Source organism: Aythya fuligula, chromosome 14 (genome assembly GCF_009819795.1).
Source record: "Aythya fuligula isolate bAytFul2 chromosome 14, bAytFul2.pri, whole genome shotgun sequence".
NCBI classification, from domain to species: Eukaryota; Metazoa; Chordata; class Aves; order Anseriformes; family Anatidae; genus Aythya; species Aythya fuligula.
In genome coordinates this window covers 10184282-10256370 of record NC_045572.1, presented here as the reverse complement: position 1 = coordinate 10256370, position 72089 = coordinate 10184282, and positions in this window count along the sequence as shown.

The following is a 72089-nucleotide window of genomic DNA, read 5'->3' as shown; positions in this document are numbered from 1 at the left end:
TTTTGAAATACTAACTCCTTTTGATTGTCTTCTTGTGGGCCTGGGTCTAGCCCAGGTTTTATCCCTGGGAGATATCATTTGTGCATCTGCATAGATGTGTGGGTGTCATGCAACTCCAGAGATGTGAGGAGTTGGATGTGTCAAAGCATGGCCAATAAGTCAGCACTGAAATTTATGGACCTCTTAGTTATTGACTGGGTTATTACAACAGGCTTTTCTGTCTTGCATGAGTTGTTCTAGGGCCTGTACAAAAGGCCTACACAGAAGTGAGCTGGATATGACTTAATCTGCATTCTGGGGGCTAGTCACTTTTAATTGTACCCATAACCAACAGTGGATAGACCACTTGTCTCAAGAGTCTCAAGCATTACATTTTCTGGTTGTACTCATTGTTATTGGTGAGCTAAGAAGGTGATGTTTTTGACTAAATGTCACAACATAAGTAACAGTAACTGCAGCTAGCACACTGCTGTTGGTTTTAAAGGACAGAATATACTCAAATGGGTAGGTCTTTGAAATATTGTATCTGCCACAAAAAAAAAAAAAATAAATAAATACAAATAAGGCATGTTTCAAGGCTTGAATAAGCCAGATTTATGTCATATTCACCACTGGCTATACCTCCCTGTTTTTGATTGTCTCAAGCACATACACAACCATATCATTTGGAATAGATCAAATGCAATCTATCACAGCAGATGGGAGTCCTAATGCAAAAACTGTTGAAGATGAATCTTTCCCCTTTTGGGTACTTATATGCTCTGTTTCTCACAGGTCTTGTTGTCTGCACTTGCACATTAGATGACCAAGGTGCAGGAAGAAGACTGGGTTCTCCTTTGTTTAAAGATGAACTTTGACAAAATGGACAGTTCTGACTTCTGACTCAGAGTTAATCAGTTGCTGAGAACTGTGCCCTGCTGCTTTGTCTGTCTATCATCTGTCTTCAGCTAATGAATTCCTTTGGGGTGGAGTGTTCTATCTTCTGCTATATTTTCAGTGGCAGCAGTATACCCAGCAAAGGAAAATTCCACTAGAATATAATATTGAGAACTTAATATTGCAGTGAAAGTCATGTTAAAATTTGAGGACAGACAAATTCTAGATCTACAGAGCAAGCAAATCTCTTTACTAATTATGTTGACTGAGATTTCAGAAAATAAAGCTCTTTAGAAGAAGTAGTGTTATTCCAGAGAAGTCCACTTGTGCTGACTGATGCTCCAACACAATTTGGAGGCAATGTCTTTGGAGAAGGTGACAATGGGATGAATTGGTCCTGTGCTAAACATCTGAATTCAATGCAGTTGGGACTCTAGCTGAGACCCCTGATGAGTTTGTCCTTTCTTCTAGGATATTTGCAACAACAGGATTGTCCATATCATGTGCACCTTTATGCCCTAAGGAATTTGCAATGAAGTTGTTCAGGCACTTTCTTTTATATATCTCTGTGGTGCCACTGCAGTTGATTGCTTCAGCTGCTCTGACTGAAGCAGAAAGACTTAATAAAAAGTGAGATGAAGTACTCAGTGAAACTTCCCTGGAGTGGGTGGGGAGGTGAACTGTGACTGTACTGCAAGGGGTTTGTCTTCCCTTTAGGAAACTGTATTTTCACAAAGAAAGCCTAACAGGAGTGTACCTGCTGGTGCACATCTTTAAGCTCTGTATTGGAAGATCTTTTTTAGACAGAGCTTTTCATTTAAAGAGGTATATTCATCCCTGGTATGAAAGTTCTCTAGACCTAATACTGAGCCTCCTTATAGTTATCATTGGAGAAGACTTCCATGGAATAGTTCACCTTAATCAAATACAGATCTCTAAAGTAGACCAGATGTGTATGCACTCCCCAGACAACTTGGTAGATTAATAAAATTAGACAAATTAGTCCCTACACTATGTACATCTATGCTGCCTCACAGTTGCTACATTAATAACTTGGCAGCAAGGTGCCCTTGATCCTAGTTATTCTGCGTTTATAAATATTTGGTGCATCAATGACTGAAACCCACTAATTGAGGCAGTTAGCTGAAGTTTGAATTGATTTTCTTATCCCTGACCACTGAATGTTTTTCTAAGACTTGTCAACTCAGTACTGCTTAGGAAGCTCATCAAAATGTCAGGCTTACTTTGAGTCGCAGCCAGAATAAGAGTGGCTATGTCCAGTCCCATATTCTGCATAAGACCAAGGAAGATGCTGTCGTGAAAATCTCTGGAAATTCATTTAGGTTTAAAAGTTATCCCACTTGGTAAAATAAACTACTATGAATGCCTACTTACTGTTTACAGGTCCTCATGACAGGAATCTTCCCCGAACCTGAACAACAACTTGAGATAATACATTATAATTTACAGTTAAATATTGTAAATGGGCTAGAGATTTTTTTTGCCATTGGAGATCACATTTCTATGCATTGCTGCTGTTCGCTTACTGTAAACTGAGCCAAAATATGTTTATATAAAGAAAGGGAGGAGGAAGGTACTGTGGTCATTGTGGGTTTTCTTTCTGCTGCAAGCCTTAATCTGATTGAATAGCTGCCTATCACTGAGCTATCAAGTTTAATGATGAAGAAAGGAACAGAAATGTGCTTTTGGCTGGGCTCCTTATCTAAAGGCTGTGATCTTTGTCAGGAAGATTGACAAAGCTTATATTCATGGGATTTACTTATGCATGCTGATATGTACAGTCTGGGGACAGGCTTCTTCTAACGCTGCTTTCCTGAAGATAGATGTCAATGCTGTTCATAGAAAGGTGCTGTTGTGGACTGCAATGTTCTGACATGCTGTCCATCTTGTCATCTTGAATATTCCTCTCCTGAATTAGCTCTGGGAGCTACACAATAGTATGTCTGTATATGGACTGCACTGTGGTCTGTCAAAGTGAACAGGAGACCACTTCCAAGCAGAAGCTGGTGTTGAAGCCACTGACCTAATAATGTTTTAAAACCTGATGTCATTTCAAGCTGGCCATCAGAACCCAGGAGTCAAAGGCTAGAAGGAGTTGACATTATCATCATCCTGACAAGTGCTTCAGGATCACTGGAATCACTGGATACAAAAAATAGAGGACTAGAAAACTAGAGGGAACATATATCAAACAAGTGCAGCCCTGGAAAACTCACTCCCACTGAACACAGCAATACATTTGAAATGATTGAATTTCAAACTATCTCTAATCAGTTATTTCCTGTCTTACTGCCTACTGAGGAGCAACTGAATGACAGCTTGGTCTGCCTCTAAAAATCCTTTTGAATGGCAGCTGTCCATGGTTACTTCCAAAATAGTTTAGTCCTATCCAGAACTTAAGCAGTGTCTCTCTTTATAGCACAGGATTGGCTGGTGCTGGTTAGCTGATAAACAGACGGCAGTCTGCAGGCTGTGGGACAGAGACTGACTAAAGAAAAGTCATATTCTTTGAGAAGGGATGCTTTGGGTCTACAGCAAAAGGAATTTTCTGGTTAACTTAGTCAAGTGACTTCCACATTAAGAGTTTGACATTTGCTCAATGCCACCTAAGTTTGTAACACTTTGTATCCACCCTAATATGCAAGAATAAGTACTTATTGTAGGAAGGTATCTCCATATAGTGTAATGACAGCTTAGTGTCTTCATCTTACTATTAGAGTGAATACAAGACTAATCTCACATCTTTCTCTTGATTTCCTTTTCCCACAAGTTATCTATTAACAATGGCTGTAGATAAGCTAACAGAAGCCACTAGCAGAAGCTCCAAACCAAATCACCTACACTAAACTATCCTGATCCTGTGATATTTCAAAGCCTTTTAATACTCCCCTGCTCGATATGTGTGGAGGCTTCTTGCAAGAGCTGCCATCAGGAGTAAGTTATAGCCAAGATGGAATTCATTAGTTCAGGCCCATAATGATTTGACTGCAGACCAATGCCACAGCCATGCACAATGCTATCGGCTTTCAGTCTGGCCATAAGGAGTGACTTGGCTCCATGTTGGTAAGGTACTGTGGTTTCTGGAACAGCCACCATGACATACCACAAAATATAAATTCATTGACCTAAATTAGTCAGATACTCAAATTGAGTAGTTCAAAACAGGAGCAGGAAGGCAGATAAGAGTTTTATTATGGCCCTACAGAAGCAAATTGAATTCCATCTCAGCAGGTACCACTGGATGCAACGGTCTGGTTTGTTTTGTTTGTTTTGCTGGAGGGAAGTGCTTTAGCCTCACTGGTCATTAATCAGTTTTAAAGAGCCCATTTTATTAGTTGCTCTGCACAGATTTTCCCTTTGCAGGATATTTTAAATAATATGAATCAGCATTCTACTTGAAAACATTAAAGACTTGGCAGGGAAATTTCAAATAAGTGCATGAAAGGATATAAAAAGTGGGATCAATTTAACTGGAAAATGCATTACCCATGTAAGTCCTAAATAACTGCTGAGTGTGGAAAGGCCGATAAAAACAAACAAATCAATAGAATTAATTAAGTGGGAGGCAGTGTGGTCTGGCAGAAAGACCACAAGTATGGGAACAAATCCCCTTGTGATTTCAGCTTGTGCTCTAGTACTGAATAACTATGTATTTAGGCTTTGGATTCTTTTTAAATCTGTCTGAAGGATTTAGGTGTTCACATCAGGAGGACTTAAAGCCTTAGATGCATTCCCTTTGTCTGGACCAGAGATAAGAGTATCACTTAATCATTGTGCTCCTAAAGTATGCTCAAGGCAGGTAGTGAAAAATCAAAGACTTCAGGGGCTGAAGATTTGGACTATGCTCTGGTGAAAGTGATGACAACTCTCAACCCCATTAAACAGGTTCAGGATGAAGTTCTGTCTTCAGCTCTGCAAAATTAATGATCTTCAAAGATGCTACCTTACCTCACCATTTTCACCAAGGAATGCAGGTGGTTACAGGGATATGCTGGTATGCTTTAGGGCTTACTGTATCTTGTGAAAATATCTTGTGAAAATAAAGCCTTTCTAGATGAAGCCTGCTCTTCATCTCATCTCTCTGAATGTGTCTTGTTTCTAGGTTGGGATGATAGTGAATTCATCAAAATTCCTCCCTGCTGAAGCCTGTCTAGCTAACAACAGGACTTGTTGCATCCTAGCCATAGGACTGTGCTTTTGTAGGGTGCACAGATATTCAGCAGAAATGGAATCATAGATGAACTAAAAGCTACCAGCCTATTATATTGACTTCTGCTTTTTCATGAGTTTCACTGAATTTTCATCTGGATTTTAAAGCCTTTGCAGCTTTAGGCATAAGCTTCCAGGGAGTATAGAAGCATGACCTGCAGTAGTGGCACAGCTGAGAACCAGGCTAGTGAAAGATCCCATCTACTGAGCACTGTCCTATATATCTGTCCTTTTTCCAATCCAATCTTTTAAAGCAGTCCTGTTTCCTTGCCACCAGTAAGTCCCTTTACAAACTGCTATATGGTGCTGTGTTTATTCAGCTTGACTTGAAATGCAATTGCTCCAGGGCTGGGATTGCAGCTTAACGTCTAACTGCTGGGCAAATCTACAGTGCTGTAATGCCTTCCAATGCATCTGGAAGTGTGTATATGGAGCCAAGGTCTGGCAGAGGCTGTAAGTGATTGAACCTATAAAGGAGCAGAAAATTTGAAAGCCTGGCAGCAGATTACTCCTTCATTAATCATCAGCTACCCAATCTACAATACAAGTTCTGTGAATGTGACAGTTGTTTGATATTCTGGGTGGTTTTTAGTCACCAGCCCTTTGCACTTCAAGAAAATAATCCATAATCATATCTGTAGCTCCTCTAGCTTGACCCCAGTGGGCTGATTTCTGCAAAGAAGCTTTACGATTCATCTTTCTTGTCCAGCCTTCTTGCCAGAAAATAAGCAGACCTTTTCCCTCCACAAGACAGCAGGGCAGATTTAGAGCTGGAAGGGCTGAGAAGACAAAACCTTTCCCCTCTGCATAGTTATCATTAGTACAATTCCTTCTCCTGCTTCTTCCAGCACTCCTGCAAATCCAAACTGCAGTTCTGGATGTATGAAGTTAATACCAATGCTGTTAAATGACAGTTCTTTCCTGAGCCAACCCAGGCCTAAATAAGCAGCCATATACCTGCCTAGTCACAGTGTTATTATCTTGGGTCATGCATTGTGTGATCTGCTGTGATGGATTTTTTCCCCTATATTGATGACTTTTATACCAAACTTCAAATGTCAGAAGCCTTCACTGACTGTTAAAAACATATATTTCTACCCCCCCACCCCCCACAAAAATAAAATAAAATAGAAAAAAAAAAAAAAAACAACAAAACCACTTAGGAGCAGTGAATGGCTATAAGATCACATAAAATGTTTTTCTTTCAGGTACTGTTGGCACTCTTAAGCCCCAGCAGAAACTTGACCCCAGCTGTGGAGAGTCTTCCCTCACCTGTTGTAGAAGCCCCCATATACAGTACGTCTTTGTGCTGGAGGAATTATGCTAAACTAAAAAGTAGCTCTGACTGGAAGGAAAAACAACAACAAAAACACACCTAGCATTGGTCATCCTGCACTATTATGGCTCTATGCTTTGTTTGGGAACTTATAAGGAGAAAGAAAGGTGGAGACCAGGGCCTCCACCAAAAAAATAGAGTTAGGGAATAATTATCATAGAATCAGATGCAGTCAGTCTGGCAGAGACCAATAACTTTGTCTTTTGGGCTCAATAAATGCTTTGTTAGAGTCTAGTGTTGGAGTAAACTAGAATCAGTTGCTCCAGGCTTGCTAAAAGAGGTAAAGAACTTTTCTGAAGCATAGCAGGAGGGATGTGACCTATGAAAACAATGCTCCTTTCATGTGATATCGCTCACCCTCATGTGATATGTTTGTGGCTGTACCATATAGCAAGTCACAAAGAATTTACTACATTTCAGAAGTTGGCTTTATGGTCAAGATCTTGCCAAGATAAATTTTAAGCTAAGTCAGCTGATGTATTACAGCTTCTTGGCACTGCTAAAGTATAAGAAGCTGGCTGTAAATGCCATAGAAGCAGACTTACGACTGCTGCAGGTGACAAGAAAAAGGGGTTATATTGTATGTTGAGCCAGTTCTTGGACCTGTCTAAAATGCTAGCAAGCTTATGACTTCTTTTTGTAGCTCTTAAAATGCTGATTTTCTACATGGGATTAGAGCTTGCCTTGCAGGTGATAATTTATAAATTCATTGGTATTTTGAGACCTTAGACTGTAAAATTCACTATCTCAAAACCCAGATATGTCACAGAAGGTTCTGCTTTCTGACAGTGTAGACTTGTCTTTGTATAATGATTTATCTCACAAATGCAGTTAACACTGGTTTTATACCCTGCCTTTAAGTTTATGCATATCACATTATCTATAGTCTCATTGGCCTCAGGGTTCACCAAAACATCCAAAATTCCAGCAATGCAGGCTCACTACCATATCTGGTGTCTGTACAGTATCTGGTTGCCAGACACAGTACAACAGACCCATTATTCTGTTCTACTATCCTAAACTGTGCATAATTTATGTACTAGCTAGTAATTCATATACCAATATATTTTTTTGCGTACATAAATGAGTGCTGATTAGTGTGATTAAGACTGCAAGAAGCTGGATGGAATAAATGGATGTTTTTCTACAAAGCTCTATACTGTATTCCTTACTCTGGCAGTCATTAAACCTAAACAGGGATAGTACTAGTGTTCAGAAAGCCTAATCACAGTTGAACACTACTGATATGTTAAGGCTTCTTCTGACAACTATATCTGACTGGTACTTCCTTCAAAACAGGCACTAGTTTTTCAAGTCTTGTGCTGTGCAAAAGTAAAGGAAAGACATTGTCCTTTCATGCTGGTCTTATAGCTGCCACTGAAAAAATGAGCTGGGTCTTGAAATGAGAGCTTCTGAAAAGGATATCTGGTGTAAAAGAAAGGGGTTCGAGCACATTTTCAAGCCTAAACACAACCATGGCTGCAGAGATTTATAGGATGTTGTGACATCCTTTGGGAACACCCTAGGACTGGTAATGCATATGGTATTTATCCTAGTGCCACTGGATGCAGACACTAGTTCTCTACAGCACATCTGGGGACACCACATACCTGGCAGCTTAGTGATACTAGCTTGTTAAGCAGTATATTGGTGGGCTGCCAGGTAGGCTGGGACATGTCCTCAGCTACCCTCAAAGTGCCTGGCTCTGGGTTGTGCACTGATCAGGCAGTGCACCAAGCTCAGGGCAGCACAGACTTGCACGTCTTCATTTGAAGATTGTAGGCATTGTACAAAACTCTCGTTTAGTTATGAATAGCTATTGTGAGTCACTGTGAAGAAAAGAAGCTGAAAGTAGTTAGGGCAGCTGGCACCTTTTCAAAAGGATTTGTTGTTCTGTATAGTTTATGTGACCTGAAGTTTAACCTGTTTTTATTAGTGTTTCTGTGAAGAGGAGTTAGACTAGTGTTGGACACAAAGATGGGAAAATGTTTATGTTCTTGGCTTTTCCTGTGCATTTGCTAATAGTCACAGTCCCTCCCAACCTGCATCTTTTTACTGTCTGCTCCCCTCTTCTTGATGATGCTCCTCATCCAGGCTGCCCAGTGTGACAAAGCTGTTCCCTTGATTTCCAGGGGAATGTGACACTTGCCAACTTGTGACCAAAGACCATAGTGAATTTGAGGATGTCACCAGGCCAAGGCTGATTTCTGAGTTAAGTGTCTGTCCTTTCTGTAGAACAGATGAGCAAGGGCTGCTCAAGATTTGCATTGGCTAAAGGTGAACAGAAACCTGCAGAGATTCAAGCTGATGATCTGTCATCTATTTTTATGGCAGCTGGTGGACCAAGCTGACCTGTTAATTCGGAATTTTTGTATCTTGCACATGGGGTTGATCCTATTTAGAGGGGATAAATGAAAAAGGAAGAATTTTTTAATCGGAAGTTGCAGAGCTAAGTGAGCATGGCAGTGGGAGAAGCCTTCAGGGGCTGACAAAATTGCAAAGCTGCACATTGCTTAGTGGACTCTCTGCCTTCCTGGTTTCTGTGCAGCTATTTTGGAGCAGAGCAAGAGCCACAAAAGCCACAATGGGCTCAGTTCCCTCCACTGATGGCCTGACCCTCTAGTTCGCTTTTCCCAGTGCAACGGTGACAATCCAGTCCACACATGAGCTGAGGGCAGTCAAATGCATTTGACAAACTTCAGTCATCTTCTCTGAGCTAAAGATCAAAGGTAAATTTTCTTGGAGCAATAACTTGCAAATCTTGAAAAAGAACTATATTAGCATCAACAATGGGATTAATTAGTCTCCCCTTGAAGCCTTTCAAACACATACAGCCGGTTCACTGTAATGTTAGCTTTCTTTATTTCTTCCCTATGCCTTACCAGCCCTGCACCCCGTTTTGAAAAAAAATAAAAAAAAATAAATGCTATTTTCATATCAATTTGAGCTATTGAAAGAGGAGAGGAAAAGGTAAGCAGGCTGAGCAACCAGACTGTGTAAAGCACAGATAACAAAACAAGCTTTCAACAGTCTCTTTCAAGCTTTTGTGGAAATGAGAGATAACAGCTGAGCAAACTCTTTGTAGGAAATTTGTAGCATGCAGGGATGGAGTGTGCTGGTTCTCTGTGGTGGGATGTCAGGAGAGGTGCTCCCTCGGTGAGTGTGTCCATAACAGACAGGGCTGTTCTGCAGCCTCTGTTTGTGTTCTTTTCCCATAGATGTTTCCCAAACCAAATTTCTTCAAAGACCTCATTTATGCATCTCCATCAAGCTGTAGCAGTCCTTTAAAAATAACTATTGGCTATTTAAAAATAGCCATTAACTATTTTAGAGACAATGTCAATTAATATGTGAGTAAAGCTTCCTAATTTTCCACATTTTTTCTAGGTTTTGTGATGAAAACTTGCGCTTTTTAATTGAATGTTCACTCCTGTGAGGTTTCTCCAATACTGTATGCTCACATGCATGAAAGAGTAGTTTGACACCCAGGTTTTATGCATTGCCACATAGACAAATGGTGTGAACTGCAAAATGCACACAACTGTGTGAAGAATTGGCCCAGCTTTGCCAATAGTGAAATGCAGAAGTCAGGTTCAGGTCTGATTCTGTGGTGTGACAAGTAACATTTCCAGTTGACTTTATCCAGGCGATGGAAGGGGGAGGGGGCTCAAGGTTCTTGGCAGAAGTGATGGGGAGAGGGAAGTGATACAGAAGATGACTGTCTTATCTATTAAAAAAAAAGATTGACTTCCCACTCAAAATGAACCTTCCAGGGAGACCAATGTAATATGCAAACGAATAGCACAATGGATGCTCATCTCCAGAGACATCTGTTCAAATCCTAGCTTCAAATCGCAAATTAAAAAAAAAAATCCTGTTCGTGTTATCCTAGTACCCATGTGTGCTTCATAAAAACAGCAGACGACTTGCAGTCTGTTCAAGCCACCCTTGTGCCTGCAATGAGGTAGGGCAGAATTAGGGCAGACATGATAAGATTTGCTAGTATGCTGGCAGAGCTAGTGCTATTTACTTGCTGATAGACCCTTGACATGAATAAATAGCTTTCTATTGCTTGCTTTTGTAGACTAACACTGAAGCTCTTCCTTTAGCCTTTTTTCTTTTCATGCAATCTGAAAGACCTTGATATCTTTAAGACCTCTTTCCCTTTGTTTTGGGGGGACTTTATCAGAGTATAGTGGTATAAGTCTTATTTTCAGAGAAATCAGGTAAGAAAAAAGGAAATCAACTTACCAGTTAAATATAAAGACATTCGAAAATTTGGAGTGTCAGAGAGACAGCAGGGGATGGAAATGCATTTTTCGGGGTTAACTAGGTGCATTAAAGGGAATGCAAATTGACTACTTCCGAATATTACTTTTCCACTTGGCATCAAACATTCTATATTGGAAATTCAATAACTAACACCAGTGCCCATATTCAGCATAATTGTCATGACTGAGGCTTTTACTCATTGTACTTAGAAGCTTCAGCATTTGCAAGTAGCTTTCATATAAAATAACTACATTCATTGTCTCTCCCTACTTCCATTTAAGCTCCAAAACACTCACTGATGGTGAGTACGCAGCTGAAATTTCTGTCAGCTGAGGATTTACATTCTGGGCTTAGGCCAGCTTTGACTTGGAGGGGAGGTTCATCTTATTCATGAGAACAAAGAAAATACTGAAGAATACCATGCAGTGGCGAGGCTGTCAAATATGAACTGCTTTCTTTGTCTTGCTCTGTTCAAAGGTTCCTTCCACATCACCGACCTTTGCCATGTCTCAGAGGGTAGCACTGACACTCAATTTGGTCTTGCAACCCTTTAATATTAATGTTTTTTTTATTTAAGGATGAAGGGAGAGAAATTTGGCACTTCTGGCAAGGTAACTGTAAGCACAAACACGTTTATTCCCATTAGAATAAATCACTTAAGTTCATTCTCAAGTGTTTTGTTTAATGAGCACTAATCACTTTGCAAAAGCTTTCTGTGTATATTTGGGTGAGCCAAAAATAAATCTGTCTTGACTCTTAACTGTCCCCCAACAGATACTGCCTTTTCTTTAGTTTGCATTGAAGCTGTTGCTTTGAGAGCATTGTATTTCTCAATACTGGCTCTGCTAGTTTTAATATGTTTGGTTAATAACAGACCATAGAACTAGATATGTCATTGGTTCAGCAAATTGTTCTGCATCTCATAATATATCAGCCACCTGTTTAAAGTATTTTATGCAGAACACTTTGTATGGCAGTAGTACTCTTGTAACCCTGAATGTTGAAGAAACCAAAAGAAACAGAGGCAGCAAAATATATGTAACAAAGCATCCCTACAAGTATATGCCCTTTGCCCAGATGCACACAAGCTTAAGAACAGGCATTGTTTGTGTCAGAATTTGGCCTTGGTTTAAAGGTATGTCCCAGAGATGTCATATGCATGGTATAAAGATTTATAAGGATTTTCTTATATTGCATTTTAAATACTGAATGTGTAGAGGTCATATGTAATCATGACAGGGATTAAACTTGAGAAAAATGCCTTGTACCTACCAGCTGAGTAACTAATGTAAGCCCTGTAGAGAAGACAATGTACCTGAGCTCTGGAACCTGAGGAACATCTTGGCTCTTCTGCAAAAAGGAGTATGTCTGTTAACTTCTGCTCTGAACTTGCCTGGTACCAGGGAAGTCTTTTCTTTTTCTTTTTCTTTTTCTTTTCTTTTTTTTTTTTATTTTGACAGTAGTTCAAAGTCACTTTATGTTAAAGGCAGGCAGATCTAAGAGGAGGAAGAAGCAAATGAAGTGATATAAAGAATACAGGTGATGTGATTCAAAGGGCAGTTTATGAGCACTTGCAGTAGGGTTTGAGATGGATATGAACTGAGCAGGACTGCTTGTATTAGTGCAACAATCTTTTATCCTGACCTGACCTGATGAGATTTTCACCTGTGAGCATGGATAAGAGAATATCATAGATGCCATACAGATTTAAGTTAAATTTTGTGGGAAGAGTCAAGTGATCCCTGTTGAGAAGATGACCATGTTGAGGTCCTGAATGATGGGCAGAATGGTGGTTTCTCAGCAATGACTAAGGAAAGTGGGCTTCTGGTCAATCTCTGCTAATGATGCATCATTGGCATCAGCTTCTGCATCCTGATGGCTGCCTGGAAGAGCTATGCCAAATCAAATCTGTGAGGAAGACTCCTACTGATTTCAGGGACCCCAAAGGTGTTTCTAAAATCTGTTTAGAAGCCTGTTGGTGCCATGGAAACACTTGTGTACTTGTAGCTACTGCAAAGGGATGAAGGACACACAATTTTTCTTTCATTATTGCAATGCTGATTCCATCTGCAGACTATGCTGTATGATATTTAGTCCAGGCAACAGCTCCTGAAGCCCATGGTGGCTGCGTGCTCAGAGCTGGCCAAAACACACTTGGCACCTGGTCCTGTGTAGACATGGTTGCCCCATCTATCTGGTTTAGAAAGCACTTGTATTTGCATATCAAAAAATAATCATGGTTAATAGGAGTGACAGATACTTATTACTTCTCATTTCAAACACAGGACTAATTGTCTTCTGTCCCTAGTAAGCAATTTAAAGAAATGTTGGTGCAGGAAGAATTAGATAATGAAGCTCTTTTCATCTGACACTTACGTGTAATTTACTTCTAAATCAACTCCCCTGGGAGGTGGCACAAGCTGTGACAGTGCAAAGAATATTTTAATGGTTTTGGCAAGAAGTCAAAGCAGAAAAATTTCCATGTTTTGATTCTGGACCCCTGGTGGCTAATATTTCAAAACAGAGGTTCTCGGGGTGGTGTATTAAATGTAACATGGATAACTGTTACAAAAGAAAACCTATGGAGAAAGTACAGGAAGAACCGTTATCGGTTGACTTATGCTTCATCTTAACTCTAGGAGAAAAGAAAACCACTTCAACACATCAATGCATAATTTATTGCTTTGCTATACTCTTTATATGAACATATGTTCTTACAGAATGCCATTATAGGAGTCAGCAGTCTTTTGCATGGCTGCTTAGTCCAGGTCAGGAGTTAAAGAGTGGTGCTAAACTGTACAGGATGAGTCAGTTTAGCCCTCTACAACTGGATTAAATATTCTTACCATATTAAGACATTTAAGTGTTGTCCAGATGAGCTAGAGTAACAATTGTTACTTCCCAAGGTGAAATAACAATGTTTAGAAGAATAGTCTTGTCTTCAGACCTTCTTTTAAAATGTTCCTCAATGCCTTGGAGGAGTGTGGAAGAGATGGGCCTGGTCCTAGTGAAGGCTTTGAAGAGAGAATACTTTCTCTGCATCTGAAAGGCACTTGGGTGTTTTCTGTGCCCAAAGATATTTTGCCAAGAAATGGTTGGTCAGTTCTAGACATTTAATTCCTGGTAGTAAAGCACAAGGAAGGGGAATTAATCTCTAAAATTGTACTATGCCGTCTCCCTTTGTTACAGAGCTCCATGCGGGATCTTAAATCAGCCTAATTTCATTCAAGTCTTACTCTGCAGCTGCTGTTAAATTGAATCCCTGAAGAGAATATAAGTTTGGAGGCATAAGAGGGCAGAACAGAGAATGTTTCTTTAATTGTTATTATCCACCACTCCGAGTCACTAGTGTAGAGGAGTAATTAGGGAATTGTGGTATATTTCAGTAAAAGCACCATTTCCCTCCCTTCCCTCTCCTCTTCTGTGGAAACCATATTTCAGGGTTTGTCACATTTATAAGCCCAAGCAAGAAGCTCATATGCAATAATCCCAACCTAATCATATCTTAACTAAGCCCTTTCAGCGGAGATTTATGGTGACTGAAAGAAGGCAATAGTAAATAACCATAATAGCAGGCACAGCGAGACATTGGGCCTGTACTTCGTGACTTTTTTACTTTGCACCCCTTTTGCATCTGGCCGGGGAACAATTGATTCTTTCTTTGTTGCTACCCAGGAGGTGAAGTTCCCAGTGCACTGCAGTAAACAGAATTGCTTTGGGATCCCCAGAACATATGTGCTGCTTTTAACACGGCAGGGAACAGCGCCAGCATCACCCAGAAAGAACAGCCAGTACAAAAAAGCTGAAGGCTACAGCTTAACAGGCTGTTCCCCAAAGGCAGAAACTGCACAGGGAACCAAAAGGACTAAGATTCAGGCAGCCTGGCAAATACAGTATATAATCATTTGGGCTCAAAGCATGGAGCTGATATAACCACTTTTTGATGTGGTATGATCACACATGTGATGCAGAAGAAAAAAATACCTACATGAGTGTGTAGTTTCCAGCAAGTTTGATTTGAGTAATTATGGGAGAATTATACTGCACTGACCTCAGCCCAAACTATTTTAATCTGGGCCTCTATTCTCTGTCCAATTACCTCTGAGATTCTGGCTGCAGGGTTGCCAGCAGAGAAGAGGGAATGTCTTTGGGACAGAAAACCAAGGGGGAACGGAGCACATAAAGCAGTTTCAGTAACCAAGTGTTTCCCAGGGTAAAAAGAAGGAATATAGTCATAAATAGGTTTTAATACAAATTTTGGCATAATGTAGTTCTACCTGTAAACTTCAGCATGGGGTCGTTGAGATGTCTACAGTGCACATTAGAAGGGAATATAGAACATCTGAGATCAGCATGTACAGTGCAGTCTTAGATGGGATGATGGTAGTTGCTCACTTGCCAGCAAATATGTCAAACAGTATGAAGGAAATGGCCAAGAGGACTGGATTGTGTCCACCTACAGGTATCGCCTAGCCATATTCCTGAACTTTGGCTAATTTTTCTATTTCCTAGAGACCAAGGAAAGGAAAATAACTTGTTTTTTCATCAAATCTGAGAAATATCCGTTATGTTAATAAATACAGCCCTTGCACAACCACTTAATTTGTAGAAACAGCACACTTCAGAAGCAAACTGTAAAGGTTTTATTGGCAAAACTTAATCAGCCTCAGTTTCCCTTACTGCTGTTTCCAGCAACAAGCAGATTAGGCAGAGCTACTCATACAAATGCCTTTTATCTTGCTAAGCATTGCTCTTTGTATTTGCCTCCCGGACCCATGCTGTTGAAAACTGAACTTTTTTATCTTCCAGTTGGTTAGAATTAGTGGTTTTCTGCTCTCAGGCTGCACAAGAACTATTTTCTCCAAGCTACCTTAGAAAGACTGAACTTCCACAGGATCAGTGTGTAGTACTGATAAATCCTCTATCTCTGGCTTCCCATCTGCTAACTGCTCCTCAGTCTGGATATCCAGCTCAGTGTTTGAAATTCATTGGATAGACTTCTGTAGTGAGCAGACTTCAAATCGCTGCTGCTTTGCTTCATGAATTTGCTACAAGAAATAAGGACAGTTCAAGAAATAAAGATAGCCTCATGTTAAAGCATTTTTTACAACTGAAGGCCAATAAACATGTTCCACAGCATGAGGTTTGATTCTTCTTTGATTATATCAGTGTCATATTAATGTAAAGCTGTTCATTTAAGTAGGGGTACATCAGATACAGCAAGTGCTTTAAATAAAGTATATGTTAGTCTAGTACTTCCCTGAAGAGTCCTTTTCGGGTCTCTCTTGCAGGGAAGGATGGCAACAGCATCAGAAGTGAGAGCAGAACAAGAAGGAAAACAAATAAACATCCTTCAGTGAAAACCCACTGTCCTTCCAGGATCAGTGACATCCCAGGGACAGTTAGACTTGCATGTTCATATGCCTAGAGCTGGACTGTGGGATATGGATGTTGATTAAAACTCCTTGGTTTTATGGATGTTGATTAAAACTCCATCTCCTCCTGTTAGAGGAGAGCTGGGAGTTGCGAGTCTGCAGGAAAGTCTTCAGCTGTTGGACATGGACAGTCCCCGAGTGCCTCTTGGGGGAGAGTTCATAGCAGCTTGGATTCATCAGAAGCTTAAATAGCACAAAATCTTTCAAAACAGCATTGTACCCCAGCATTGTTGGAGGGACATTGCTTTGGGAGGTGTTTAGCTGCTGTGGCATTAGTGAAGTTCTGTCTTGAGTGGGACAGCCTTGTACCTCTTTTTTGCCCAGCAGATATAAAACAGCTTAAGTGTATCGGGGTGGGGTGTGTGTGTGAGGGGTAATGCTCTAGGAGCCCAATGAGAAAATGGCTTGAATGGAAAGAATAGCTGTTTTCAAAATCTGCAGGATTTCACTCAGAAACCCTGCTATGTTTTAGAGATGGTCCTGTTGCTGTTCATCCTTTCTTTGTAGCTTTTCAAATATCTGGTAGGAAGTCAGTGGCAATTCTCATGTTGATTCTAGTGGGGCTTTATTTCAACATTTATTTACCATCTCTTTTTCTAAAGCAGCTAAACACAGGTTATCAAATACAACTGTTATTTAATCACACCCTTAGATCACCACATCTAGATTGTTCAAGATCTGAGGGGACACCATACAGGAAATACAAGGTTTAACTTATTGCAGTCTCCACCAGCCTTGACGATGACACTTCCTTGTCCACAATAATAGAATACTGACTGTGTGGTTTTGCCAGTTTTGGCCTGCTTTTTTCTGCTGAATACAGCAATTTTAGTTATATCAATCATGAAACATGTAGGTTCTCAAAATGAGAGGATAAAACATGCACTGGCTCTAATGTTTGTCTGTCCAGACAGCATAGTTGGCTTCATGAAGATTCCTGTGATTTCTTTATAATTTCATGTATTTATAACAAAAACAAAACTCTGCAATGTTTTCATTGTATATCAGTGTCTCCTTTCACTTCTGTTCCTAAAAACATTAAATCAGCACCAGTTTTCTATAACTCTTACCTGCTTACTCTCTTCTCCCTAAATCAATAAGCCTTTGCAGCAGTCTTATTTCAGATAAGTAGGCAGTAGCTGCAAAGCTCTTGTATTCGTTGATGCTTAGGAGTTCTGATAAGGTAGTATTTTTTTTTTTTTTTGAGGGAGAGATGGTGAAATTCGGAAAACACTGCGGTGATTTCTGTCAAGCAATATTTCAGATTCAATGTCTTATAGCAGAACCAAGAAGTTTTGTTGAATATTTGAAACACTAGGTACTTTTATGCAGAAAAGGAGCTGTGCAAGTCCTCACTGATTAACTGCAAAAGACTTCATAGTATTAGGCTGCACCCTCGATGGGATAAGAACATACAAAATTACTGTATTTTAAACCTTTTTAATGGTGGTTAAATTCTTCAGTCTTTGATTCCATGAGTGTCTGTTATCTTTAAGAGTAAATAAATAAAAATGTAAAGGAGAGGGGAAGAGAAAAGGTCAGGGGAAAAGGAAAAATATGTCAGGATAGTGTAAGAAATGCCCTGGGGAGGTGGCAAACACTTCTGCAATTAGCAGTGTGAAAATGGCAGATTTGTTAGTGATCTCCATGCATTATTAAAAGCAGCAGAAACAAGAGCTGCCCACTGTTCTCTCTCCTGATATAGATAGTTTCCTTATTTTTCCCTGTTTTTCTTCCCAGCTGGTCACTTTATCTGCCACTCTGGCTTTGTTTCAAGCCTGGCTGGGAAAATTGTCCTGGGCACTGGCTCTGAGCATCAACATTTTTTTTTCGCCTCCCCAGTCAACTGCTTGGCAGCCACATCCAAGATGTGATCACCCCTGTCCCAGCCCAGATAAGCTAATCCTTGTTTGCCTGGCAGGGCCAGAGCTTGGTGATGGAGCAGCTTCAGGCCTTGTAGGAGATGGTCATCCCACACCTTTTCTCTTTTCAGTGTATTACCTTAATCCTTAACAAGCTTGCCCTCAGCAAACTCATGCAGAGACAGGAGATGTGGGTGAACAATAATCTTCCCTCCTGCTCTTGTGGCTGGCTTGGTCTGACCACATTATCTCCCTGCTACAGACAGGGCTATTAGTATATACCTTCATCCTCCTAGAAACAGAGCTGTCTCCATCACTCCTCTCCCTGTGCCAGAGCTGTACCTGCTCTGAATATATTCTCAGCTCCTCTCTTCCCCTGGTGCCAGCCAAACCCCAGCCTTTCTGCACTTGCAAACTCTCAGCACTTTCTGCTACAAATCACCATGCTCAGTTTTCAGTCCTCTGCACAAGGGATCCAGCATCATACCTGCTGCGCTCCACATTGCAGCTTCCCTTCAGTCTGGAGCGCTTTGAAGCACAGCTAATGAGAACTTAATAATGACACCATCTGGACACTAAACTACATCTTTTCACACAATTTGTACCACTGACAGTGCTGGTATAAGGAAGTGGTACATGCATAAATGTCATGAAACAAAATTGTTGTATTGCTGGAACTTGTTAGGCTGGTACAAAGAACATCCCACTTTGCGGCTAACTGCTCTCACACCAGGTTTTGTACTGTTATGTTGGTAAATAAGCTACACAAAGTACAGACATTTTAAGCAGTAGAGAGTAGCTGGCTAGGAAAGATGTCGCTGAATTTCCAGAAGGCAACAGCAAAGAGCTGTCTTCAGGGTGTTTCAGTAATGAAGCCTCTCAACAGCAGTCATCTGTAGAGAAAACTGCTTAAGCACAGTCCTTCCTCTGGAAAATACCGCTTGGTGCAGTGTGAGGATCCTCTCCAGCCTCCCACTTCAGCTCCACTGTGTAGTTTTGCAGGGCAGGTCCCAGATGTCCTTGGATGAATTGGAAGATGCTGTGAAATTCAGGTTTACCAAAAGATGGGGCTAGAGACCTCCTTCCCCTGGACAAGCTGTCCAGCTGTCACTGTGGGTGCCCTGGCCCCAGAGCAGTTCCAGAGTTTTGTTTACCAATGTGTAGCGCTAGAAAGTGTTATAATTTCAAGCTGCTAGGCTTCAAGGAACAATTCTGTTAACAGGCAAGCACAGTCAATTCTAGAGCCATCATATTTGAATTTTAGGGATTTAAGCCTTTTGAGACAGGACAAGAGATATCGGGCCTCCTGGATATATATGTTAAATTGTGATTCTTTCTTGCAAGAGTGGAAAGCATCCTTTGTGCATGCTTCTTCAGTAGCAGCACAAAACAAAAACTAATTAGGTCAGTTCAGCTTGAAGAGGAGCTGTAATTTGCTAGCAGCTCAGCTGTTAAAGTGAAAAGTTGTTCATTATGATAGACACAAACATGTTACTATGGAATCACCCTATACAATTAGACTTACATGGTGCCAAAAAATGTTAGTTTTTATTAGTCCTACAAATGCCCAAATGCAGGTGTTTTCTCAGAGGTCCTTTGCGGCTCTTCTAAGTTGTGTTCAGAGATGTATGTGAGAACAGACTAGTGGCTTCTTGTCTTCCTGCATTCACAAGAACTCTTGCATACCATTGATTTTTTGAGAGGAAAATGTGTTGCTTGTCACAATCCAGCTCCTCCATCTTCAAAGCACCTTTGGCAATCTTGAAAACTTACCTGGATTTTTTTTCTGAAGGTGGCTAGATTTGTCTTTTCTCTGCACAGTATGATTTATCTGCCCAGAGTAGAGATGGATTGACAAAACCACTGTGTGGAAGAGGGAAGCTTTCTTTATCATTGCTTTTGCAATATAGATTTTACAAATTGACAACAGGGCTTAAATCTCTGAATAAGTGAAGTTAAGTTCCAAACAATTGTAGCTCCTCTTAGTTGACAGCCTTGTACTCAGATATTGTACAGGGAAGCTGCAAAATAACAAACTACTACTGTTGCTTGGATTTTCAGGGCTGTCTGGATATGATAGTTCAAAATACTCTAATACATTGGTAAGTTGTTGCTCTGTATGTATCTGCTTGCCTTTAAGGGCTGCATAAGCCCTTGCAAGATCACAGTTTAAGAATTAGGCCTCCAAGCTCAAGTTGTGATGGGAATTGTGTGCCTACTGTGTAAGCTGCTTTCAAAATCCTATCTTCACTATTCTCTATTAACCTGCTGGGACAAAACTGATCATGAGATATTTGCACTGAACTTCTTTCATGACGTATACACTTGTTGCATTCAAAGCAGTCAAGTCATCCTTAATACAGGCACTGTGTTTTTATTCTGCTAGGTGCAAATATCATCACCGTACTGTCACAGGAAAAGATGGAAAGAAAAGTTGGTGTCAGCCATAATTCTGTATTTTCTGGAGGCTTAAATTGGTTTAAGATAGACCTTTCACACCAATGGGATGACTTCTGGATTTCTGCCTTTGGAGAGAAGAGGTCAACATGAGTTTTACAAGTAATTTATTTGAAAAAATGCTGTCAGGGTTCATAGACCAAGAACTGGAAATATTCTGCTGTTTGAAAAGTTCACATTCTTCGTGCTGTTTCTAAGCAAATCTATCAGAGCTCATCTTCCTAAAAATAAACCAGCAGATGCAGCCCAATATGTCTGAGCCCCTCTAAAATATACACTGAGTACACAGTATCTGAGACATGTTACTATGAAGAGCTGGGAAATCATACCCTATAAATGTTTGTAGGTATCTAAACATAAAATCTGGCAGTCAGTGAACCTTCACATTGAGGGCTTGATTCAAGATGAGCCTCTATTGATGCTGATGCAGCTTGGATCATAATTGTTTATACAAACAATGGGTGGATTATTTGCAGAAGTGCTCAGTGAATATGAAAAGTTCTCACACAGTTTGGAAGGATATTCACTCTTCCTTTTAATTCTTAGCTGCTAGGTTTTGTCATGTTCATTTGCAGATAACTGAGGAAAAGAATTTTTACATGCTATTAAGTTTCAGCAAAGACAACGTCAACAGTCTGTGACTGATCCTAGACAGCATTAAATGAGGACTGGCCACTGCTCAGATAAACTGGTTAACAAACCACATGGCAAATGTGATCTGAACTACTCCAGAAAGGGGAATGGCAAAGAATTACACTCAGAGTATAGACAGTAAAAGCAAGAGCAATTTAAGGATGAATATGAAGCCTGAGCAACCTCACTACCTAAAGCAACCAGGAAAAAAGGTACTCCATAAAAAGAAGTTGTGCAGTCATGGGAAGAAGGGCATTTCCACCTGGGCAGGGATGTGATGAGTTTCTACATGGACTCTGCAAGAGATGAACAAAAATAATAAAGGAGCATGAACATTACTTAAAGGGGAAAAAATATGTTAAATACTTTAAGAGCACTTGTTGATAGCAACAGCACCACTTCTAGTCAAGATGTAACGAACTACAAGAATAAATGTGCATGTTTGCACCATGAAACAGGCTAAGATTTCCTAGGTACAGTGGAGGGATTTGCACAGTCATATCAATGAAAGCAATCCTATTTAGGTTTCAAGCTCAATTTCTGATATTCAGATATATAAAATTATCTAAATACTACCTTGCAATTGACAGGTACCAGGACAAGGTCAGTTAATCGCAACAAAATGGAGGAGGAAGGGTAGGGTTATTCTGATATACGTGGTTCAGAAATGAGCATGTTTGCCAGGGTTTCTGCTGATTATTGCTTCTCCTATCTTGCAGTGTTAAAAGCAGCTCTGTGTGGGTGTCGTGGTGTGGGAGGCAAGCATGAAGAGATGGAGCTTTTGCTTGGCTAGACTGCCAGGCAGAGGGCCATCAGAAGGTTGAGTAAGAATTTGCTTTCCTTGTAGGGAGTGGAAGAATTACTGTGACCAACTGCATGGCCCTGGACTGCAATATAGACTTGAGCAGTATTAAAGAAGCTAAATTATTCTAAGAGGAGGACAGTGATCAACCAGTTTGGGCAGAGAATTTTAAAAAGAAAAAAAGGTCAGAGAAAGATGAAGAGCCCTGTAAGGATGCAAAAGCCCCAGGGAAAGAAAAATTCAGATACTGGAAATATGTATTTACCTAAAATCTGCATTTTTTTTAAATCTGACAATCATACATTTAGGGTATAAAGACTCTGAAGTGATCACATAATCCATCCTCCTGTCTCAGAGGAGGATCAATTACTCTGTTGCTTCTGGCAGATTTCTGTTAGCCTGTTGTTGAAGGCTGTTTAGCAATGAATCCTTCACAGCCTGCAGGAAGTCTTCTCCATGACTTTACTACTTATTGAAAGCTTTTCCTGATGCCTAACCTATAACATCCTATAAAGTAATCTGAGCCAGTTCTTGTCTTAGCTTGCACAAATGCAAGTAGACTTCCTGCCACTGCAGCTCTCTTCAATATTCATTGTGCAACGTTCTCTCAGACTTTTTTATGCATATTAGTTTTTGTTAGAGATGAGATTTTCTATGCTTTAGGCTGCAATTCTGTCTCTGCACTTGATCCATTTATTTCATCTTAAGTGTAACTTCCAAGCACAGAAGACTCCAGCCATAAGTTTTCCAGGAGTGGACAGTAATAGTTCAAGGTTCTCTCAGTCTTGTGGTTTGACTTGCTTGATGCTTGTCTTTCTTGTCATGGTGCAATGTTATTATTTTCTTGTGGTCTGCTATCGCTCCCCTTTTTTTCTCTCAGCAGACAAGTTCTCCGATCTACTGTACATATCAAACACAATATACTGTAGGAAGAAAAAAAAAAAATGTCACCCTGTGGTAAAGTTGAAGCATCTCATCTGGGTCTGCAGACACATTTTTTCCTGTAAAGTATAGAGGTGATAAAAACTTAGCCCTCCTAGGGAGCATCCTGTGCAAGAGTGACACAGTTTAACATAGGTCATCTGAGCAGTGGCAAACTCTGGATGTGTTGCCTGTGGCAGACAGTGTTCTCCTGCAGGCCTGCGTACAGGGAAGGTGTATAAGGGTTCCATAAGATAAAGCCCCTCCAATTTCAAATGCTTCGTCAGCCTTTCCCCTGCCACAAACAATCCCTCATTAGGATGAAGCAGACCTTTCCCTCTTCTGTCCTGATTTCCAGTCCTTCTCCTCCATGCTGTGTGTCCCAGAGCAGTCTCCGTGCCTTGAGCTGGGCACAGATCTGCTGCTGAAGAGCAGCTGGAAAAAATGATCATTTCTGGGGACAGAAATCATTTTTGCCTTTACAAAAACATTTTGATTGTGACAATATCTTCTATAGAGTATTCCAGCAGGATTATCCCAGGGCATCTAACACTAAATATGGGTCTTCAGTATATCAGTAATGGTGTTTGGGGAACAGGCCATCCATCTTCTTGTGCTGTTAACATGGTGCTAGTCATAAGCATGGAATCAGCTTAGTCCCCTTCTCTCAGACTTTTACAGCATCACCTATAATATCTCTAGTGGCTAACTTAAATAAGTTCTGCAAGAAATACATAACTTTAAAGCTTAGAAATAGGCCTTCCACTAATTAGCTGAGTTTTGTGATGGAAGCTGTTATCCCAGACGGATGCAATTAAAGCCATCCCCATGAGTATGTGCTGCAGTGGGATGGGATGGGATGAGTATTCATGACGGGATGAGTATTCATCTCATGCAGCTGCGGTCATTGGGAACTAGAGGCTGGGTGCAGAACACCCCAGCTTCCTCTTTAGCCAACAGGGAGAAAAGTCCTTCAGTGGAGGCCTATCCATCCTGACTAATTTTAGGAAAGGTGGAGACAATTAGGCCAGACAGCTTAGACAAACTGAGCTGGCTAATGGGATAAGCAACATTCCCCATTACAGCTGATGTAGAAGTCTTGCTTAATGATTAGTCTCCACATTAAATCATTTTCAAATTACCCAGCTCACTATAAAATGCCTGAAGCGTCTGGAATTAATACACAGGAGCATGTAGCCATGCATGCTGCTTGCAGGGTACAAAGGATCAGAGGTCTGTACGGTCCCTCCCATGTCAGTGTCTGCCTCATGGCAGGAGCTTCTGGGGACAAAGCCCCACACAGTGCATTATTTGGTGTCTGCTAGACAAAAGAAATAACATTTTGGTCTTGTACAGCGCTATTCTTCCTTCTCCCCTGCAGGTGCTCGCCTGTCTCTGGCCCAAAGCATGAAGGTCAAGAGCTGCTGCTTTTTTTATCCTTCTCAGTGACTTGCTGCAGGTGCTAATCCAAGTCATATAAATGCCTAATCCTATTTTGAGTCTGACTTGTTAGCCCTGTAAAATGTAACAGTTCACAGGTGTTCGGAGGAATAGTTTAGCACATTAGCACACTTTTTTGGTGATTATTTTCATGGAGCTCTTTAAATAACCATTAAGTTTTGACAGCACCAAGCAGAGGCAGCAGCTATTTAAAAATGGAATGAGGAGAGGGAAAAAAGCAGTTAAGTTGTAAAAGTAAGCAGCAGAGCCCCGGACAACCCACCTCTCCTTTGTGATCACACTGCCTTTGGGGAAACCAGAGCTTGTTTGGCTGCTTCAGATCTAGGGCAGGTTTACTGTTGACTTCCATGTCGTTCCTCTGCCCTGGTGATACTGCTGTTCTCCTTTCTGTGCCAATTTATGATAGCAGTTCCTGACCCAAAACTGTGAGTTAAGGATAAATCTAAACCCGCTCTTAATCTTAGCTTCTTTCCCCAGCTTTTACATGTTAACATACAGCTGGGCTGGACACTAGAGCTTGCTGGAGGCTATGTCCAGCTGTGGCTGTCTCTCCAGCACCCACCAGGCTCTGGGACTGGTAAAGGATCAGATGTAGCTACCATCCCGTGTCATGGCCTCACGATTTGGCTAACACTTAGCACTGCCAGCTGCAGCATCATCCTGTTTCCCTTTCAACTTTTTCCATGTTTACAGCAAAGCTGGCCAAGGGATTTCCATCAAGGTAAAGAAACATCTTCAATTTAAGGTTTGACTGCTATATAGACATGCTTGTGTAACTGTGGAACCATGATACACAAAAAAATATATCCCTTGCTTTTTATTTAAGGGCCTTGTCTGGCCTAAATCCTCAGAGATTCACAAAATGGGCATGTTCTGTTTTGTCTTGTCCTTCAGTCCTTCCCTTCTGCAGCAATGCCCTGAATATCAAGTGGAAGCATCACTCTTTTCAGCCCTCTCCACCTTGCAACACAGACATGAAATATACAGTCTTGAGGCTGATTTGGTTAAGATTGCCTTCAAAAAGTAGTGGGCAAAGTGTTGTTATGAATAAGTGACCGTGCAACCAGGTGCGCATTGTAGGGGTTGCAAACATATAAGTGGACTTTGACCTATTAGCTGCCTCATACATTTTTCACTTAAATGTTGGCAATTTATCCTGTTTTCTCCTGTCTTCTCTGAAATCTGGGTAAATGATGGCTTTGCCACTGACTCACGATGCATCTATAGAAATAGGCAGAGCTGCCAGGCATCCCAGGTACCCACTCCAGCTGCAGGGAGTTTCTGAGCAGTGCTGGGTGGGCTGATGGCATGGATCTTTCACCATCTGAAATGAAGACAGCAGTAATTGGATGGGACAGAAGTTAACAGTGGGATATTTGCAAAAGACTGTTAATACTGCAGCTCCGATAAAACAAAGATGCTTGCAAAGGTAAAAGGGTAAAAACAGCTCATGCTGTAAAGTAAACAGAGTTAAATACCTGCCACCTGGACAGATAAGTGGAATGAGTGAGTAGCAAGAAGGAAGTACTAAGGGTTAAGAAAGAAAAGGGGAAAGGGGGCCCTTTATCTTGGTATTAAAGGTTTAACCCAGTTAATCTCCCTCTTTCTCTTATTTCTGGGATAAAAATAAGAGCACTTGGAAAGCTTAAGGACTAGATTTAAGAGGCCAGCCATGAGTGTAAAGATGCTCAGACACAACTGGGGACTGTAGAAATCCTAAGCTGCTTTTTCTCTGGGTGGGGATGGGGAGATTCATCACTTGAAGGGAGAAAAAAACACCTCATAATGTGACTGCATTTTTAGATGACTGCAGTTTTTATAAAGCAGCCTTATAGTGGGGTTCATTTATTTAACTACAGTCAAATATGTCATTGGCAGGAACCAAACTCAAGGCAACATATCTGCATTCATCATGCAGCTGCTTTCTTGGATCACCAGAAGAACATGGAGAAAATGGTCCTTTCTAGGCTAAAGTATGTGTCCATAGGTGACCAACCTTCTGGAAATGCCTACTTCTCTTCATAAATATTGTGTAGGATTTATCCCACTAGATATGAAGAAATACTACATTTCAGATAGCAGTATTCATTTTTACCTATGTGAGTATCCTAAATTTACTTGTATGTTAGCTCTGCTGAAGTCCTCTTGGAAAGTACAGCTTCCAGGTTTGAAGTGGATGGGGGCTTAAAAAAGATTATCAAATGTGAATCCCTTCAAACTGCAAGAAAATCCAGACAGCGTGTCCCAGACTCCTAAATGGAATCATTGATAGCTTTACAAGGGCTTAGCCCTGAATTTAAAAGTCTTAAAAACTTGATGGGGAGTCACAAATAGTTTTCTTTGTTGCTATCCCAAGTAGATTCTGTAAACATCTGCTTTTCTATGAAACTTGCTCAATTTTGTGAAGGTCAAATATGAGTAGAACAAGCCGTGTGGGATCTACAAAACCTTGATGAGCCTTGTTTTCCTGTTCTTGTCACAGAGAGCTCCCATCCTCTGTAACGTGAGGTAGCAGCTAAAATGCAAAGACAACTGAAGATAAAGTCCAAGACGCCCTTGGCTTTGTAAAATGTTTTCCCTTGTTCTCCTGAAGAATGATCTTGAATTGGGATCTCTGCCTTCCTCCAGCAACTTTCCCACTAGACTTACCCAGCTGATGAGAGCAAGTAAAGGTGCTCATGTGGCTAGTGCTGCATTCCTCACCTTGGAGCTGGGAAGTCATGCTGTGCGCTTTGCTTCTTGTACATAATTTTCAACAGAAATGATCCTGGAACCAGACCCTACCCAGCAGGGCTCACTGATTTCACATGAGGCAGGCTGGAATATTGCTTTGCAGCTGTATTAGATGCCCTTAATAACTAACTTTCCCTTTAAAGTGAGGAAATGGAGCTGCTAAAGGAACATGAGCAGAGTGTATACCAAGGAGCTGTTCTCAGAGACAATTTTATGGCCAGAATCACATTTGAAGTAGGTTCCTGTTAAGACAGGAAATACTGTGCTTACTGCAAAAAAACAGGCCTGTTCCAAATGTACTTGGGGTTATTTGCATTTTATGCCAGCAATAAAACACAGCAGATTTACAGGAAATCTGCCAACCTGTTTATTGGGCTTAAAATCTGACTTCCCCCTGCTGCTTTGTAATAAGCAATAAATGAACAAACATTGTTCCCCAAGCTGCGCTCATTCCAGCTGATAATACCCAGGATGCTTCTCCGTAGGGAGAGGCTGAGTAAGAGGCTGCTTTTTGGTGCTTAGATCAGGCACATTTGCTGTTCCTGCAATGTGGTTTGGGCAGGTCAAAGAAATATAGTAAGAGATGGGGGTGGGGACAGCTGTTTCTTATCCAAATGGAGGGAGAAAATGATTTGGGGTATTTGTGTAGACCAATCTGGCAGTTCATTTCTTGGCAGTGTCATATCATGAAATGTGTGGGTCTGACAAGGTGCGTGAGTGTCCCATGGGATTGGGTTGAGGCCACAGGGTATTCAGACAAGTTATTCAACAGGTAAACTTTTATCACTGTTGATGCAGTTGTGGAGTACCTTTGGTCTGGGTGATTTCCAGAGCAGTGTGTTGGTGCCTGGGTTGTTCAGAAATGTGTGTAAATAGTCACAGGTGCTGAGGTTGGAAACAGTGGATTGCAAAAGAAGTGGAAAACAATGAGTACTAAAGTAATTGAAACTTGGAAAGTTTAAGAAGATATGGCTTTACATAAATTTTTAGCTCAGACAGATTGTGGATGTTGCTCCCATGTTATTTTCCTGATGAACACGTGGCATACTGGTTAGTCACACTGGGCAGAATATTAGTTGGCAGCAAGGGCAGCTACAGCATCCTCTACCTGAGGAGGTTCTGTTGTGCTCAGAATGGCTGAGTTGATACCAGGAGAGGGACAGGTCAGTCACAGCATCTGATGGGCTGGTTTGGTTCATAGCCTGGTAAAATGCTGGGGATCTGCAAAATGCTCTGAATCTGTGTACTTAGGAAAGAAAGCCTTCTCTTTTGGAACGTGTTTTAATTTTTTTTAGATACAATGTAATGTTAAGAGCAGTCCAAATCTAAATGTTTCTAAACTATTTTTGTTACTGCAATTAGGAGCAGCACTATGGGTCATTAGCATTAATAATTTTGTTACTCAACATTTAGTGTTGTAAACACAAAAAGAGGCTTCTCTTCAGCATGAGGACTGATCTTGAAAACAATTTTGAAAAGAGTGGGGAGACTAAAGGAGGACACAAAGTAGGATTTACTATCGAAATCTGTGCAGTGCCATTTCCATATACAATGCTCTTGTAAGGGTCTGTTAAATAGAAATTGGATGATAAAGTAATCATAAGAGGCCACATTGCAAAAGCATAACCTTTATCAAAAATGACTCCTCACACCAATATTTTTGTAAAGAGCATCTGCTTAATATTTAATCTTAGTATACTCTATGCATATAAGTCTTCACCTGTGAGTAATTCCAGACAGAGACAGAATGACTACATGTAACAATATCTGCACAGACCTGTATTCTGCACTGCTTTGGCTCGTGATCATCTTTCTTCCAGATTAGCTGTTCCTTCTTACTGTGCAACCATCGCACTGACTGCCATCTAATGACTTGTGTAATCCAGTCCTCCATTTTCTCTCTGGTTAGTAAAAGCAAATGGGGAATGACATCCTGGAGGCACTTGGTTTGGACGCCTACCTTAATAAGTCATGCTCAGCTTTACATTTCTGAAAGTGGGGAGAGGATCTATAACCTGTGACAGGGAGATCTTCCTTTTAATTATAGGCATTCTGGTGGTGTTTTAATGGTCACCACACAGATGCAGGAAATGGTGGCTCCTCCTTCAAAGCATAAAAGGGGGGAGCCAAGAATCTGCTTCCAGCAGGTCAGTGGCAGGACAGCCTCTGCTTTGCAGGTCCTGCTCCTTCCATACATACCTGATGCAACCCTATTTCTCTTCCCTTCCTTCCACCTCTCCCTCACTTCCAGCTAGGCTTTTATCTCCACTAGTTTCAGGCTATCAGATAACCTCTGTTTCCACTCAGAAAAAAAATAAAATATGATTTTATCTCTGTGGAGGTAAATATCTTTGTGGTTCAGCGATCTCCTTAAGAGAAACACAAGGAGATGTGAAGTTCTAGCATCAGTGAGATTATTACAGCTCAGTGGCTTAAACCAGCAGCTGGTAATGGCAGCTGTGGAGCATAGCCTGGTTCAAAGAAATTCTGTAGTCTGATGTCCCCTCAAAGGAGGAGGATAGAATGTGACCTACATTAACTAGATCTTAGTTTGCCATTGACAAAGGTGGGAAAGAAATGAGAAATTGGATGAAGGGCTAAATATAAAAGTAAAAATAGGAAAGAACAGCGCTGAAGTGGCAAGACCACCATTCAATTCATTAAGCAAGGGCAGAGAACACAAGGGTATTAGCAGTAAGATGATAACAGGAAAAGAGCATCTAACCAGGGGGGGAAAAAAAAAAAGGAATCTTGAGATAAGAAACTTGACAGGTGACAGGAAAAAAAAGTTGATAGATACTACCAAACTGTCACTAAAAATCTAACTGGTAAATAATGTGTTTCAGTGTTTGGTACAAAGGTAGAAATGCAAAGTAAAGGCATGTGCTCCTTACAACATCTCGGTGGGATCTGAAGAAATGTAGTTCCACAGTACATCATGCTCCACAGATAGTGTTTCACCAGCCTGTGATACCTCCTGGTGGATTACAGTGAGGTAAAGTCCCTGTTTATCCTCAACACTTTTCAATAAAGTGGTTACTTACTGCTTTACATATACTCTAATTATGCTGCCTTCAAAGTGGCAGTGCAAAACAGAAGTAGGGGACGACATTCTCAGCATCACTTATAAATCCACTGTGCATAACTTTAATGATTTGCCTGCACAGGTGAGATGTTCACTTTTCTGTTAGCATTCATGGGGAGGGATGCTTCAGGTTTCTAGACGCCAATCAGGAGCAAAACAGTTATTGCTTGGGCCAGATACTGGGGATCTCAGGAAAAGCAGAGCATATAAGGTTTTTTCTAGTAGTAGCTGAGTATGGGAAATATTCTTTCATGGAAGCTGTTTGTGGGGGCTAAGAATTAATGTTACATTAACTTTTATCAATAATGTACTCTAGACTTTCTTATCTTGTTGAAGCTTGAAAAAAAAACTAGAAGGGCAATTTTTGAGGTTAGAGAGCAATATTTATTCCAAAAATCTGCAGAGAAGGCTACTTTGATGTTACGTCTGGATACTAAGTATTCTGAGTTCTCAGCTTAACAGCCTTTATTATGAAATGATAACACAGTGAACAATTTCAACTTAAATGACACATGCACAGGTGCATCCTGTCCCTTCAGTATGGCCATCCAGCAACAAGGAGCAGATCCTGTTCCTGGTGGTGTTCGGGAGCTATCACAGATTTGCTTCCAAACCTTCCCTTAGCCTCACTTGGATTTACTCCTGCAGGGTTTGAAACAAGGAAAAAAGTTTGCTCACTTCAGCTTCTAAAGATGATAAACAAGGCTCCTGCTGTCCCTCCCTCTTCCTTTTTAGAGATTTACTTTGATAGAATATTGGGCAATCATCATTAGAGGCCTGTGCTTCCCCGGCAACGAGCCATTCTTCAAGCCAGTAAATCAACCTGCAGGTAGCTTCTGTCACCAAAGGTAGGTGAGAAAGATATGCACACGATAAAACTTCAGGCTATGAAAACAAGATGGGAACTAAATTAGCCTGAAAATCTGTCAGGCACAAGGCACAAACATATAAGTTTATATCTCAGTAACTAAAATTTCCTGCTAAAAGCTGCATGCTGTTTAGGTCAGAATGAGTGCAAGCAATGAGGTTCATTTGCGCATACTGAATAAAAGGGAGCTCAGACTCTCCCTGCAGTCTGAGTCAGGGGAACAAGTAATTGAACTAAAAATAGTTCAATAAGTCTGCAAAAGGTAGTCTGCAGTTGCTATGCAGCTGAATGGCAAGTATAAGTGAATGGGACACTTTAATATCAGCTGCTCTTATGTCCTGCAAGAACTACTGAAAATGAATGCAATATTAGTGTAAGTATCACAGCTTGGTGTCCCATCTTTCTACATCCTAGTGCTGAGCATCATATAAATGCACAGATAAATCAGTGTAAATACCAACAAAATGATTGCTTTCATGAAATTTCTAATGTGCTGTTAGGACAGGATGTTCTGTGCTTATTCTAGCAAGAAGGGACATCAACGTGGTATGGCCTCAGGAACATGAAACAGTACACAAAGAGGGAGAAAATGAATTGGAGTAGATGCTGTGCTTGCATCAGAGGGAGAAAGAATAAAGAAATGTGTAGAGATAAGCCTGAGAGATAGGTGAGTCCAGATAGGTTGGAGTCAGATACTAAATGAGCAACAAAATTAATGCTCCAGCAATAAAGAGGATAAATAAAGTTGGATTGAAGAAGGGTGAGTGACAAATGAAAGTGGGAAATGAACCTTGAAAACAAAACAAAGATTGAGTCAGAATGTGGGTGTATATGCAGGTATCTGTTTGCAAGTACAAATATAGAACAGGAAGATGTTGATCAAATAAAAAGGAAACATTTAAAATCTGCAAAACATTCTGAAGCTGGAAGGATAAAAAAGTGATTGGAATAAGAATGTAAGTGGAGAAAACTAAATTAAAGGATAAATGAGGGGGGAATAGCAAATGAAAGATTAAAGCAATTTTATCACTTATGAACAATGACCAGCAGGAAGCTCTAAAATCTGAAAATCTGGAGGAATGGGGCAATACTTGGGAGATGTTTTGTCTTGAGGAGGCACAGATGGGCTGTAAGACCTTTGTTTCTCCTCATTTAACAGCACCTATGTGATCCCTGTGGGGGAAGTCTCACAGGGCTCTTCCAAGCAGCTCTGGAGTGTCCTGTTTGTCCTTTCTTCCCCTTGTTACCTGTTAAGCTTAGCCACTGGCCTGCTAAACTACTGGAACAATGACTAAGGAGCTGACTCTTGCTTGCCAAACAGATCAGATTCCCTCAGCTCGCTTGCTAGGCTATAGCAAGCCATAAAGATCATATACACCCATGGCCCAGTGAGTGGTTGGGGTAAATTGAGGAAGACAGCCCAGTCCTTCAGGGATAGTCTTCTGTCTGACTGCTGCCTCTGTGGTCAGATGGCACCGCACATCACTGTGAGATGTTCAGCCTCTCTGGTCCCCCTGTAGACTAGTTGTGTGTAATGCAGCCTGAAAAGAGGCTGTGCCGCACTGGGATCTGTGCAAGATATACAGAGTAAGCAACTGCATGGATGTCTCTGCTTTTGTGAGCACGTTATCTTCAGGTTGGATGACCCGTCAGGAACTGCTCGGTATCAGCTTGGCTTAATTCATCTGTTTAGGCTGTTGATATGAGTTAGAGATCGGATCTGGTACATGACTCAACTCTTCAGGAACTGACAGGCACAGCAGTTCCCCAGCTCCCTGAATTATTTTCAGATGCCTTAGCAGTGTTTAAGTGCAATACAAATTGTGACACAGGAGATCTCTTTGCAAAACATTGAACTCAACCTCCTCCTAGTCTATTATACATCATGTCTCCACAGAATACCCTTTGAGACAGCATAAATCATCCCAGGAAGCTTAGTCATGTGCCCATCTCTGATTCAGGAGAGCAGCCTGAACACCTAAATGAACACAACCTCATTGTCATCTTCCAACTGCTTTTTCACTGTGCCAGGTGTCTCTAAGCAGAACTGGAGGTGACCTATGTCTAAGAGAAGGGTACGTACCTCTGAGCAGAAAAGGAGGATGCTGTTCAGCAAAAAGCTTGCCTGTTCCCCCTTCTGTGCTGCAGCTCACCACCACCTTGCTTTTGGCAGCACAGCCCTATGTTGGGCTAAGCTGTGAGGTGGGTCACTGACCTGATCTAGGAAAAACAACCTGCCAAGAAAAAGAAGAAGTTGCACTTCCTTGGATCATTTTCAGCAATGTGGTCCCCTAAGAAACAACTTCTTGATGGGGTCAGGCATGCAGGAGAGAAGCTCTGAGGCCTGCTTGTTCCCAAATTGAGCCTCCTGCATGACTGCACTTGGAGCAACCACTGCTTACTGTGCAGTAATCCCATCTGCAGGACCTTTCTGTCACTGTGTTGTTAATTAAATGACCTTCTGAAGCTCCACAGGATGTGAAAGGATGACTCAACCCTAGTCTCACTAATTTCAGTTCAGCCTGATCCAGATAATAACTACCCCAGTTCCCACAGCACTGGAAAATCAGTGTCACCTCACATCCTTTCACCTTTCTCCCTGGGTTTCCTCATGAAGCTAAGGTCCTGTCATAGCAGGGTCATTAAATCTCCCATTGCATGGCTCACAGTGATGAAGACATGCCAGTCAGCCTGCATTCCACATTGTTACATTCTACCTGTAATTTCAATGGTTTATGGAATTCGTCTTTATTTCTATTCACAAAATGCCCTGAAAGAAAATCTATATCCTGCCTTCCATCCAGCAGATACTGAATTTCAATGGAGAATGAAGTGATTCATGTCATCTCTACTGAGTATAAAACACTGGGGATCTGTCTGACACAATATAATCAAACTGTGGACCATCAGTAAGATGTCCAGAGGGATTTCTTAAACATTAGACATCCTTTGGCACTTCTATTCCTCAGGTATCTCTGATCATCCTAGCAAGCAGTCTTGCAGCATTAAGCACATAAACAACTTAGAAATTGGATGTCTGTTTTTCTGTGGATACAAATCACTAGTTTTGTTCGTTTCTAGCATTTTCTGATACTTATTGCTGTTGTGGGGTTTGCTGAAGGAGCATCCTGAGAAAAGAGAGCCCAGCCCTATGCACTAAGCAATACTGTGGTTTAAATACATTCTCACCTAGTAGTGAAAAATGTAGGAAAGCTAGGTAATGAAGTGCTTGCAGCAGTTGGATAATTGTACTCATCTCAAAAACAAAGCAAAAAAATAAGCACGCATGATGGATGGCTCAGTGCAATGAATGCAAATACCAGGCTATTATGTATTGAAGTTAATAGCAACCAAATGTTAGTAAGATGGCTCGAAAGGAACAAGAGTAGGAATGTCTGATAAAGTTTAGATATTCATCAAACAAATGTGAGTCGTTAGGGGAAAGTGTCATGGAAGAAGAATGGGTGGTATAATGCAAGGTGTAAGGTAGAAGTCGTCATCAGCCTCTGATTTAGTACACATGCAAAGCACGCCCCCCTCCCCTGGCAGTTGTAAAACAATATATTTTGTCATCTTTCAAAGCTACATCCTACAGCCTGTTTTGGGTGCAACTTGCACGTTTAACAGGCCAGGCTGAATACCATCCCCATACAAATGTAAGGTGATGTTTTTATCCTGTGCCAGAATGGCAGAAACCTCAGGAAAATGGTATTTAGGGAGTCACCTTCACAGTCCTTGCTTTGTCCCTTCTCCAGCATTGACTGTCCCTCTCTTCATGCTGCCATGCTCGCCCACCTGCTTTTTATTTGCAGTGAGGAGCTTTTGTGATTTCTTGTCCCGCTGTATGACTTGGGCTCACACAGCCACCCCTCTGTAGGGGTGAGTATCTTGGCAGTTCCTATTTTAGGGACCTGTAGAGATCTTTATAGGACTAGGGGAGAAAACTGAAAACCATCAGTACTCAATGGAGTGGAGGCATTAGGGTGTTAACAGTCTCCTGCAGTTGCTTTCTGCTGAGCAGTAGCTCAGATATCTGGAAAAAGTGGGTCTAGCCAGATTTACAGGTCCAGCTGGGATGCAGCAGAGCTAACAGCAGAGAATGGCTGCTGCTCTCCATGACATTTTTGAAGGGTGTTCTCCCTTTCCCAGAACAAGGTGCCTTAGCTTTCCTACCAACACAGCTTGTCCTGTTTGCCTTTTCGGCACCAGACCAGTCCTGGGAACTCTATTTTAAACCTGATGCTGCCTGTGGACATGAAGAAGCTTTGTTGGGCATTTTCCTGGTGGCTTACAAAGCTAGAGGAAAATCTTTGCTTTTTCTTTGCGTACTGATGAGCACAATTTTGAGATGCTCCTAAGGGTTACAGTTTAGATACAGATACAGAACTTCGGTTGTTTATCTGAACTGACTTTAAATTGGCTATTATTCACTTTCCTGCCTGCAAGCAATGAAGAGATACAAATGGTGAGGGGAGGAAAGGGTGGGAAAATCATGTGGCCTGGTAAAAGTTTTCCTAAGGTCAAAAATTATTAAATTTGACTAGTTCTCATTCTTTACCTCCCACTTGAAACTCTTTGAGGGAGGGCAGCTGGTGTCAGCCAGCTCCTTTCAGACTTCACATCGTGCTGTAACTAAGCAGCCATCCACTTCAATGGTAAGGGATGATAATTGCAGGTCCTAGGCTGCAGACTGACGTCAGCTCTTCAGAGGAGGATGCTGACTGCTTAATGAGTATCAGTAGACACTGTTTAGCTTCTGCTTGGAAAGGAAAACTCAAAAAATGGCTTTTAGGGAGCAGTCAGCATCCATTATCTTCTTTCTGATGATAATTTATAGATGTTTCTCTTTTCATTTGAGAAAAAAGAGGCCTTGGTAAGAGTTCACTTCCAGAGCAGCAACTTCAAGCATGATTATATGGCAAACAGAACAAGGTGACATAAAGGTCTAATTACAGGGGCTTTTTCAGGAGTAAAATTAATTTCTATTACATGCTCAGCATGGTATGGATAGTTTCATACTAATTTCATGCAGAGTCTCTTTATTTCCTTTAAGCTACCCCTCCTTCATGTTGCTCCTTTCCCTTCATTTAAGGGTTTTGGAGTGTTGGGCTGCTCAGGCAGGCTGGGGATGGGAGGCTTTTTTTCCTTTTAATAACATGAAGAGCTGGAATTGCTGTGAGACCCATCTCTGCGTGTGTTTTTAAGATCCTACTGTTGCACCTTGTTACTGGAGGGTGTCCACCTGTTCAGTGTATTGTACATGCAAATCTGGAATTAACCTAATTTTTGATAAAATCCCTGAAGCAGAGGAATCAGATCTGTAGGGTCAAGAGGTGTCTTCTGAAGGCCAAGGCAATGAATTGTGCATCACTTAAGCTCTTTGCTTGTCCTGGCATTGCACCACTCCTGTATTCTTGACTTTTCCACCACTGAGTCCCCTAACAGAGGTCATAAAGAAGCCAGCTGAAGTAAATCTGTTAGCAGGGATTTTCTTCATCTCAGTGGGCTGGCTCCTGCCTCTTTTCAGTCTACTTGTGATGTTTCAGAATATGTGTGATATCAATGAACGTTAATGAAGTATGGAGCACAGAAAATGAAGAAGCATGTATCTCCCAAATCTGGGCTGTATTCATCATCATGCAACTCTGCAGAACTCAGGTATTATACCTGGGGATGAATTTGGCCCATTAACTTTTTTTGTGAACAGCCAGCTTCTAGCAAGGATGTACTCGCTTTGAGGTGTTGGTTGGAGGAATTAATTTAAATTGCATCCCTGACAGAGGGGAAGGGAATTTGGATACCAGAAAAGACTAGAAAAAATAAAGGGCTGAAATAAGAGCGCTAATAAGTGTTATGGAATTTAGCTTTGTTTTCATTATTGTGGTATGCAGCAAAATGCATTTCCCAGAGTTCTTCAAAGCATTCCAGTAATTCATCTTAATTAGTATGATTTAGGTGGTTGTTTCTAGCCTTTGGAATTTAGCGCAAGGTTAATGTACATAAATGTATGATGACATATAAAGAAACTATAATTGTCTTTAAGATGAAGTGTTCTAACAGCATGGAATAAGTAAGAAATTGTCTGAGTAGGTGGAGTTATTTCTATCACCAAGACAAAATATAATATACTGTATTTCAGGACTGAAGATATGCTATTCACAGGGGGTTCAGAAGCAGGAAAGGAGCGGTCAGAAGTCCTTCTGAAAATGTAAAATGCTTTTGCTGCTGCATTTGAATGAAGTCTGGTTTATTTTTTATGATTGTGGTTCTTAAAAAACCTAATGTTTGATATCCAGTAGGGTTACCTGTGTCTTAGTGCGTGCAATTGTGTGGAGCTGGGGGTTTAGTTTAAACTTGCCTTTGAGAACTAAACTCCTGTCTGTACTGGAAAGGAGGTAGAGAGGTGTAAAAATATGCAGACTTACCTATTGGAGGTTTGTAAGGTATTTTGCTCTTCAGGAGGAAGAGTTGCTCTTTCTGCCCTGTCAGCTACATATGCATGCAAATACCACTTCCCTTTCACTCTGGTACAGCTCTAGTAGCCCTTTGAACTGAAATCCAATCTCTGTCCTTGAAGTATTCTAGTCCCCATTCTTAGGGGTTTCAGCTTTCATTGCCAGACCCAAGCAGAGGGGCGTGAGATCCCTCCTTGCCCTCTCTTCTCTAGTAGCATCTCGAGGAGCATGAAGATCTATGAGGTGCTGCACACTATATTGCTTTGTAATGCATTGGGTTGGGACTGACTCTAGCCTTTTAAAAGCAAGCCTTAAGGCAAACAGCCCTGTTCTCTGGATGGCTTTGTCCTTCTTTCATTCTCTTTCCCTTTTTTTAATGGTGATACATGTTCATACACAGCACACATGCACAACAAAGACACTACTCAGTGTTATTTCACCCAAAAAGATAGAGGGAGTAAGAAGCCAGTTATCTTCTGTGCCCAACACAAGGTGACCACACTGATGGAGGGATATCTCCAGCAAATACGTAGGGATTGTAGCAGTCATGCTAAAACTTCTGAACTGCTTACCTTTGGTAGCTATATAATAGTGTTTCAAGCAACTTAACAGCTTTAAATCCACATACAGCCAGACACATCAGACTGTAGCTTCACTCCTGCTAAAGCAAGATCATGGCATGCTCAAAAGGAGGTGGGGGCACCTGTAAAACTTGACTTGGCCAGTCTTCTCTCTGTGGCATCCCCAAAATCCTCTGACTAGCTTTTGGTTTGCACTGACATGGATTGTTTTCCATTTTTCCTTCAAGGGGTGTTGGCTGTGTCATTGTTTCCATGAGAAACACTACTGTTACCATAGCTGCTCCAGCTCTGTGATAATGTAAGAGGTGTCAGCCCCCACAAATTCCACACACAATTTGTTTGGTAGTGGGAAAGAAACAGCACTGCCATCTTCCATTGCAAGTGGCTGGAAAGTCTCCATGAAAACATTCATTGTTCCACAGCATCATTTCTTTGGGCTATCTTCCTTTTGTTGTGATCCTTTGGCAGGTGAAAGGCTTGTGAGGCATTGGAACAGGCTGCCCAGGGAAGTGGTGGAGTCACCATCCCTGGAAGTCTTCAAAAGACGTTTAGATGTAGAGCTTAGGGATATGGTTTAGTGGGGACTGCTAGCGTTAGGTAAGAGGTTGGACTCGATGATCTTGAGGTCCCTTCCAACCTAGAAATTCTGTGATTCTGTGTGTGATTCTGTGATTTGTGGATTCTCTGTGATTTCCTGATGACTGGAGCTGAACGGATGTGTTACATAGCAAAGCCATCCAAAGCAACATATCTAGTGTCTCAGTAGTCCTTTCAAGGGGCAAAGCACCAGTGGGTATCTCTTCCCTTCAAGTTCTATTGTAACAGTCTATGCTGTGGCCAAGTGTTGCAGCAGCATCTCATATTCATGAGATGTTGGGGGAGGGAGAGAAAAATAAAAACCCAAATCCTGTATTTATTGGTGTCTACTCAGATTAATTTTTTCTCAAAGTCTTGCCATTTCTCCATTGTCTTGAATGGAGACTTGAAAGTACATTCTGTGAAGGGTGAAAGAAAACTTGTTTCCTCTTAAATCCCTACACCCGACCTGTTAAAAGAACTGCAGCTTTGAGCAAAGGGAGATGTAAGAGGCGAATACACTGGGCTTGCTTCATACAAATCACTGCCATCACTATTAAAGAGCACAGACGGAGGGAGCGTGTGTGCAGAGCAGTGCAGAAGGAGGAATCCTCAAAGTGCTGGTGTGGGCTGCGCACCCTCTGCATCGTCTGTTTGTTGGGGGAGGCAGGCAGGGCTGGGATGGAAATGTCAGCCTGCAAGCGTGTGTTAACCTACTTCCACCAGAGAGGCTGAGAATAACCCGGGTGCATGCTCCCTGATCTCTCCTTGCATTTGTAAGCCATGGCTGAAGAGATTTATTTTCTGTGGGTTTGAAAGTGCAACTGAATGCTCGTAGGGAGGGTTGTTTTGTGTTTTGAGGCTGCAGCTCCCCTGCTGTATTTCATGTTTACAGTTTATGATACACTGAATCCTTTGGTGCCTTGTTCTCAACCCTGCAATAGAAATGTCACGAAATCCATTGCAGTGTGTGCCGTCTTTTGATTTTTCCAACCACTTGCTAATGCTTTCAATAAGGTCTAAATCACAGTTCTCCTGGAGAATGCTTACTGTAGAGCTCTGTCATACGTGGCCATGGGTTTTCTTCCCTCATGTTAACCTGTCCAAATGTCAGCCCTTGCCTTGGGTTCCACCAAAGCTTGTACACCCAGCAGCAAGCATTAGCAAGGAAGGGCATTGGTTTTGGTCAAAGTATGTTCCCCTGTTCACCTCCCCAGGTTCCTTGTGAGCACATCGTATTTTTGTATGAACAATTGCCTTTTCCAGGCTGGCATGTCCTTTCAGTTGTTCTTAACCACATGGGCTTAAAGAGAAATATGGAGCATGTGGTAGTTTTGCATATCTAATAGGTACTTATCTATTCCTTAGGCTATACAAATACCTTTATAATTTGAGCCTTCTGATAATGCAGTGAAAGACTTTGCTAACCAATGGATTTATTCCATTACATGAACATGCAATGCTGATCTTCCTTTTCTACACAGCATGTGAGACTCCATCAAAATTAGAGAGATCTGTGTCTAATGAACAGCAAGAGAACTGAAAGGCTCCAAATCTCTCCAGAAAATAGCCTAATCAAAGATCTAATAACCCTGATGCAGGCTTTCCCTGCAGCAGTCTAGCCATGTTCTGGTTTCTTGATTGTCTGCTATTCCAGGGGTCATTTTCTTGTGTTTCTTTGCAGAACAGACTTGTTCAGGATCCAGGGAAAATAATTTTAATTTGAAAGATATGGAAATCTACATGGGAAAGAGTGGAGGAAAACTGTGATCCATCTCCTGTATCTTTGCTGGTTTATGGCACTGCCTGGGAGTTTCTTCTGCAGCAGTATGTCATTGGAATAATGAGGCAGCATGTTGCTTAACTGTGCAGTGGCCAGATCAGCGGGGATTTCAAGAGATAAGTAATTCTATTTGATTTCGTATCCAGGAATGATAATTTACATTCTCTTCCACCTTAGAGAGAGAAAGGGAGTCTGGGCTATAATTAGTTTTTTTTCTCCTGTCTGCTTTAGTCCTCTGTTCCTCTTATTGTTGGGCAACGGTGGCAGCAGCAGCCTTAAAAGCAGGGAGTCATGACAACTGACTCTTCCTGGAGCAATTTGGGTTGTTAGAAGGAAAAAAGAAATATCCCTAAAACACAAGTGCCTGAAAAAGCAATTAGATCACAAAACTGTATGAAGCAGAAAAATGACAGCAAATGGCTGGGAACCACCCACGAGTTGGGAGTTTATCTTTATGCTCTGCTTCTGGGCTTGGTCTTCCAGTGGTAAAAAAGCAAGTTGGATTCATTTATGTCATCTGAGGGTCTGGATCCATGTCTGTAGATAAAATAAATGCCCACACAAATAGCTAATTAATTGCAGGAGGAGTGTCTTACATAAGAGCTCGCTAATGAAATTGGAGCAAATGCCCCAATGAAATTCACAGGGCAAGATCTCCATCAATTAACAGTTTAGAAGAGTCCATCCCGAAGCAATATGTCTACATAACACCATACAGGAGTGTTCAGTGCCTGCTCTATTGCAGGCTTGATTGGATGAATTCAAGCTTCCAATTTGTAAAGTTACCTCTGGCAGTGAAACATTAGACCCAAGTGTTAGCTTGCAAACGAAGAAAGAGTCAGTTTGATTGAGGCAGGGAATCTTCTGATTTGCTGTGATTGGATTTCTGCTTAGGGGATGTTTTATTAATCTCCATCTTTGCTCTTATTTCCCACACCAATATTAAAACTTTGTAGTTCTCCCCAGATCTTTACACGGGGGCTTCTTGTTGTTTTCACATATTGATTGGGTGAATCTTTCAAGTCCTACAAGAGATGACAGCAGTGCGGTTTTGCCAACTCACTGGCACGCATTCTGGTGTTGAGAAAAAGCCTCGATCTGTCTGTGTTTTTTGGGCCACTACCTTCCAGCTACGTTCCAAATCTTCAATTTCAGCAGAGCATAGTCACCTTTGTGACTTACGTGTCAAAACCACAAATGTGGGAAACCAGGGCTCCACACTCCTGTTCACCTCCTAACCAGTGGGCGATCCAATGTCGCTGTGCAAATCAGTTGTTGTACCTGTCATTTATATCTTTGATTTAAAATTTAAGTTAAGGCTTCTGTTTTACCCCTGTGGTCCTTATTCTTTTGGAATAGTACTATTTGTCTGTCAGTGTAAAGGGTGTTATGTGGGAGATCCCATATTAGAAAAAAAAATATCTGTTTTCCATAAACATGCAATTTATATTCTACTAAAAGCAACCAGGAAAAATGTTTCGAGAGTGCCTTTATTTTCAAATAGCTCCAGATGCGAAATGGCTGTATGTCAGGATTGTAGAAAATGAATAGAGCACAGTGAATTAATTTTGCTAATGAGCTTTGCAACCACATGATGCACTTAGGCATCTTCATACAATTAAACCATGGTGCTAGGCGAGCAGATCCCAAGTGCCACCCTTTGTCAGAGCACTTCAGGACCCTCCAAAGTGTTTTGTCTCCCTTTCCTTTAATTTCTTTCCATCACAAAGAAGAGAAATATATAGATTGGTCATTTCACCAATTGAAAAATGATGTGCAGTGTCAGTTGCAATAGCACTTTTGTAGTTCTTATTTATCCTGCTACCCAGACAAAGGCAAAGCAGTAGCATTTTATAGAGCAGAGAACACTTTTACTCAGCTCTCTTAAATCTTTTTAGCAGCCTTTGAACAAAATGTTTACAATGTAAACAGAATTTAGTAAACAATTCACAAGACTTATCATGACAACCTGTCTATCCCTCCTGAACCATTGCCTTTCTATCCCATTAATTCCTCACATCTACTGCTGATTATCCTTTAGCCCATATTTACCCAGATATAATACTCTATCTGCAGCCTTAAAATACCTCCTGTTGATTTACATCCATTTGTGTTGTCTGATTTTGGTTGCTGGATTTTTTTCTTTTTGTAAAGAGCAATAAAAGATGGTAACTGATTTTTGTTTCTCATGACTAAGAACCAGGTAACAACGTGAATAAGCCCTGTACAAATGGCTGTGATCAGATAAAGCTATAAGTAAGGGATGTGCAATGTGCATGCCTCTGCAAAACTCTTCAGCCACCAGCTAACCACCATGCTGAGCTGGTGGGGTGTGACTCCTGTGCATTCGTCCAGCTTCTCCTGATCTTCACCAGCTCCTGCTTCCCCATATTGTGCATCACAGCTGTAGCCATATCTCACCATATGATGAACATGGTCCTTGAGCTTGCAAGTCAGACAAAGTCCAAGGCAGGTATTCAAGGAGAAGAGCAATGGTAAAAATCGAGGAGCACCCCACTGGGTTGCAAAATTAAGGCTCTGGCACCAGTTCTCTCAATGTGAAAGGTTTTATATGAACCTTCTATACAGCCAAGCTACTTAAATAACAAAAGAAAACCCACTTTTTTTTTTTTCTTTTCTTTTTAATAGCATGAGTAAAAGTAAATCCAAGCTCTGTGGAATTAAACCTTCACCAGAAACAACCTTTGACACTAATCTTCTAGCAGGGACTTACATCTCTTCTTACTTTCATTGTGGTTTTCTTCAATTGAGGTCAGCCATATAGAAGTGAGGTTTTGTAGGCAGAAAAGAGAGCAATTACCAACAGAGTAAAATAGCAACTCAATTTTTTTGCAAGCCAAGGAAGTGTTGCTAATTGTAAATGACTTCCCCCTTCATCAGCAGCACCAGACTGGTGCTTGGGAAACCTGGGTTCTCAGCTTAGTTCAGATCTCCTTGGTGAATATGGGCAAACCAGAAATGAGGAGCCATAGGCCCATGCCTCAGTTTCTAGCCCCAAGTAGTGGAGCAAGGCAGAATCCTAGTCCCAGAGTTCCTACATACCAGAATATCTGCTTTGGAGGCAAGCCAGGAAAAAACAGGAAAACTCTGTAACAATACCCTTAGTGCTTAGAGTCCCAGAGCACTATCTGCTGGACAGATTTATACCCTCCCAAGATTTGCGTCCTATAAAAACAAACCTGTCACTCTGTTTAGTCCTTCTCCTGTCTTTACCAGCTGGTTAAGTGGTCAGCTAATTTATTTTGTGTTGCTTTCCATTAGGAGGGAAGGATTGATGCCTGGAAGTATTTTAATGGCACTGTTGACCTTGATAATAAAGCTGTCCATTCTAGTTTGTAGTGGTAATGACATCCTATACCCCCTGACGCTAGTGGAGAGGTCCATTTTCAGTTCTGTCTCCCTTATATCAGGCCCATCAGCACTGTATGCGACTCGCCTGTCCATTAGCAGATACTTGTGACTACAGTGATGCCCAGAACCATTTCTGCATTCTCTCCTGCATCTTGCTGGGTGCTCAGTGCCATATGACTCTGACAGCTGCAACTGCTACTAGCTGCTATCTCAGGGCTGTGTGTAATTTGGAGAACAATTTGCATAATTCTGAAACCTAAAAATACTGCTGCACAAACGAAATGCATTAATATGAGCTATTCTAACAGACGTGAAAATGGTTGCTGCTTTCCCAGTGCATTCTGAAACAGGGATTCTCAATGCCTCTGCTTTATCTGATGGGGCTGACATTTTGTGAGGGACATTTAAGGACAACGGAACAAGTGATAATTATCTTCAACATGCATCACAGGCATTTTGTCAAATACTTGGAGAGGTGCCTTCCAGAATAATTAGCTTTCTGAAATGGCTATGCCCCTGCCCATTACATGCTGACTAAAATGGACATGAAGTCTAAAGTTTAAGCAAGAAAATGGCAGGTTCCCACCCCAGGGCTCACCTGTCCACCCACTTCCATCCTCAGCCTGCTGATAACATTCTCAAGCATGCAGTGCTGCCCACCCCACTTCGCTCCGTTAAATGGCACTTGCTTTTCATGTCTCCTTGGTGAAGCAAGGGGAATAATTGTGACCTTTTTAGCGCTTCCATGTAACAAGCACCCTTGCAAGTCATGGCAGAAGAACCTGTAACAAAACAAGCTTCCCTGTGATATCAAGTCAGTAGCATGAACAGAAAATGATGCTTGGACCACGGCTAAAATGTGTAAGTTAATTCCTTTCAGCCATCCTTTGAGCACATACCCCAGAGGGATTTGCTGGAGGTCATGGCTATGAAAGATATGTCCAAAGAGTCACAGCGAATCACATGAACCTCTGCTCTTTAAAGAAGCATCAAGATACATGTACTAGCTGTGGATATGGGCTGTAGGCCTCAGATCTTGAAGCTGCCTTTTACATATATAGAAATTCCCAAGGATGACAAGGTATGTGAGAAACCTTTGCACCATGTAGGATTATTGTATCAAGCTGTAAATGGTGGCTGAAATAATTAAGAAGAAAAAGGAACCATCCAAAACACAGGGTGAAGATGGCTCAGGCATTGTACTACTTGCTGTGATGTCCTATTTGTAGAAATGCAAGTGGATTACTCTGACAAAAAGCATGGCAAGTCCCCAGCCACTAACCTCACTGTAAATAGAGATACTCAAAGGAAAATCTGCTCCAAGCAGCCATGAATTTGAATGCATTTCAAAGCTGTCTCTAACCTTCACTTGGCTGAGGCTTTCTCAAGAGGTTGTTGTGATAGGACAGTAGTCAAGTGGTTTTGTCAACTAAAAAATGCCTAGACCTCAGCTGCTGAACATTGCAGGGCTGACCAATTACGGTACATGGGCTTAATTACCACTGTTTCCCCCATACATTCACAAAGAATGCCCTCAGTTAGTATTTGCTTGGCTGGGCTGCAAAATATCCCAAGTAGGTTCATCAAAAATGTACTTCTGGCTCCAACACTGCCACAGGCATTCAGCCATGCAGTTTTGTCAACTTCAGAAAGCTGCACTCATGTCAAAACAAAGTGAAGCTTCTGCCATGCTGGTGAAACTTTCAGGAATACCCTAATCACAAAATTGATTTCAGTGGAAGTCAGCAGCTCAGAATATTCATAAAACTTTCTGAGCCAAAATCAGTCCAAATGTCAGTAGGTACCAACTCCATTTATTTATTGATTGATTTGGGCTGGAAATGTCTCTCCTGCTTCAATTAGGTAGAGTCTAACAAAACAGGCACTCAGCTCAACATGCTCCCACAAATAGGAAAAAAAATATATATATATTTTTTAATCTGTGTCCCAGTGACTATAGCAATTTTACCCAGGACAAATTATTTACCTTCTTCTCAGATTTGGCAGATATATTTTATTGAGAATAGCAAATATTTGGCTTAGAACAAAATCATATTCATCATCCTCACTCTGTTTAACACTCCCTACTTTTCTTTGTTCAGTTTCCTTATCCTTTCCTAAGTCACTCATTTGGCCAGATCAGAAATTCATTCACCCCATGAATGTCACATTCATGGAGCATATTAGTGTATAAGAGAAATGCAAGTGAAACTGGTGTTATGTTGGAGTTTAACTTCTCTTGCACTCATCTGTTTTGTTCTTTATTCTAATAATTTTAATTTCCTGGTTCTCAGGTCATAATGTTTTCTTCTTTTTTTTTAGTTGCCTTAGGTAACTGTTGAAGTCAGTGGATTTACACAGATGTCAAAAAAAAAAAAAAAAAAAAAAAAAAGAAAAAACAATCACGCATTTCAGTGATTGCCCTTCATGCCCCTGTTTTGTCTGCTACACACTTCTGCCTGTGGTGTAAGTTATATTCGTTTTGTACCATTACTGGAAGCCACAACAGTCAAAGTTGCACTTTATTACAAACATTTGTTTTCTTTCTTGCTAGCACAGTCAGGCTGATTCTCTTCCCGCTTACACCAGTTTTACAGCACATAATGACAGTGATCACAATAATTGTTCATCTTTTACTGGTTTGACATTAGACTCAGACCAGTACAATACCATTGACTTGACTACACTGGTGGCCTGAAAAATGTTTGATTTTGTGCATTTAAGATAAAGTTTGATGTGTTCTCCTATTTTTTCTCTTTATAAAGACAGAGCTGCCTGGGATGAAATAGTCCAAGTTGGCTACTTTTTTTCAGTTGTTTACAATTATTCATGGACAAACCAAATTGGCATGCCCTAAAAGAGCATAAGACCAATAGGTTTCACACAGACTTGCTGTGCAGGCACAATTGGTCTAAGCATTTGCAGCACATCTGTGGTACTGAGGATGGATTGAACTCCATGTGTATGTGCAGATTGTTTCTAAAAGCAATAGTGGACCATATAAAGCCATAGGGTTGGGATGTCTGCATGAGCCCTCTACAAGACATGTATTTTTACTGCCCTTCAGTTTTGGATCAGGACTGTTGGATGCCAGTTCCCCAGCTCTAGCAGCAATGACAAGAGAAGTATTTGCACAAAGACTTTTGCTGGGGACAGACAATGGTGAGACTAATTGCAAGCCTCTTGGCTACCCTTGGTTCTCAAACATAAAATGAAAATCTACCACTTCTGAAGGATTATGAAAGGAAACCTACAGCGTTATTTTAAAATCCAGAGAAAATAACTGTGGAAATGTGGACACATGTCTGGTCTGTGTGCTTTCAACCCCATTTAGAAAAGAACTGGTCCTAGGTGGTTGCTTTGCTGTACTTGTTACAAGTCAGTGCTCTCCCTAGGCATGTGGTATTCACTGAAAGAGTAAACAGCTGTCAGTCCAAGCTTGCCAAAATTTCTGTTGTGGAATAATACTTCTGCAGTTATTCCAAGGTATTTTTCCCAGGAGTAAACACTACATCTCAAATAAGGAGTAAATACACCAAAGGAGAAGGGGAATGTCAGAATCTGATTTTACCTGGGAGGGGAATGATTTCACATCTTTCTCACTGTCTAAAGGAATATACATTTTTTTCTAATTTCCACTCTAGAAAAGACTGAGAAGGCTAGAGAGGATACATTCAAATGAAAAAGTTTTCTATAAGCACAGAGACTATTATAAACAGCCTTGGGCTTTGCCAGTTAATGGGTGAGGACCACAGTATACTGAAGACCATTCAAGATGATTAATATATGCTTAGAACACCTTCTGGAAAACTGTATTTCTCCTTATTAGATTTTTTTTTTTTTCTTTTTCTGTCACAAAAACCATCTATGAATCAAGCAAACAAGGCAACATTTGGCTCAATCCTGTAGACTCTTCCTGCCACATACCTAGCTGTCATATCACTGAGCAACCAGCTCAGTTGATGCAAACAGGAGAAGGGCATTACCCAACTGTCAGGTGGTTATTCCAGATAATATGGGCTTTACGGTAAATATGCCAAACACTTGAACACAAAATTAACTTGCAGCTTTTCCTTAAGTGCAACTTCAGCACCAAGGAACATGGCTGAGTAAGAGCGGACATGTGTTGCAAGTTAAGAACGTGACCAAGTGAACAATTTCTGCTCAGTCTCATGATGCTGAGATTAACAGGAGTTCAGCCAGTGGTTCCCCTGGAAGGTGGACCGGGTTCTTTGGGCCAAAGTCAGAAAGTAAAATAGACTCATTGGGTGGAAAATCCTGTTTTGCAAAGAGATGTAGAGATGGTAGGATTTGATAGAGGACCTCAGACAAAGAACTTATAAAGAATGAAGACAAATGAACGCTTATAATGAGTTCTAACAAAAGTCTATTGAATAGTTTGTTCAATTTAGTTGTGTTTTGATTATTTCCATTGTCCCTTGTTTCCTGTATGTGGTTGTGATGCATCCAGGAAAAAATCACGAACATTTGCATTGAGAGTCATCCAGAATTTCCATTTAAAATGATCTACTTTGTTACAGTAATTAGCCTTGTAAGTGGAACAAAGCACACAACATTGACAATAGTTGCTAGTGATCACTTCACTTCCTAATCAGGCTGCTCCTTCAAGCATTATAATTTATTTTACTAATGATTATAGGGCAGATGCTGCACTGATTTACACCTCTTAGAAAACCTAGAGAAATAGATAAGTGCAAGATCTTGCCCAGTATGCTTAGCTGTGAACTATCCTGAGCCTTGTGAGGGCCTCATACTAAAGGCTTACACCTGGTATTCAAGTGTTTGTAAATAAAACCTACTTTTCATAGGTTTATTGACTTCAGATTTGAATTCACTGACTTACACTAATTGCTGTGAAGTAGATATAGCTCTTTGCTAATGAAGTATTTCTGGAAGAGTGGCCAGCACAAGTAGCAAAGCCAATGGGGATGGCTGGTGCTGAGCCCTTCTCAGAATGGCAGTGACATCCTCTAAAGATGATGACTGCTCACACCCACTTGCCTTGTGTTCTCTGAGTTTTTCATAAGAACAATTAGCTTCCAGGTTCATTGTGCACATTTTAATCAAAACATCTGCTAATGTCAGAGAGGAAAAAAAAAAAAAAAAACAACACCTATCTTTTTGGAGAAGAATGAAAATAAGGAGACTCTGGTGGGGGGCTTGAATTGTTAATTCTGTGGCAGAAATTCACATGCTTGAGGGGTTGGAACTAGATCTTTATAAGGGCCCTTCCAACCCAACTCATTCTATGTATTTTTTTTTTTATTAAAACATGGGTCTAGTTTATAGCAGTGTAACCCTCCACAATTAAAATCCCAATGGAGTGTAAATATTTTCTACCCTTCATGAATCAAAGACAGTTCAGCTAGTCCCTTTAGTATTTTTTTTTCCCTACCTGTGCTAGGGATCCTTTAAACAGACTTTAGCAGTTTGTCTGTGAAAAGGCAGAATAATTTCTGTAGATACAACGAAACAGTGTCTGTGTAAGCAAGCACATGCGTATACAGGCATATTTGGGTGCTGCAGTGAACATTGTGGGGTGCCTCTTATCCATGTCGTTGGCATGACCCTTACCACTTTGAAATTCCTCTGCAACTCACTGAATTGTTGAGATATCTGCAGTAAACTTGCATCTGGGTGGACTTGAGATAGGAGTAGGGTCTTTGGCTGCTTTTTATTGTATCTGAGAACCATGAGCTGAGTCAGTTTACCAGATAAACTGCTCCATTGGCCTGCTGTGCTCCTTTCTTCATCCATGTGTTGTTTAGCTGTCTGATGTGTTGTTTTGGAATCTACACCATGCGAAAAATAAAAATTTCTTCATTCATTAAGCAGAAAATGAATTTGGACTCATCATGCTTGAACCAGAACACTTCAAAAGATTGAATTCTTTGATGCAATCCATGAGATGTTATCAGAGAAACTGAAGGTTCAACTGCTGAGAGATTTGGCCAAGCAAGTCTCTGTGTTGCCTCATGGTGGTGCAGAACTTCTGACATGTAGCTGAGCAACTCTGCTTACAGATTTATATTGATTGGGCCTGGGGGGCAGAAAAAATGTGGCTTGAGACTTTGTGCCCAAGAACCGTAAGCAGCCTAAGCTGTAACAGCGGATGTCACAATGAAAAGATTTCTCCCTTTTAACCCCTTAGGAGTAGTCCACTACTGACCATTTTCCCCTCTGCAGCTATAATCCTATTTATGGTGCCACATCTTCATTTGGAAGAGCTATGTGAAAATAAGCATGTGATATTTGAGGGGAAACGGAATAGGGAGACAATTTTCATGTCTTGTGATCAGAGCTGATTCCCACAACAAAAGTAAAGCCCAAGGGGGACAGATACAGACAGGAGTAACACGCATGGGGACTCAGTTAAAAAGAGATCTTAAATACCAACCACAATTCTGTTCTGCTGGGATGGATTTGGACTTGCTGTTTGTATGGCACATTCATCTGTCCTCCCCACCTCAGTTTCCCTGTCATCAGGCAGGTAAGGGGATATATGTTTATTTACCCAACAGGGCAAGGTTATATTCATCAGTAATTGCAGAATGTGCATTACTGAGAACACAAAATATATTGTGTGTTACCAGAGGGTTAAGACCCTTTGTAAGTTAAGATACCTCTGAGTAGAAGAATCATTTCCCTGCCAAGCTCATCTGAGAGGCTTTAAAAAGAAAAAGAGGACGGATTTCCTGCAATCGCTATTCAGGCCTGTGTCTGCTATGACTAGCAATGAGAGCATCCCTGCAGCAGCCAGCAGCAAGGGGATTCACCCCTCCCTGAGCATAAAGCAGAGCTGCCCGTGGTGCAGTGCTCAAGGATGACCGAGGAATTTAGCCCAGCAACGCAGAGTTTGGTATTTCCTTCTGTTCAACAGTTCTGCAAAAAGCTGCAAGATCTCGATGAGACCAAAATATTAATTCCATGTTATTGCATCAAGTTTGACTAACAAGCTGTGTGAATAAATCTGCAGTCTTAGTTTCTGCCAGCACCAAGTTTCTATGGCAACAACAGCCCATCTCATCTTTAGGAATTTCATTAGCAGGGGAGGGGAACGGAATAATAATAATAATAAAAAAAAAAAGCCTAAATCAAAAAAGATTTGTCAAATTAAGAACAGCATCTCCCTCCCCCACCCCTTTCTTTAGGAAATGTCCACTTTTTCTTATTGTTTGTAAAGATGTTTTATTAAATTCTACTCATTGTCTTAGACAAGACAAAACAAAACAAACAAAAAAGCCCTGAACAAACAGCAATTCTTTTGTCCATCCAAATCAGAGAGGGAGAGAGATCATAAACATGCAGAGTGGAGATGCATTGGAGGAATGAACGTGGCTGTTGCAGTGCATGCAGCATCCAGATGAGCCCTTTGTGTATGCACACGCACACAGCTCAGCACTGACACCTCTTCTGACATTTGGCAATGGGAAAGAGAGCTGGGAATGAGGGACCTCTTGCTTTGATCGTACTGGAGGGGGCAGGTGGATATAAACGCTATGGGAGGGACAGATGATGTTTGTGAAGTTATAAAGGAGCATTATCTGTTTGTGTATGTGTGTGTTTCTGTTTACAGAGCCTTAAGGGTTCGATTTTCCTGACTTAAGAATTGAGTTTGGATTTATAAAGCATGGCTGTGCCTTCCCCTCCTCTCACCTTGGGTTGCCCTATACCCTTGTGACAAATAAAATAAATGCAATTTAGAAAGTCAATTGAATCAAATTGTTTTAGAAAAAAATGCCACGTGAACACAAACAAAAGAAAAAAACAAGGAAGGAAAAAAAGGAGGAAGCAATGCATAGCCTCTGCAGGGGAAACCTCTGCTGTGCAAACTAGATTAGTGCTTACATTGTCCCACCAACCTCTCCTCTGGTTTATTGCCACCTGCAAGCAACAGGAGGGAAGACTGCAGAGCTGTTGCAATACTCAGGTTGGCCCATTTAAGAGGCTAAAAAGCCCTGCCCTTAATACAGAGAGCATAAGGGGCTCAGCTTATCCCTGGTCCCTCTGGAGCCATGCTGCAGGGAGATGTGGCGAGCCTCAGCCCCACATGCAGCACAGGAAAGATGCTGATGTGGAGGATCCAGGCAAAGGGGCCCATGCTGAGAACTTGAGGAAGGATTTCAGGGCAAGGAGGACATGGTCTAGGCTAATGTTTGTTCTTATTGCTCACCTGGAGTTAGCATTGCCACTGGAGCAAAATGCGCTGCTACAGCCCGTACTGCTACAAAGCAAGCAACAGCTAGAGAAGCCTTTATGAACCCTTTCTCTTGACTCACAAGTACATCAAATTCAATGGGAAAAATCCCATATAAATGAAATGAAAAAAAGGATGTAAAGTGTTCTGCTTCTCCTGTCATTTTCATCTGTGACCAGATGCCAGTCAGGAAACCCCCGAAGACTGCATTATCTCAGAAATACTGACTGTAATGCCTTTTTTACCTCAGTTTTACAGCCAGCATTTCTGCTGACATCAGTGAAGCAATCTCTCAATTATGTCAGTGTAAGTGGATGGAGAAACATACCTGCCATTAACAAGCATCCACACTTACATTATTTCTCCCACTTTGCCTAGAAATGGCCAATCAAGACTTTTACAATCACAATTCACTCCACACTCCCTGGTGAGCTATATAATTCATCCAGTCAGAGACGGTATCACAAAACATTGCTAACATATCAAATCACAACATGAATTTTGTATAGTGAATTACAACTATTCACAAAAGGCTGTTAGTGAACAATCTCCAGCCCAATTTCATTATTCATGGAAGAATTTTATAAGCAACTCTGAATAACAAATAAATCTGAGAGTTTTGTGAACCATCCAGAACCAATTCAGGAGCTGGGAAGGGAAGCAATATTTGTGGAATAAATTATTTGCTGTGAAATTGGTTGGATGTTTTTTTCCAGCTTACCCTTGGGGGCTACTAGCTTGATATTTAAAAATCAACTAATGCATATTCCAAAAAAGGGAACAACTGTATTTATTCAACTGTATCAGTTAAGAATGCAGAGTGATAGAAGTAAGCCAGCTCTTTGCTCAGAACTTGCCCACCAGTAAAGAGATGAGTTCTGGGGAAAGGCATTTTCTTTTTGATTTGTGTGCTAGCTGTCTTTCTAGATGATTTATGTTTTCACATGTCCACAGCAAAATCCAGGTAGTTTTGAACAGAATGTCTGCCTTCCAGTTTTTATTATAACCATCAATTCCTGCACCCTTTTCCTCCTTCTGTACTTTTTCCTGAGAGTTTGCAGGCGGGCACTTTACAGTGGAAGAACCAGCAGGGAATAAGTATTGAAAGTGCCTTACTTGTCCAGCCATACTCTAGCATACTAAACTGAACACATCCCCTCCTTTACCAAGGAAGGTACTCATTGTGTTACTTGCCTTGAACAGAAGTTGCTGGTGCAAAGAAGGTGTCACACCATTTGGATGGGAGCTTGTTATTTGATGAGCCCTTCTGAAAGAACTTATGCGTGGCTCTATTATTAAAAATAAGAAAGATTTCCATGGCCATAGCTACAGTGTTAGGCTAAAGAACAGAAAAATACTTTATTGAGTCACATTCCGGTCAAACCATTCCTGCTCTGAAAGGGATGCAGTGGGTGGTTTTAGTTTTAGATTTCTGTTGAGCAGCCAGATCCCCTTTGTACCCTTGATTCATCCTTGTTACGTGATTCATCCTAATTGCATTCGTTAGTATTGTTGCAGATACTGTACAAAATGTTCAAAGAGAGCTGGCTGGGGAGCTGGAGTGGCTGGCATCCTTAATGCAGAAAGACTAGTGCCTCTTTTCTCTTGGTGCAGTTAGACAGAATCCTAGTGCTATTTCAATGTTGTTTTTCATTACACAAGTTTCCTGTGCCCACCAAGGAGAAAAACATTAGCAGCAATTAGATAACTTGGATCAGCTGCACTCAGGGTTTTGGATCCACCCTACATTTCAACACCCAAAGAACCACATAGCGCAAGGATATGGCATGAATGATGAGGATGTTTCCCATTAGGGAAAGTGCTTTCCATTGTTATTGCAGACACTCCCCTATTGTCTACATGTCCACCAGGCATTTTGCAGAATTCTCTTCTAAAGACCAGTCCCGCATTCAAGCAATTGCTGTAAAACCACCCACTCTTGCACTAGCTTTCTGGGAGAAAGCTCATGCTGCAGGACTTCCATGTGTTCTTCAAGGATTTAGTACTCAGGTTGCTGACCCTGTTTGAACACCTTTCTTTGGAGACAGACTTAGAATTCAGGTAGACAGAAACAAACAACAACAGCAAACAACACCAACAAATCAGGGAATTTCACATGCTTTGGCACTTTCTTTGGAACACTTAAAGCTGCACTAGTACTTCAACCTTGTTCAAAAAGGAGGATGAAGCTAAGTCACTCGTCTGATTCTTTTATGAACTCACAACATAGGTTAAACTCCCATATGCTGACCTCCATCTTCTCCATGGTCTCTGCCATCTGCTGTGCTCATCCTCAGGGGAAAAAAATCCATAGAACAAGATAGGGATGAAACCTGAAAAGATGGTAAAATATGGCTCATATGTAAACATATGTATATATTTGGTACATGAACTGATAGTGACATAGCCCGCAGCCTTAACAGGAAGCAAGGTTGTAAAAAAAAAACAAAACCAACAAAACAAAACAAACAAAAACAACAACAACACATGATTTCATCTGTTTTACAAAACTGTTTTTAAAAAATTAGAAGACAAACCATTGTATAGGCTTTTTCTGTTAAGACCTAGTTACAACATGGCAATTTCTCCCATATTGCCACCATTTCACCATGTAGCTCTCAACCAAGATGTCTTCTTTTCTTCTTTGTCTATGAACATGTGCTTGCATGTTTTCTCTATTCCTTGTGTGCCCTTTGCCTGGCTGTATGTATGTGTTTACAGGGTTCAGCATCTCTAATAAACATCTCTGAAGCCTGCTTTTACTGAGAGAAAAAGTGACGTGATCAGGCAACAGATTTAGCTGAGCTCAGAACAGTACTAAACTAAAAAAATAAACACCATTTTATAGCTCTCTTTGAAACATTATAAGGCAAGGAGAAAAAAGAAAAAGAAATGACAATACATAGATGCTGCTGGGTAAATCTTGCTCATTTGCTGTGTTTTCTCCCTTCCCCCATGGATTTCACACATCACTCCATTGCGAGCTGTTATTATTACGTAAAAATGTCTCTGATACTTTGGAAGGCAGTTTCCCTCCTTTCTGTAAGATAAGAGAGAATACGGTAAGAATCTAATTATGAACACTCAAAAAAAAAAAAAAAAAAAAAAAAAAAAAAAAAGACTAGCTGATTTGCACTTAGCCCTTTTGACAGAAAACAACTGAAAAGTATTCTTGAGATGTAATTATTATTATCAGCCACTCTTCACGGTGACAACAAATGATTATTTTAAAAAAGCGTAGAAGCAGAATTAACTCTTTCCTCAGACATTGTCTTTGGAGTGGCAGTCAGCTATTGTCGCAGTTCAGAATATCAGTTGTGGAGCTCCTGACTTTTGATTTTTCTTATTTTTTTTTTTCTCTGCCATTAGAGTATCCTGGACTGAATTGAGCATGTGGTTTTCAACAGTGACTAGTGATTTGGAATCACTTCACTTCTGCAGGTTAGATTGGTGACTTCCAGATTCCAGAATGAGGTTCTCAGGTGTTCTTTTTTGTTTGTTTGTTTGTTTGTTTTAAGCAATCAGGCTTTTTATAGATACTTCAGAAACAGGTGCCAACTTCTGTCAAGACCCTTGGCTTCAAAGTGAAATGATTGATTGAAATTTTGACACAGATGTGTGTTTCTGGCATTAAATATGCCACGTCCTGAAGTCAGCCAGTCTTACGTTAGGTAAGTACTGTGGCAGTCATGTCAGGGCCTTGGCCACTTCAGGCTTTTAGTAGGACCAGAGATTCAGCATTGCACCATGACCAGTCAGGGACTGCTGTTACCTCCTCTGTACTCCATAAGCCCAAGTCCCATCCTGACCTGCAATGTCTACTCTGGTATTTGTGGTGTCCCTCAGCCCTAGAAGGTCCCAGATTCTCTGGGGCTGAGACCTGATTAAATATCCATGCCTGGAAGGAAACATTGCATCCAGAAAATAGTGAAACAACACAGAGAGGAAATATTTCATGACAGAAAAAAAAAAATATATATATATATATATATATTAAAAAAAAAAAAAAAAAAAAAAAAAAAAAAAAAACACTACCAAAACAAGTAGGCCAAACCAACAAGAGTCTTATTATTACCTTCTAGACCCTCAATGGATGGAGCCTTGGCAGGTGCTTGTTGCTCTCCTGGGATGCTGATCCAGCTGTAGGACAGCAAAAACAAGCGAGGGTGGAGGGAAAGGCCAGAGGTGGAAGACTGCTTATCCCGTAGTATTTAACTCATTCCTGTAGGCAGTGAGAAAGACTGAAGTGTGAATGTTAAAATGTGGTCTAGAGCACTGGTATAATATATGGCTTTCCTTGCATGTCTGTTTGTGTTTTAAGACAGGCACAGATTTAGCTGGATGGTAGGGGGGGCTGTAGCCCCTCTTTTGGGACTCCTCGCTGCAGCATTCAGCTAGCTCATCCCCTTCAGTGCTGTGGCTCTGAGCAGCCATGTGATGGGTGAGGTGTACTTCAGCACCGTTAACCCAGAGTTGCCCACGTAAGTATTTCATTAAACAACAAGGCAAATGTATGGGATCAGGCGCACATACTTGTTCCATCTTGTAAGAGCTCACAACTTTTGATAACAGGGAAAAAATCTTCCAGGGACATTTGTATGGAGAAGAGAACTGAGCATGAAGGGACCAAGCACTTCATCTTCCTCCCTACTCCAGCCAGGCCAGTAGCAAGCTGGGAACAAAACCGCAGTCCCCTCATCTTCCCCACAGCCCCTGGACCAACCGTTTTGAGAAGGCAATGCAGCCTGGGCAGGTGTCCCCCCTTGCCCATGTGCTGGCATGAGGCTTCACCCTCAGCAATGCACAAGGATGTGGTGGCAATGGGGAGGAAATGCAGCAGTGTGGGGAAAGAATGCGGCAATCAATAAGCACATGATTTTTAATCTGTTCAATATGTGGCCAGTGTCTGTAGGAAATCTGTTTGTAATCATTCCTTATTAAAGACGAATGACAGGCTGTTTTCCAGGCATAAACCTCTGTCTTTTTTCTCTAGAATGCCAAGGCAATTGTGTGACATTATTATTTTTCCCCTCACTTTTTCCTTTTCTCAAAGGATTCTCCCACACACATGGAAACTCCTCATTTCTAATGCATTTACAGTGGCAGGAGTTAATAAATAGAGTGTTGCACTATTAAATAACAACAAACTCAAATGCAGGGAGGAGAGGAGGGCCTCCCCACTGCTCAGCAATGCTTTGATTGAAACCAAAAAGAAAAGGCAGGGAAAACTGCAGTTTCAAAGCAGACTTGTCTGTCATCATCTTGCCCCTTTTTCCTTAGTGTTATGGAAAAGCACATTATGCACCTATAGAGCTTCCCAGGCCCTGCACATGGTGCGAGGTGGGGAGCAGAGAGCACTAAAGGTGACACGTTTAGCACCAAAAGATGAGCAAGAAAGGAGGAAATGCCATAGGTATTTCATTTGTTTAAGGGGTTGCTCTGAGGCTGGCTTGAAATACTTCACAGAAGTCAGGAGTACCCTAGCTTGTCCTGTTGGCAAGTACATGTTAGATCTGTGTCAATAGATCCCTGTCACCTATTGGAGTCACTGTCACTCATGGACACTTTGAACACTCAGATCTGTGAATTTAGCTTCCATTTGCAGCCCCTGGAGGGTCCTGTCTACTCAGAAATTCCTCTTTTTCACTGTCCTCTCTTCAAGGCAAAGCAATGTAAAAATCTGTGAAACCAGAAAGTTAAGATGCCAAAAAAGGACCAGATGCTTCTCCCAAGGCCCAAAAAGATACCACAACCAAAGGCATCCATCTCCTGCTAAAGGAAAAGGATGTTAAGAGATGGGTCTTGTTACCTGCTGGGTCTCGGCTGTACCAAGGGTTTGGCACGCTGGCTTAGAAAGTGGACAGAAGGACCCTCACACCTCTGGTTTTCTTACGCTTTCCGTCTTTGCCAATCTACACAGCAGCTCTGTCCCTCCTGAGGAGGATGTTTTCAAAGTTCTCGATTCCTAGGGAGATAATCTAGACAAGCAGCACAGGGAACCAAAGAAGGCATTAAGAGGCTTCCGCATAAACAGCACTTCTTGTGGCCCTGGGATAGACTATCACAACTATCAGGCAAAGGCCAGATTCTGGCCTTTCCACTTGAAAGAGGAAAAGACTTCACCAAAGCTCCTGTTATAGGATCTAAACAGTTAAAAGCAAATCTCTAGCACCCTATCCCACATGCCAATTATGCTTGTTGGCACTAACCTGAGCTACATTGGTCATTATGTAATTGGTCAGAACAAGAGCTTTGCCCAGGAATAAACACTCATTTGCTTAATTCCCATTCTTTGGCTCAGGGGACCCTCCTGGTGGGTGCTTAAGAGGCTATTTATTGTTGGGGCTGAATAGAACCATCAGGACTTGGCCCTAGACGAAACAATCTATGGTAATCACACCTGGCTTTGCAGAGTAAATTTGAGACTGAAATGAACCATGATTGTATGAGTAATTGAGAAATGGGCAGATAGACTTTTGATAGGAGGTATTATTTTTCTCTTGTTTTAAGAGAGGGAAGGACACATCATCTCAATTAGATTATATTTATGTCCTGAGAAATGTACATATATAATTACACTACAGCCATGGCTGATTCATTCTACCTCCAACAATTTCTTTGTAGACACTCCTCTTTTTTTTTTTTCCTCCCCGGTTTTGGTAATTTTTCCTCTTGTTTTACCTTTCTTATACCAAATGGTTCTCTGGAAACCATTTCATAACCACTATGGATTTCTAGGGGGGGTGAGCACACCTACGGAAACCAGCAAACACTACAGATCTACAAGATCTACAAATTAGCACATAGGGGAAGATCAGCCTGAGTGTAGCAGTCTCTACTTTAGTCTCTAATGACAGTGTCCAGGAGAAATGAGCTTTTTTGGGGGCAGTACTCTCAATATTATCCTAATTCCACTGACGGATAACCTCTCCTATGGAAATAAATGGTTTTGGTGCGTTTTTAAGAGCTGAAACCTGCACATGGGGAGAGCAAGATCGGCATGACCACTGTAAACCCACCTCCCAAATACCCACGAGTGATATGCTTCAGAGACCTGGCTAAAAGGGGAATGAGCACATATCCTAGGGCTAGCTGAAGAATGGATGTTCTTGTAGCCATTTCAGTGTGTTGAGAGCAGGCAGCAGACATTTCTTGCCTGCTCCCTCTCTTTGTTAACCCTGATACATCCATACCCAATCACGCAGGACAGGGAGTGTAAGTCAAAAACTGAAGCAGTGCAACGGCTCTGTATCTGCAGGGTTAGTGTTTTTTCTTTGAACAGTGCAATACACAAGGGCTGAGATTAAAGAGAGGGTAATTGCATCACTTACTTCCAGCCTCCTTTTTTCCTTCAGATGCTTATTTAAATAGAGACAGAGAGCATGCACACACAGGAAGACAAAAGTTTTTAACTTGTATTATCCGGATAGTGACAATTATCAACACCGTTCAGAAAAAGAGATATGGAAATGCTACACCTGACAACGCTATCATGAGCTATGAAAACAACCCTCAAATGATGGGACATGAATAATAAAGTAAAATAAAGCAGGTGGATGGAGGAATAGACACAGATAAACAGATAAATGATGGTCTGTATCTCCAGATATAGTTAGTAAGTAGCTCACAAAGAAACCAAAAGAAGCAAATCAAATTACTACCTTGCAGGATCCAAGTTTATATTACAAAGAACTAAAGTGAGATTTGGCATGAATTCCTCACCTTACAAAAGATAATAAGGTCCACGTCACTCCAGGAGCCATGGTTTCATTCATCCTTCCAAGATGCATATCTCAGTACTTTCTGGGCATTATAGGCTTTTCCAGAATTGATTGGCATTGACCATCTGGGCCAGATTTTCAAAGGAATTTTGTCTCCTTTGAGACAGGGAGCAGATTGCATGTCACAGCACTCCTGGAGGGTATTGAGATGCTTTGAAAATCTGGCCACAAGTGACACAAGAGAAGCAGCTGGTTGCTGAGCACTTACAAATGTGATGCTAAGCCCTTGCAAAAACCTGGATCAGGCATTCAGGGGTGCATGCAATCCAGCATCATCTTTTGATTTTGGTTCCTTAGCAAACAGTCTTTTGTTGTTGCAACTGAGAAATATCTTCACTGTGTCAAGTTTTTGACATCAGTGTCTGCATGTCTACCTCTCTGTGTGTCTGTCTAGCCAGCAGCCTACTCGCTGATTGCAGTCTAAGGGTCTTTTCATGCAAGATCACCCTCTACTCTTATTTCTCAGCTTCATTCCAGTGCAAATAATAGTGCTAATTGCAAGAAAAGCCTTTGAATTAAGTGATTTCATTTGTTTATAATTCAGGGAACCTGTGGGCAGCTTAGATGAAGGTCTAACCCCAAATAAGTTAGACTGTGTCTTTCCCCAAATTACTGGTTTATGATGAGGGAAAATTTATATCCAGAGGGAAAATAGGAGAAGGTTATTGGAGAAGGGAGGAAGAAAAGAAGGCAAGCTAGGCACAGAACGGGCCAGCTATTTTTCCTCTTTTATTTCAAAAATCCCTGCCAATATACTAGCTGTGCCATCTGGCATCTGTGATAAATTTGACTATGTGTAATTGCAAGCTGCAGAGAATTTTAGAGAGACTGGAAATTTCTCTGTCTAGGTTCTTATATGGTCATTATCACTGTAATCGTTGAATACAGGAAAGTAAAATTTTCTTTTTTTAATACTCTCCTGGAATGAAAAGCTCTTTAGTCGCTTACTGTCTTTTTCACTTCAGTTTGTTTCATTTGAACAGCAAAGCAAAGGTGATGTTAGTTCTCTCCCCATCCTCCATGAATATTTCATGTAATTTTAAAACTATAATTTTAGAGAGAGAGAACATAAAATTAATCTATTTCTAAACAAATTCCCAGCATAGATTTGTAAATGAGGGGAGAATTTTAAACTTCTAATTTACATTTCAGCTTTTCTCCATTTCTTATGCTTCATGTTTTCTTTTCACATTTCATTTTGAGAGATGAACCTCCATCAGTCATTTTCAATTCCACTTCTATCTATTTAGGCTACTTTCTGATTTTTCTGTATTATTTTTACATTTTTTGGAGTATAAAACTTCACTTTCTCAGTGAAGTAAAGCTGAACCAGAGAACAAGTATTCAAAAGAGGCCTTGCCAAGTCCTTTTCTATATGTATCTATCCCATTGGGTGACATTTTTTCCTTCCTAGAATGTATGGTTATCCAGACAAAAGAGAAAGACTTATTTATCATTATGTCAGAAGGCAGATGGGGTACCATTTAGAGATTCCAGTGCCCTAGAGAAAACCTGGTCCTCAGCTTTTGCACTCTTTCCAGCTACCAGGGGATGTTCATATTTATGTTGTTTGGCCATGACACCTATGGGATCATGCACCAGCTCTGTGCACTTAGAGCACACTGCTCAGGTCATGCCTCTCCCCATCCCAACACTCCTCTCTGCACTGAAGTTAAGAGGATAGCAGCAAACATATTAGTTCTGCACCACCGACCAGTCTCTGCCATGCCAGAAAATTTATCATTGAATCAGCTCTGGATGCCTTCCAAGTCTTGTGGGCAAAGGGGCAGGACACCAGGGAGGCTGTGGCATCCCAGGACGCAGCACATATACAAATTGGGGTGTGCTGCTTGATGAGCAAAGAGAAAGCATTTGCACTGTTCTGCCGACCCCTTTCCCTTTATAATTCCCTCCACAAATTACAGAAACTCAGGGAGGTGGGGGCGTTGCTGTGTCACACAGTCCATTTACTGCTGAGCAAAACTAACTGTGGTCTCCAGCCTGCGAGTGTATTTGCTCTTGTTTAGCTGTACAGCCCTCAGGATTCCCACCAACCACGGCACAGAGCAGGATTCTGGGGCTACAGTATAGGCATAGTTCAGAGATGTTAGAAAACAGAAAATTTGGTCTGAACATCCAGAGAGATACCCATGAGTGAAATTAAGAGTGTGAGGCACAGAAGCTGAGTGTAGACTGAAGTAACAGCGGGGAAAGAACAAGTAAACGTACGTACTGCAAATAATAAGATATCCAGGGAGGAGGGGTGCGGTAGCAACAGGTCCCTAACCTTCTGGCTGTAGCTGTGCCAGAATTATTATTGTGCCAGCAGATCACAGCCAAGCACTCACCTCTGCCTGCTAAGCATTCATCTGGTTGCTCTTTGGCTTTTTTCAGTGAAGGGAGCTGAGGTGCTTTAAATAGTAGATTGCTGCTAGCTTAATTTGTTATGATTGAGGGTCATTAAGGAGTGACCACACCAGAAGCTCAGCCGTAGCCAAAGGGCAGTGAGGACCAGGTGGCAGATGGTGGGGACACTTTCCTTTCCAGCCTTCAGAGTTGGTGCCAGCAGACCTGTGTCCACAACGTCAGTCTCAACCACTCAGTGAGGTGGTTCAGGTCCAGGGCCCCAGATACTCAAACCTTTCACTTAATATCTTAATAGATCATCCCTTCTCTGTTTCCTTGGAGTTAACATGCAGAGAAATAAAAAGCAAGCATCTTGCTATAAAAATAATTTGTGTGATGGAGAGAGAAAACCTTGAGCAGGAGGGAGGGATACATCTTCCAGGGATGCAAAGGCTGTGTTATGAGCAGTGGAGAAGGTGAATGAGCAAGGAAGCTCAACGGGGTGTGCCAGGCAGGGTGCAGTAAGCAAAGCAGCAGCTTTGCACGTGCACACACCAGGTTTGACTTTGATCTCGGTGCTGCAACTGACAGCGCATGCCAGCACGGCTGGGTGATGTGAAAGCAGCTGCCACCTTCAGCTGTGCACACCAGCCTTTTCCAATGAGCCAAAGAAAATGGGCAGTAATTGTGCAGAGCTCACCACAAGCCGATGGGTGAGGTCTGCAGCTGTACCTGCTGCTCCCTCAAAGGCCAGTGGACACAGGCAACACAGGAATAACCCAGGTCTGTGGCTGCATTTGTGAAGGCCTGTGCTAAATGTGAGCATAACCCCTTCCTGAAGTCTCACAGGAAACCCTTAGCCTTGGGAAACGCGCTCAGAAATCATCACATAACCTCAGTGAGGGAAAAATCGGTATCTAGTTCAAACAATGTCACTGTCTCCCCACTGATAAAGGAGACAGAAGTCAAGACTGGTTTAACAACCTCCTCTCTCAGAAGTTCCCAGCCATCACATTTCAAGGGTTGCTCCTTTGATCTCGGTAGAACTAGAAAATATGTTTTTCTTTTTTCTTTCCCTTCTCTTTTTTTTTTTCTTTTTTTTTTTTTTTTTTTAATTTATTTTAATTCTACTGGCATGCCATGGCACAATACCTAACCCTGCCTTGCTCAAAAGGCTTCTGCTACTCTGAATTGTTTTTGTTTCTAGCTAGTCTCTAATTATTCAGGTCCTACAGGAGGAGGAAGGGAAGGAGAGAACGGAAAGTCATCAGTTTGGGCATCTCAGTAAGTGAAAATGAGAAACCTGAGAGGGAAAAAGAAATTGGTGCAGTTTGTAATTGTTTCTGTTCTTCAGTCACTCAGGAAATAAATTGCTGTAGGAAAAGAAAATGGATCTTTGAACATCCAAAGCAGAAGAGAGCCAATAAAGGCACTGCATCTCCTTGAAACACAGCCCCTTTTTCACAACCCATTTCCACTCCTTCTCATTAGTTCAGATAACTCTTGTAACGCTAATTCATTAGGCTCTTCCAGGATTATTTCCATTCAAACAGCTGCTGAGAAAATAGAAATAATCTCCTTGTCGCTGATTGAGCCCGTGATTGCGAGTGCCAACAATGAGTCTGCTGCTGGCGCCGTGGGGAGGTGCCAGGTCTCAGCCCAGGGTGGCTGCTTGATATGCAGGAGAACAGAGGGAATGAGGGCAGGAGATCTAATCTGAGCGGAGTTTTATGGATTGTATTTATTCCTTCTGTAATTGGCAGCTCTGATCGAAGGGGGAATCCATCTTTGACTGAAAGCAGAGTCTCTCCTGACAGTACTGGGAATTGGGTTGTCTTGGAGTGAGGTTCAAATGGGTCCTAGGCAGTGGGGATTTTTTCTTCCCCCTCCCCTCCTTCATCACTATCTCACACCTGAAATAACTGTGGGTATCATTTTGCTGCCTGGATGATGGCTGTTTCTCAGTGGCAATTTCAGTCTCTCTGCATCCCTGGGGAGGCTTTGGTCCCAGGCAGGCAGCTCATCTGCAGTCAGGGTGAGGTTGGTGTTCTCCATCCATCCACCTTCAAACTGGTGACCTTGGTTAATGCAAATTAACCAAGGGGAAGGGAGAAAGGATTAAAGATGACACTTTTTAAGCCTTTTTCCTTCTTCTTTTTCCAAAGACCTGAAAGCAGAACCAAAAGCCTTTCCTGTAATCACAGAATCATAGGATGGTTTGGGTCAGAAGGGACCTTAAATATCATCTAATTCCAACCCCCTGCCTTGGCGGTAATCCAGCATCCAGCAGTGATAGTGGTCTGAGCTGCAGTAGGTTGCTTACCCAGAAAAAGGGGTAGAGAAAAGCCTAACTACTCTTTCTTGCAATCTATCCCTGGCCCATACAGAAAGCCCCCAGTCCTAGAAGCAACACAGAAGAAATGAAGTGACATATATATACATGAAGGTCCTTTTGAATTTGGTGTGGCACGGACCATGATGGGATCCAACCCTCAGTGGGCAGTTGCTGGCCAGCTGTTAGTAAGTTGCTGCAAGCCTCAGTATCCCCATTTGTGAAAAATAATAATAAAAGAGAAAAAAAAAAAAAAAAGAAGAAAGAAAGAAAAGAAAGCAAAGAAGAATACAAAATCCTGTGCATTAATAACAGTATAAATAGGTTCTTTGTACCTAGAAGATAGTGAATAAGATCCTGCTTGCTCACAAATTTCCTATTCTATCTGCTGCAGAGTGCAGCCCCCAAAGGCTGCTCTGTGCAGCAGTCCAGGAGCCACCCTGTCTTGCTCAGGGCTGGGTCTCACGGGTGTCTAAGGACAAGGGACTTCAGCCCTTTTTCTGGGGGAAAATCATTTCTCTGCAACCATTTTTCACTCTTCTACCCATCTTCTTGCTTTCTTTTTGATGAGATCATCTGAATCTAAGCAACACGTAAGGATCCTGTATCTGTGTAAATGCCAAGAGCTTTTTATTCCACACTTGCCAGCCCTTCACCAGTTTTCCGATGCATCAGTGCATTTTGTGAAAGCTGTTTCCAGCTCCTTTTTGGCTTTTGCGGGACATAAGACAAATTATCAAGGATTCAAAATAGCACAAAAGGTGTCATTAGGTATTCATTAGTCTGCCAGATATTTCATTATGGTCCAGCATATCTTCTACCTATTTAAGGAATCAGAAACACAAGCTCATGTTTACAACCTTTTTTCAGACAGACACCAAACAACCCAATGACCGGAGGATCTTAGCCCTTGAATAAGAACCGTCTGTCCCCCATGTCCCCAAAAAGGCTAAAAATAGCCCAATGTGTGAGCTGCAATTTGATGCGAGGTTACCAGCAGCTGTGGGGATTTGCAGGAGGCAGCCGGGTAACCTAGCAACAGGGTGCAGCTTTTTGAGGCTGGTCCAGGCAAAACGCAGAGTGGGACTCGTTTTCCTTATGCGGGGGCAGTAGCAGGATGCCCGCAAGTTTTGCCTCAATGCCCAAAGAGCAGGCTGTATCTAGGGTCATTTATACCTCCATCCTGCTGCCAGTTGTTCTCCAGGACAGAAGGACATGCAGTTTTTTCACAAGAATACGGGGGTGCTGGCATCCCACTTGCATCCGTAGGGTGGAAGGCAAGACCTGAAAGGTGTTAGGACATAGGGAGAGGGGATTATACCTGAAGAAAAATGCCTCTGTTGTCAGAGGATCCTATAATGGTCCCTATATACTCTGTGTTAACAGGAGAGTTTGTCTCTAAGCACATCCTTCATGCACACAGAGACAAGATTCACATGATAACTAGAAGGAATCTTCTGCAATTTATGGTCTCAGCCTGCATCCTCACAGCCCGCAGGGCTTTTGCTGGAAGCTTCAGCGGTGCTTCATCAAGCCCTCGTGTCACATCCTGACAGGGCTGCCCTTTCAAACTGACTGCATGGCAACGATTCAATGCCCCTTAAATAACATCTGGCCCTTCTTTTAAATGATCAGCTCTTCAAGCCTGCAGCAGAGGTAGCATCGCTTACTGCTTCGGCTGTAAAACTGGGCAACAACAGGTGAGGGCTGCAGCCTTTTCTCTGCCACAGGCTCATAGGTGACCTTGAGTCAGCTCTTTGATCTCACTGGCTTCCAGTTTTGCCATTTGTGAAGGGGGAACAATGATATTTACCTCCCTTCATGAGGTATTCTGCAAGAGAGGCATGAAAAACACCTATAAAAATGCAGAGCATGACTATGATTTATTTAACAGCTTTTCCACCTCTGTCCTCAGCCTCTTCATTACGAGGATTGACAACTGTGCTGAATGCAGGAGCAGACAACCCGTGGGTTTCCTGAAATGAGCCTGAATTCCCCCTCGCAGGGTGGCTCGGAGGATGCAGGGAAGAGGTCTTGACTAGAGGGGAGCTTTGGCACATTGGCAAAGGGCTGGTTTTGATGAGGGACCTTCATCCCCAGGTGTAATTCTGCATGCAGAAAGGTGCTGGTGGGAATGAAAAGATGTGCTGGAGCATTTCTTGGGACTGCAGGGCACAACGCAGCACAAACCACGGCACAACTCTGCTGCAAGTGCAGGGTGGGGACGTGATCAGAGCAGTGGTGTGAGTGCGGGATGAGGCGTGACACAGCACAGGATTTCAAACCACAGAGAGGGGTCCATTTTCTAGGAAGATTAGACAATTTATCATTTTCACTGCCAATTAAAATAGACTGCTGAGGAGAAGACTTTGCTGTCAGGATCAATAAGTGGCCATCTTCCCTTTCCATCCTTACTGTGATCAGTTTTACCTTCATCTAAATGCAAATCTTTTACCAGCCCAAAGCTTCACATGGGCAAGAGAAGTCCATGGACAATGTACAGGGGACTGATTCCCTGATGCCGACACTTTTAATAACACCCCACATCAGCCAATGCACTTTGGAGCTGAGTCCTAGTGAACAGGATGAGAGGTCTTTTAAACGATCTATATGCTCCTCACCAGGGACTCCCCTGCATTGATCTGTAAAGATGGGTATTTCATTTCCATAATTTGTCTCTGATAGGTTTCTCTCCGAGTTCTCCAGATGTCTTTGCAGTCAGCTCTCATCTGTATTTCATTTCTTCAACCCAGGCAGGAGAATTTGTAAAAGGCTTATATGTAAGTCTGTTGTGAGTGGCTTCAGCAAGAATCTTTCAATGCAGGCTGCTATTTTACTGTAAGCATTGGGTTACATCTGGATGGACTCCTTTTCTTCACTTTGCTGATAATACACAAGACCAGGCTCTCATGGGCACATGAAATCCCCCAAGAGAAGAGCAGTGGATGCCTCCAAGTGGCATGTTGTCCTTCCTTTCATTCCCACTGAGACCTCAGCATGTGTCTTCACTTCTCTTTTTTCTCCTTCCTCCCCAGTTTGTTCTCTCTGCTACCATGGGATAAAATCAATACAGTTCATGCAAATGGCCCTTCCTATGCCCTTCTCTTGAGAGCAGCTGTGACTTTCTGAAAAAGCAAGCTCACCTCTTCTGACCTGTGGAATGGCTGCGTATATTTCATGAGAAGAGCCCAAAAAGCACTGAAGCAGACAGTTCTGCAGTCTGCTTCACCCTGATTTAACATCAGATTTTAGGTCTGAAATGTCATCAAGTTAAGCATATAATGACAAAGCTAGGTCCCAATGGCAGCAGAGCATTTAATCGTGCACTTTACGCATATGAGTAATCTCACTGAGCGTGTATGGAAACATCCTTTTGGTCGAAAAAGTTCTTTGCCAGACTGCAGAGTTAGCAGCCTAAAATGTTAATGTGTAAACAGGAAAGTGTATACAAAATTCATCATCTTTAAGCTCTAATTGGGGAAATTACTCAAGTATAGATGCAATTGTGGCAACTCTATGGGCACTTTGATCCTGTGAATGGGTCTGACAGGTGCTCAGAATCTAGGTGAACCTTTTACTTCTTACACCCTAAAAGATGTCTTCTGCACATCCCTTGTACTTGCTGGCCATTTGATTCTGCTGCAGGAAATCCTGAAGTCTTAAGTAAAAGTGCTGTTTCTTTCCCAGGGGATAAAGACTGAAATGCATTTCAGTAGCTTGCCTTTTCCATATTTATTACTTCAGTGATCTGTCTGGCAAGGCTCTGCATAGTTGGAGCTGCAGTTTGGTTCAGTTAAGTGAAGTCTGGAAGCTCTCTGTCTCATCCCCTTCCCGAAAGGAGGACCAGAGTTGCCTGATGGATTTCATCCAGCACACTGGATGGCACAGGGGGGATTTTCCTGATCCTTTCCACATTAGCAGTGTTATCTGGAGCAACCCTTTTGCTGACCCTCTGAGAGCTGCCCTATATTTCAATGCTGCCCCAACCTGCGTCATCCCCATGCCCCACGGAGGACCCTGCTCTTGTCCTGAGCTCATCCTCAGCCAGCACCCATGTGCACGGAGTTAACCTGCAGGGTTTTACCATCCCCATTCCCAACCTCCATCACACCAGCTTTGCTCTCTAGCTTTGTTTTCTAAGCCCTTGTTTAGCAGCACTGCTTCTGCCTCCTTCAGTTACAGCCCTTCAGTTCCTGGCCTGATAAAGCTGCCCCAATATCGTCCACTCAGTTCCCTGACACACAGATTAGCCAACAGCTACAAATAAAGGCACCAGCTTTGCTTTTCTGGAAGGGATTAGTGTGCTTCCAGAAGAATATAAAATCCACAAGCCGTCCCTTTTATTCTGCTCCACTTCATACACATGTGTTTTTGTTGAGGCTTATAAAAAAAGAAACAAATAAATAAATAAATAAATGGGATGGATGGAAGGAAGAGACAGATTGCTTTGCTATTGCCTGGTATTATCTCTCCTCGACTTTATCAGGGTGGTGAGGAGGCAGCGATGTCAAAGCAACAGCAGATTCTCTGGATGGTGCAGCAACTCACCGTGCTGCAAGTCAGATGTTAATAATTATTTTGCAGTTGAGTGTGCAGAGAGGGGTGGGTGGGAATTGAATTTACATGCATCACTACAGTGGCCTTTAAGAGTCTTAGCATGAAAAATGCATGACTGCCCATGCATTATTTATTCAGCAATGAATAGATTTTCCCGAAGATCAGACTTGCAGGTCAAGACTGACAAATTTAGCAGAATTAAGCATCATGTCTATCAGCACAATAACAGATATGAAGGGGAATGGTGCTTCAACACGTAAGGGTTGCTGCTCTGTTGCATAAATCTGGCTTTAGAAGGACGTGCAGGTTTTACCCCAACCAGCACTCCCTTGCCAGCCCATGTTTAGCATAAGAGAGTCTTGTTTTTCCATTCATCATGGATTCAGATTGGTCCCACTCCCTCTTTTCACAATGAAAACCTTTTTTAACGCTAAGTATCTGTGGCAGAATCTCGTCTTTTTGATCCTTGAAGCACCATTTGTTTCAGGTTTTCCTGTGTTTATTCTGTCATCAACAAGGCAGCTTGAATGCAACCTTGAGGCTCTCAGCTGACAAATGCCCCCAAAATTCTCTCTGTCTCTCCCTTTTTGCCTTTCCAATTGTAATTCTTGTTTGAAAATAATTTCGTGCAGTCTCTAGCCCAGCTGCCTTCAGAATACCAATGAAGTACATCTGAGACAGCAACTCTGTTTTCACTAGCTGGTCTGATCCAGTATTAGGCAGTATGCAGACCCCGCCAATTCTGTGTTTCCCTTGCTATACACACAGGGAATCACTGCTCCCTGCACGCCAATCCCCCTGCAGCCCAGACTGCCAAGAAAAACCAGGGCTGCCTGGTACATCCCTGCTGTGGGGAAGAACTGGACCACGCAATGTGCCCAGCTCCGAGTTCCAGCCCAGCATTACCAAAGATCGCTAGCTAATGAACATCTGGTCACTCTGTGAGCTTTTATTCTGGAGAGATAAATCAGAAATGCTTGGAATTCTCTCCTGGTCATGACCAGAAACCCGTGTCGACAAGCACACATCAGGGGCTTTTGCACAGCTTCACAGTTTAATAAAAAGGAGCCTGTTTAACTTGTGTGAGGGTCTCCTCACCCAGACATTTGTTAATAGAGCCTTTGAGCTCTGCTGGGGAGATCCTTGATGTAGGATGTGAGCTAAAGTCTAATAGATAACTACCCATTGCTTAGTGGTGGGAGCAGGACTGTAATCCCTGTATTTTCCTTGCCTGTATTGCAGCAGGTTTGACTGAGAGGCGTCCCTCCAGTGTGGCTGTTCAGGGAGCAAACAGGACAGACAGACACTGGCCACCCCTGCAGGACCCATGGAGGCAAATGGCCTGGGAGCGTGAGGGAGGGAAAATGTGTAGAAAGGAATAAGTTTGATGGAAATCATGATTTCCATGGCAAGAGTCATGTGAGGAGATGAGTAAAAAGACATGTGGGGAGTGAAACTGAAGCAAAGCAATTTGGGGGAAGGAGAACCAAATGGTGCTGAGCACTGCTGGGAGCAGGCTGGAATTGTCCAGCCTGGCCCTTTCTTGCTCTGGCTCACTCCTTTCATGGGTGATCTTTCCTGACTGCCAGCTCTTCTGTCTATTTAGGGTTAGGAAATGCTGCTTGGGGTGAGTCTATGCTGCTGCCCTCCATGCTGGGTCTGTCCCAGAAGGACAGGGGGCTCTGGGAGTAGATATGTCACAGGAAAGGACACACACACAAGCAGCAAACATCTTCTGTCCCTGCACCGTGCTCCCTTCTTCATGTAGAGGGGTCTGTATCAGCAGACCCAGCTCTAGTTCTGTGCTCAGAAAAGAAATGAAGAATAAGGTTGTGTGAAACGGGCACAAACCTGCAGACACTGAGGAAACTATGGGGTTTATCAGCTTGGTGCACTGTTGTTCCTGTATAAGGTCAGTAAGAGCTTCCCCATTGCTGTCCTCCTCGCAAATGCCATAAATGCATAATGCACATCCTACAAATACAGAACATCTCAGGAGCAATCTACTCTGGAGCTTGCTTGAAAATTGCTGTTTGCTGTAATGGTACCCAAGGGAGCACTGCTCTCTAATATTTGTTTAAAGCAGACTGGTAGAAGTGAAGTAATGCCCTTGCTCACTCGCTGACTGCGGATTGTTCCCCACAAGATTGGGTAAAATTGAATCTGAACAGAACAGCAACAAATTGCTCTGCTGTGGAGTGAGGGGTCCTAATCCAATCAAAACATACAGGTAGAGGGGTACAGCCAAAGTAAAAGAAAAATGATCTCTACCATTGGCATCTTGTATGATGCCCACAGCAGTTTTGCCCCCCTAAATATGAGCTGGTTTGGGGCTTGTTTGGTTGCCTGGTTAGGTTTTTTTGTTTTGTTTTGTTTTGTTTTTAAACAGATACATGATCTTATCATAAACCTGGAAGAAGGAGAAGGCACCTGCAGTGACAGGGTGTAACTTTGCCTCTTGCCAAAGCCAAGATGAGCAGAAGCACTAGTGAAGACAAAATTTCTTTAGGAAAGAGCCCGTAGGGAAAATGCTGTCAGGGTGATACCACTTGACATGCACGGACTTTGGTAATGAAGCCATAGGAGAAGGAGGAATACAGAGCTGTCTGAGAACAGCTAGAGGCACTGAGTATCTGCCTGCCTCAAGGCACAGAGTTGTGTTCCTGCATGGTGCTAGTTTAGTAAGCAGATGGGGAGCTGGGAGGGCTGTGCACACCCATTCACACCCACCAGGGAAGTGTTAGGGCAGCCTTTGCTGTCCCCCTTCCACTCACAGCTGCGTCCAGGAAATAGTCATCACCCATGCCCAGAATATCTCCTGCCATGCTGAGGCTGCTACTTCTCACTGCCCTTGCTGTGCTTCCTATTCGTTGGTCTGATGGAGGCATAGCTTACAGGTAGAAGTGTTTTTTTCTTTTCCCCTTTCTATTGAAATTGTCCAGAGTCAGTTTCTCCTTTTACACAGCCACATGCTTTGTCAGCCTCACTTTGGGCTGATCGTGCCTACCCTTGCTGACACGCAGTGGTCACACAAGACGCCTATTTCTTTGGCACCCAGCACTGCTCTGCCTTAATAACAGCAGCAAAACTCAGCCCTGGAAATTACCCATGCAAGGT